The sequence below is a fragment of the Tetrao urogallus genome (assembly GCF_951394365.1).
Source record: "Tetrao urogallus genome assembly, chromosome: 4".
Taxonomy (NCBI): domain Eukaryota; kingdom Metazoa; phylum Chordata; class Aves; order Galliformes; family Phasianidae; genus Tetrao; species Tetrao urogallus.
This window is the reverse complement of record NC_136817.1, coordinates 69,526,526-69,597,905: the sequence shown is the minus strand read 5'-3', so window position 1 is coordinate 69,597,905 and position 71,380 is coordinate 69,526,526. Positions and strand designations below refer to the sequence as shown.

The window sequence follows — 71,380 nt, the reverse complement described above, 5'->3', positions numbered from 1 at the left end:
GTTTCCTCTTTTTACTTGTAATTATTGCTCTCTTTTTTCCTGCAGGATCAAATGATGCTCTTCCCTCGGGGCTTCCAGCAGATGTGCTTGGTGTACAGGATGATAAGCCTCCAGGCACTACAGCTATCAAGCGTAAAGAGGGAGTCTGCTGTAAGAGAGCCAAGCCCAAGCTTGCCTGGGCTGAAGAGCAAATGACAGCACAGGAAGGTGCTCCAGGTAGCTTTTCTAACATGCCTTCTCACACATATAAGATAAATAAGAACATAAAAGCTATGTGATTTTTTTGGTCTTATGCTGGCACTCTTTAAAGTGCTAAGTATGGAAAGGATGCACAACAGAAATTCCTTGGTAAATAAAAGCCCATGGAGTGTATCTGTATATTGGTAGGAGTTTTGTTCCTTCTCACAGATACTTTGTGACATCACAAGATCGCAGTGTTTCTCTGTAACAATTGTATTCTACTCAGTTTTAACTGGATTTGACTGTCTCTTTCTTCTTTTCCTCCATTAACCTTGTTGAATGGTGCTCCTGAGGGATGAAGGTCAGTTTTGATACTCTAGCAGCCTACTTTAAGGCAATCTTGCACTGTTGGAACGCTGACAAAATGAAATTACGCTGAGCTAAATGACAGTTTTGTGTGATGTCTCGTGATAATAACTAAAATTAATCCTGATGAACGCTTCTCTACTGAATCTCATCCAGTGGTTTTTGGATTTTGCCATGTGTGAGTTGGGATGAGGGGTTTTTTTTGGTTGAGTTTGTGAATTGTATCCTTCCTGGACAGAAAGAACTGTAAAAAGAAAATGGCATATTCATTGCCATCTCTTCTGGATAAAGATAAAGCTGTGAGTTATAAGGGAAGGTGCTTATTGTGCACAGTCCAGTGCTTGCAGCAGTACTTGCTGAATTAAACAGAGTGAGCAGGTTGCTAGAAGGCAGTGTAATTATGGCTGTTAATGATGGATGGCATAATGGATTCTGAATGACAGAGTTCTTAATCTTATAGGCAAAGTCCCACACATTATTTCTGGGGAGCCCAAAAAGAGAAAATGATTCATTTGGGTCATGATGGTAGAAATGGAGGGACAGTGTGTGGATAGAAGGGAGCTTTCCAAATGAGTTTCTGCAGCAGGAAACAAAATACTGTGTTGGAATAGCAATAAAAGGGTGCTGTTTGTCTGAACAGGCTGGATAGAAATGAGAGGGGAACACAGCTACTAATATAAAATTAACTTTATTTTTCTGTAGCAGTGATATTCTCAAAACACAAGTAAATAAAAGAGCTGTAAGTAGAAATGGTCTTTTGTTAAAACAGTACAGCTGGAAGCTTCAGAAGGCTTTCTGAAGGAAAACCTGCATTTTTAACATCTTCAGACTCTTTCAACTATATTTTTAGCAGGTCTAATAAAAGATTACCTCTACCCACAGTGCTTGTCTAGAGCTTAAATTTATGCAAGTTATGTATTTGTTTTTTAAAAAAGTTTATCTGTATGAACTTAGTTTTATTTTTCGGATGTTTGCATTCCTTCTGTTTTGTTGTTAAAACTACAGAAATAGCCAAAAATCTGCATAGTATTCCCAAGTCTAACCTCGTTAGTCAAGAGGATCATAGAATCACAGCATGGCCTGGGTTGAAAAGGAGCACAGTGCTCATCCAGTTCCAACCCCCTGCTGTGTGCAGGGTCACCAACCAGCAGCCCAGGCTGCCCAGAGCCACATCCAGCCTGGCCTTGAATGCCTGCAGGGATGGGGCATCCACAGCCTCCTTGGGCAACCTGTTCCAGTGCCTCACCACCCTCTGTGTGAAAAATTTCCTCCTAATATCCAACCTAAACCTCCCCTGTCTCAGTTTACAACCATTCCCCCTTGCCCTATCACCACCCACCTCCTCCTGTTTATATGCTCCTTTCAAATATTGCAGGACCACAATGAAGTCTCCCCAGAGCCTTCTCCTCTCCAAGCAATACATTAAAACAATGCAAATGTAAGCAAAGCAAGCAAGGAAACCAGTTCAGCATTGGTACCTAAAACAAGCATTCCTAACAGCCCTCACTAGCTCTGTCTTCCACAGATAGCACAGGAGGAAAAACCAACTACTGAAGCCACATGGGCATTGAAAACTACACTGGAAGGAAATGATCTCTTGTGATCAGTTGGCTACATAGAATCACAGAATGGCCTGGGTTGCAAAGGAGCACAATGCTCATCCAGTTCCAACCCCTGCTGTGTGCAGGGTCAGCAACCAGCAGACCAAGCTGCCCAGAGCCACAACCAGCCTTGAATGCCTGCAGGGATGGGGCATCCACATGCTGTGCTGTGTTTAAATGCAGTTTAACCCCAAAACGTGAGATTGGATCTGGCCATGCTGTTGTTCACATAGAACTGAGGTTTTGTAAAACAAAAGGCTGTAATTCTTGGTAAGACAGGCAGGTGTGTTTCTCAGTGGAACAGGGAGAAGCTCAGCTTTGGGAATCTTGCTGACTCAGTGGCAAAGCTTGCTTAAAATAGAAGAAGACTTGGGTTCCTGTTCAGTGTTTTTGCTACAATTGCAGGAGGAGTAAAACAAGAGAAGATTGCTGGAACCAGCAACCAAACATTTGAGAGCAGGAGGAGGGAGAGTTAGAAATGGTAGTGAAGGAAAAGGTAAATTGGGGGTAACTTATGCCAATGATGGAGCTTGATACGCATTTGCTGACAGCTCACCATTACCTAATCACTGGCATTACCATTAGTAAATGGACTATTCTGTTTTCTATTAACTTTTTGAATTAAAGCTGTTAGTACTTTATAATGCATTTTTAAGCTGTGCGTGGCTCATATGGCATGAAATAACATTGCAGGAAGCAGAGGGGCTTGAGAAGCTATTCTGGCACTAGCAGCTATTGTTCCTACTTTCTTTTTGGATCATTATACAACTTAGTCTGTTGTGCTAAGGACATAACATGAAACATTTTTTTTAGTTATTAAAATGTCATGGCTTTTACAGTTTATAGCAAATGGCTTTAAAATTGGCTTGGAGTACTTTTCTGCTAGTATGTACTGCATGCATGCTTAATGTATATCTTTTAAAATGGGTTTATAATTGGATTTCTGCATGTAGTCCTCTGTAATTTCAGGTAGCAGCATCTTCTGGGGAGGGAATTCACTACTACTAGCTATAATGTGTTAACTGAGCTTGAGAGCAAAGCAGAGCTAAATGCTGGTATCCTATCAGAGAAGCTTCCAGAGCTGTAGAGGAGGTAGTGTTGGTTGTTTTATATGTTGTGTTGCTCTGAATTACTTAAGAAATAATACTTAAGCATAGCCTTTGGCAACACTTGTACATCCTGGGCATTTATCTGAAAGGCACGCTGAGTTGTGGTTGATTGTCTTGAGTTTCCATGAATATAAATGATGGCTTTGACCAAATTTTGATCTGGGTAAGTACATTCAGCGTTCTCTCAGACTGAGCTGGATACAGCATTCTCTTGGATTCCTTACTGCAAATGATAGAAAAGTTAGTTACGTTTTGAGAATGGGAGTGTTAGGATGAGAATGACCCTGTTTAAGAATTGCCCTTTGCTGCCCTACAAAGGACCAAAATTAAGGGGTTTTCTTCTCTTCTAGAAGGACCAAAATTAAGGGTTTTTCTTCTCTTCTAGAAGGAAGTCATCATTTAAAGTCAGTGAACACCACTCAGTCAGTCTTCAAGTCTGCACAGTTCTACCTCCACCATCCAGTGCCCCTCTTATCCCACAGCGAGCTCTCGGAGGACTCTTCTGGTGTGGGACACACTGGAATTTCCTCCAGCACTGTCCTTCAGAACTGGAGGAAGGCACATCGACAGAGACGTGTTTTGTCTGCCCACCGGAAGAAAGGTGGCGACCGTGAATTCTTCCCACTCGTTGCAGAAGCAGATCACAGCAAGAACGAGGATCTAAACATCGATACATCTTTGAGTAATGAAACCCCAAGAGAGGAGTTGCTTCAGCGGGGTGGGAGAGAAGCAGAACAAATGGCAGCTCGTAGCCAAACGAGTCGCCTTTGTGAGAATGTAGTTAAAGACCTGCCCGTGAGACAGAGAACCCACTCTGCTGGTAGCTTAGATGAGCTCTGGGTTCAGTTTTTGGAGCGCCAGAAGAGGTACCAGCAGCAGGATTTTCGGCGTAAAGGTGAGCTGAGCCTTGTTGAACGCCTCGATCGATTAGCCAGGGTCCTTCAGAACCCCATCAGGTATACACTGACACCAGCAAAATCAGAAAGGAATGCTTCTGAAAAACCAAGAGAGGTAAAAGAGCAGGAGAAAACAAGAGTGCTGGAGAAGAGCGTGCCTGAAAGTACCTTGGAGCCCCATGCAGCACGTGTTAAAGGGAGGCCACGTATCAGCTGTCGTGAAAGAAGCTATGTTGAGCTCAGGAAAAATAGGTCAGGAGAGAAAGTTACCTGCCACACTAATGAAATTTCAGAACACCAGCAGTATTTGGACACTTCTAGTGACACTTGCTCAGAGAGAAGGCTTAGTAAAGAACTGTGCACCACAATCAGTTCCACCATCTCAGAATCAGATGCACTAACACAAACAGACGTAGAAACGACGACTCAGACTGAGGTGAGCAGTTCTGTTTCCACCATTGACACTGCCAGACTGGTCAGGGCTTTTGGGCACAGAAGAGTGCAGCTGTCACCAAGACTCTCCCAGCTTTATGATACCATCCACCAGCAGAAAAGCCGCTCTGAAAAGTGGGAGGAGGAAGGCAGCCGAGCGAGGGGTGTAGAACATCCAAAGGTTACTTCTGAGAGACACAGGAAACAGAAAGAGACCCAGGTATGTACACTGAAAGACAGTTTTGACTCATCTTCACAACTGCTCTTAAACTGCACAGGAATAAGGTTTGTTGTTTGGAGAATCACTTAAAATTTCCTGTAAAATGTTGCTTGTATGGTAGAATTATGGAATCACCAGGGAGAGAAAAGACCTCTAAGGTCATCTAGTCCATCTGTCCACCTATCACCAATATTTCTCACTAAAACATTTGGCAGTTTAAGCATATCAAAAGAAAGCCTTTGCCCTGAGCATTTTAGACAAAAACTCTGCCAAAAAACTGTTTCAGAGCTGAGGAAAGAAGAATTTGGTTGGGTTTTTCTGTGGCCCCTTAGAGGAAATGAATTCTCCTGAAAGGGGACCTTCATAGAATGGCCTGGGTTGAAAATGAGCACAATGCTCATCCAGTTCCAACCCCCTGCTGTGTGCAGGGTCACCAACCAGCAGACCAGGCTGCCCAGAGCCACCTCCAGCCTGGCCTTGAATGCCTGCAGGGATGGGGCATCCACAGCCTCCTTGGGCAACCTGTTCCAGTGCCTCACCACCCTCTGGGTGAAAAACTTCCTTCTCATATCCAACCTAAACCTCCCCTGTCTCAGTTTGAAGCCATTCCCCCTTGTCCTGTCACCAGCCAGCTCATAAACAGCCCTTTCCCCTCCTCTTTATACGCTCCCTTGTTATGGATTTGATGATTGCATTAATAAGTGTTGGTGTTCTGTAATGAATGTTGATACTGAGACTAGGAAATAGCTTGCTTCACATTTTGACAGAAGAATCACAGAATCACAGAATTGTAGGGGTTGGAAGGGACCTCCAGAGATCATCGAGACCAACCCCCAAAGAAGAAAGTGATAATGCCTCTGTTAGTAATGTATTTCCTGGAAATATATAGTTTTCCTGTATACCAACAGCTAAAACTCTTGTGTCAGGGTATTGAATAAACATCTGAGGGAAAATGGGATTTTTCAAGGCTAAGAATTGTTTCAAATATGATTTTATTCCATTGCGTGTGCTAAGACTAATCATTCACTGCCTGGTTGGACCTTAAAAGCAGCCTCTAATCTTTGGCTGCTAAAATCACCCGTGAGATAACAGGTTCCAGTCATTCCTAAATTGAGAATTAAAGGACTGGGAACAGTGAGCTTAAGGTTGCATTGATTCTGAAAGCAGTATCTTTTATCATGCCTGCAGGCATTCAAGGCCAGGCTGGATGTGGCTCTGGGCAGCCTGGGCTGCTGGTTGGTGACCCTGCACACAGCAGGGAGTTGAAACCAGATGTTCATTGTGCTCCTTTTCAACCCAGGCCATTCTGTGTCTCTATGATCTGATGATGTGGTGTGTGAAAATGTGACCCACCTCAAGTAAGGATGAGACAAAATCAATGGCCAAACGCAAACTTTGTTTTAAAATCCAAGTGTAGGGTAGATTCAGTGATAAGCTGCAGAAATCAAGATGATTTTTGGTTTCACCTATCTGTGGTTCAGATAACTTATCTATAGCAGGAGCCCTATTCCCAGAGACACTACTGCACAAATCTTTCAGACAAGTGCTCTGTTTTTTTGGGCGCCTATTGTCAGCTCTGCTTCTGGCAAACTCGACTGCAGCTTTTTTTTTTTTTTTATATTTATTTATAGATGCTGAACCCATCCCAGAAGGTTTTTCTCTCTTCCAGTTTCTGTTTATTTCTAAAACAGTCTTCGAGCTGCCATCTGGTAGCAGGTACAAAGCTAAAGGTTGTGCTATATAACTGCTGAAGGGCTTTGAAAGCACTGCACTGAGTTTTCTAGTCCAAATAGCAACATGCACGTCAGTATTCAGTACCAAATTGCTGCTTACATTTATTTCTGCAGGCTGATATGCATGTGCATGTAAATGGGTTATCTCATTTTTAACTTCACAGTGTCTTCCCCTTTTGAGAGCACATTGAAATCCGTTCTCTGAAAGGAGATGCGTATCTCCTATGTCTGTCTGGTGTGCTCTATCAGAGCTCTAATAGTTTTATGAAACTAAAAAACAGCCCTTGTCAGCATGTGGGAGAGTAAAAATTGCCTCCTTTAAACGTTGAAACTGTGTTGCATTGAAGGGATGATAGCAGAGGATCAATAAAAAGGTAATTAAAAAGCCTCTGTTCATTTCCATTGTGGCTGGCGCTATGAGTTGCTAATAGGATACTAATTGCTAGGAGCAAGCAAAAAAAAGAAAAAGGAAGATCTGTTTCATAATTAAAAATGAAATTCAGCCAAGTTGCAGAGATTGGTCTGTGCCGCGCCGCTGGGCTTGAAGCCTGGGGAAACTCTATCAGTTAATTGCTGTTAATAAAGCATTAGCGTTCTGTGTGCTTTATATAAACGAAGAAGCTCGTAGAGCAGATGCAATGCAGAGTGCAATCCATTTGACATGTCTGTAACATTACATCGTAAAATGGAAGTTAATTTATGGTAACAAAGTCCTGCTGCTTACTGTCTTTGTGGCTGGAATCATATAGACTCACAGAATGGCCTGGGTTGAAAGGAAGCACAGTGCTCATCCAGTTCCAACCCCCTGCTGTGTGCAGGGTCACCAACCAGCAGACCAGGCTGCCCAGAGCCACATCCAGCCTGGCCTTGAATGCCTGCAGGTTTGGGGCATCCACAGCCTCCTTGGGCAACCTGTTCCAGTGCTTCACCACCCTCTGTGTGTAAAACTTCCTTCTGAAACTCCTGTTTGTATGAATGTTGAAGACTTGAAACTAGCACTGTGCTTAAGCCGTGCTCTTACTGTGAACCCCATGCCTCTTGCTTTCCTTGGGCTCAGTTTTCTCTGCCTGGAGAACTGGTGTGCTGAGGATTATAAGGGTGAGAGAACTTCTCATGCTTTGAAAGGATTTGGCTCTGTCACTCCAGTGTTGCAGAACTGGAGTTCACAGTGAATTTGCAAAGCAGCATGTTACTCTTCCAAGACAGCTTGTCCCTGCAGCAGTCCCACAACCTTTAAAGGCTTTTGGTTTGAGAGGGTGGGAATATAGGATTCAGTTCAGATGGTTCTTCTCCCTCTTCCCACAGCAGAAATACTTTGCACTTTGTGATCTGTCCTGAAAGTACAGCCAACAGATCTTGCTGTAACAAAGGGGTTGTCTTGATTTGCCACACTTATCCTTGAGCTTTGGGTGAGAGAACTGGAGGATGCCCAGCACTGTACAGAGTGCGATCACGAGCAAGCTCTTGCCTACAGGCACTGTGCCACTCTTTGTACTAGAACAGGGTTCTGGAAGTATATTGGTGCACGAGGATGAAACGAAGGCTGGCTGTTATGTGGCACAGCAATAAGTGACACTGATCAGCCTGTGTTAAACCTTGTAAATAATCACAGAATGGCCAGGGTTGGAAGGGACCTCAAGGATCATGAAGCTCCAACCCCAACATTACCAACAATACTAGTCTCAAGGTACAGTAAATAAAGAACGATGACAACTTCCTTGCTGTTTAAACCCCACTTTCTGTTCATTTCAGTTCTGTTTTCAGGAGTTTGCTCTCTTCCATGTTTGTTCTTTCTCCCCCTCTAGAAGGCATTGGATCAAGCTTTGACAAGCAGTGGTTCCTGGGGACCAAGCTCAGCTCTCAGCAACAAGCGACGCACACGGATGTTAAACAAAGGTATCCAAGCAGGTGAGTTGTTGGGTTCCAAACTCATAGTTTGTGTGCTGGCTTCTTTTTGTCTCTTTGGAAACCCTTTGCCAACATCTGGTTTTAAGTTTCCTGTAGAGGGGATGAGCGTGCAGCATTCTTTAAATTCACTTCAAACACTTAGAGAAAGATGTTATGTTCTAATTAAAATGAGCCCTTTGGCCTGCTTCACTAGTAGCCAGCTCTCTCTCTCTCTCACTGTTATGCTTTGTTAACCTAAACTTATCCATTTAAATTGTAAAGGTGGACTGTTTCTATTTTTTTTAATACGTTGTTTTCTCTGCAAGGCATCTGTTGCTCACAGAATGTATTTTGTGGGCATATGCTATTTCAGAAGGCTTGCAACTGCGGAGTTTCATATTCCTCTTAGGATATAACATCCAAAATATTACTATTTCAAATTTAAGCTCATCCTGATCAGGTCTAGAAAAAACTGCAGTTCTCTTGGCCTGAATGTAAAGCTGTATTTATTCCTGCCACTGTGTCTTTCAGCAACAGGTTGGAAGTTGGTTTTTCAGACCTCTGCTCAGGTCCCCAGCAAGGAGTAAGTTGGTTTGGCTCCCACACCCCTGTGTGTGTGTGTGTGTATGTATACACACTCAGTGTTTTGCCTGAGGGACTAAGTTCACACCTCTTCAATTATACCTGGGTTATTGCATATAGTAACATTCTTAAGTAACTGTAGACTTGCACTAAACTTAAAGTGGAAATATAAAAGATTTTGCCTTTTGAAAGGAGGTAAAGGAGGCGACCCTTGAGCTTCGAAGTAGGAATTGAAGGCCGCCCTCTGCACTGTGGTGTTGCTGCTGAAGTACTTGTAGCTGCTTTAGAGTAAGGTATTACTGCTTCATTTTGAACTACAGGAGACTTGGAGATTGTGAATGGTGCAACGAAGAAAAACACTCGAGATGTTGGTGTGACTTTCCCTACCCCAAGATCCATCCAGTCAAATCAACGGCCGCGGGATCCCTGGCATCGTGTCGATGGTATTTTTGGAGAGTCAGATGGTATGGTCACAGATCACCAGGCAGCAGGAAGCAAGGGTAAGCAGAAGGGACAGCCAGGCAGTTTTTTCATGGAGAAAAGGACAAAAAGGAGCAGAATGCATTGACCACAACAAGGTCAGTCCAAAATGTACTTTCTGCAGAGTGGAAAAGCTCTACGTCTTAACAGCAATCCTGAAGATGTGTGAGGAGGATTAGCTGGAGCACAAATTAGTCACTGTCAGTTTTTATTCTGCTTTTAATGAGTGGATCTTAAACAGAGAAGCTTGCTATGCCAAGTGAACTTCCTGAGAGTTTATTATGATGCCATTTTCAACCAAGCTGTTGGAAGTAACCTTACCAATAAAGGTGACAAAAAAGCAATGAAGGAGGCAAGGAAAGATGAATAAGTTAGGAATTACAGAGATGCTTAATTTTGATTTTCAAATTATAAAAGGTTCTGTTAAGATCTGAGTAACTGGATGCTGTAATTTGTATGTAGTGCTTCAACTGGACTTGTGTCCCTCTTCCAACTAGAAATGTGAGTTTTCTGGGGCTGGTGGAGCAGTTTCCTGTTTTTTAATATTTCCTGTCAATCTTCACAGTGCCATGATGAAATATTTCAAAATATGTTCCTTAGTCATCATCGTTGTTGTAGGGACAAATGATTCTCTATCATACCAGTTTAATTTAGAATATCTGCTCAGGGTACTAGCTGATGTATTCTAATCCCATTATATATGTTAACTGTGAGTAATTGAGTTCTTGTATACATACTTAACGTTTGCAAGATGTACACTATTTGCTCTTGAAAAATATCTATTAAGCCATAAGGTTTAGGACAGCACATAGGCTCCTTAAAAACGTGTAGTTGCTGATAAATAAAGCATTCCTTCTAAAAAGAGAGGAGCATGAATGTAGGAAGCCATTTTGTACATTTCCTGAAGGGTTATTTCATAAAGGCTTGCTGATTTACTGACACTTGGCAAAGGAATTCTTTGAAACCACCAAAGTCGTCTGACACCAAGTCACACTGAAATCAATGCAGTAACTGAAGTGAGTGTTTACTGCAGTGTTAGGCATGGATTGTGTTAGCTGAGGTCTTGGGCATGAAAGGCTACAGATGAGGATGGAAAAGGGGCATGTGTACTGTTTGCTTATCTTCATTGTCTTCTGTGGTTTCTTCAACAGGGATTTCATGGTTTGTCCAAGCAGAGGATTTGAGGTTTGAATCTAGGAAAGAAAACTGTTCCAATTCCATCCCAGGTCCTGGTTCATCTTGGTTTGAACCCTTCACCACCACGAAGCCCTGGAGAGAGCCTCTGAGAGAGAAGAACTTTCAAGAGCAGCAGTGCAGCAAAGTGACTCAGCTTGCAGCTCCAGAAAGAGATGCTGAGACCAGGCCCATCCAGCCACTGGTGAAGCTTACGCTGCAGGTAAAGGCATGCTGGGGTCCCTGTGACTTCAGCACTAATGTTGAATCTTGTGGAAGCACTTTTTATTCCTCTTCTTCCTTCTTTTTCCTGACTGCTTTGTATTTACTAGAACCCAAGCAAAAAGAGGTCATCAGCCTCGTTTGCTTGTGGCAGCCTGGCTTTGCACAGTATAATGATCTGTTTGAATTGAGCAGTGTGGAGGGAATGTAGGAGAGGTGATGTCAAGTCATTCTTGCTGCCATGCAGAAATAATAGTATGATGTACATAGTGTGTTGTAAAAATAGGCTTTAACTCATGCGTTGCAAGCAGTGTATGCGTGTATATTCATGCATGTACATACACAGTGTACACTGCAGATCAAATCAAGTGTCACCACTATACATCTGTATTTTTCCACAGGTATTTAGTGTGCATAAAGATTTCTGTAACAGTTATCTGCAACAAGTGAAATTAAATCGGTAGTTTCTGTTCAGGTGCACTTGGGAGGTTCCTTTAAATTCAGTTGCATCTATTCCTGTTGTGCTGTTTTGATTATTCTGATCGTAGGGAGGCTGTGTGGCCACTTCAGATTTTGTTTCCTCCTCCCATCCTAGGAGGCTCTTGCAGTGCATCGCCCTGATTTCATCTCCCGCTCCGGTGAGCGCGTGAAGCACCTGAAGCTTTTAATGGAGGAGAGGAGAATGCAGAGCGTGCTGCAGTCTGAACCAGAAGAGCTTTTTAATCCTCCAGAGAAAAGGAAGGGCTACAGGAATGCAAGCCATGTGCTGGCTGACAGAGGTACCTCTGTGTTTCTTCTCCTGGTGTCCTATAGGAATTAATTTATTTCCCCATTCTAAGGGATGTGTGTGCTTTTAATAACAGCGTTACGTTTATGTTATGTATAAAAAGCCAGAAAGTCCATATAGGAATAAGTTGACACAACAGTTTTCTTTGTGGTAAGCAGACTTGCACACTGTTTTCTTATCCATTTAGGTTATCTGATTAAAGAAAAGAGAAGAGCAATTCCAAAGAGTGAGATGGTTCAAAGATCTAAACGGTAAGGTTGAGTAAATGAGGAGCAAAGAGGGATGAATTGCATCTGAGGAAGAAAAGAGGGTTGGGGGGACGGCTTGGGGGTGACTCAGCTTTTACAGTTCAAGAAAAAGGCACTTTATCAGAGTCAGAAAACACCTATTTATAAAATCCTAGAAGTAAAACTACTTTGAAATATATACATTTTTTAACCTGAGTATTCTGTAGCAGTATCTGGGGTCCAAACGCTACAACTTTCCAAGTGCTGGATCCCAAAAGGAGATGAAATGTAGGGTGCTGGAGTGTGTAATTTTAAACGTGGTGGTGGGATAAGCAACAGTAGTAATGTGTTCCATTAAGGGGAGAGATGAGTGAATATGTTTTTCTCAAAGAGGGTGGTGTAATGCTGGATTCACAGAGATGGGAAAATCTCAATCCTTGGAAATAGAGGTTGTGACAGGATGAGGCCTGAGCAACTCAATCTAGCCTGGAAGTTGGCCCTGCTTTGAGCAGGAGATTGGACTGAATGACCTCCAGAGGTCCTTTCCAACCTAAATGACACAGGGATTCAACAAACCATCCATTGGAATGCATAATATATAAAACAGACCCTGTTTTGTATATGGTGGAAGAAAAAAAGGTGTTTTACTTGAATGGCCTTTGACATTTAACAGTATTTTTAGGGCATTGATAGAGAGGTGACAAAAAATGCCAGCTCCTTCAGGAACACACCTCCATGCTTTAGTTGAAATGGAAGGTTTTGGGTTCAGGTCACTTGGACCTTGTGGTCGATACGTCTGAACTCAGCTATTTTCAGAAACCCTGGTTTTGTAACACCTAAATCAGCAGGATTTCTATGGAGACTGATTCAGGCAAGTCACACTTGGTGGCATTTTTTTGTTCTTACTGCTGTCATACTCCAGCTCTCAGTTGGATCTGAGAAGCAATTTATTCCATTCTTCTGAAATCCCTACCTGTAATGAGTACAGAAGCTTTTGCTTTTTCTCTGCAAGGGAATAAATGGAATTTCTCATGGTAAATTAGCTAGAGCTAAAGAAAACAATTTTCAGTGAATTGACCCATAATGCCAACTTGTCTGCTTCTTGCTTTAAATATCTTTATGGGGGGATGAATCAGTGAGTGGTAAACCTTGATCTTTCACTCAGGGGAGTCTTGGGATGGTGAAAGCTTTAGAGAAGGGTGATGTAGTAGTAAAGTAGAACTCCAAATCCCCCCTCCAGTAGCACTTACATAGACCTATCACCCTCTGCTGCCCTACAGACAGATGTCAGAGGTGGAAAGTAAGCATCCAAATGTGATTTACTTCATGTTTTCTGGTCAGTATTTGAATTTGATTCCTTGCTTTCTCGATTCCGTGTATTTAGTGGTTTTGTCTGACACCTTCCTGTTAGTTTGTTTTCCTGCTGGTTTCTATTCTGTCCTTTGAAACATGGAAGTGGCACTCAAGTCATACTGCCTAAAAAGCAGCTCAGTGCCAGCTGACACGTTTGCCTCCATCACTGCTCGTGCCAGTCTGAAAAACTACATATTTTTCTGCTGTTGGGACCTACAGGGCTGTCAGAGATACCCCTGCTCTCTCCTGGATGGTGGGCTCGTTTCATTTGCAGTCTTCAAAATGAAATGTGTGAAGGCACTTTCAGATAATAAGAGTGGAAGGCACGGATGTGTTTAAAATATTCAAAGTGAGCAGTAATTATGGCAAGTTGTTACCATATTGACGTAAGAATGAAGCAGGCTTTCAGAGGTTACCTCAGCAGTATTGTAACAAGGTCTTTCTTTTTCCTTCTCCTATTTGCTGATTATCAAGTCATTATTTTGTAAGGGGACTGTTCTAGCATCTATCTTTAGGTATAATGAGACTGGAATTTTTTGAATGTGGTTCAGATCCACCTCCAATAGGCCGTAATCTTCTTTTGAAGCTTTCTGGTCCTTGGCAACCACTGTCATGAATTGAGCCCTATGATCTTAAAGGAAGATTCGAGGGAAGCAATGTCAGTACTGCTGTTCCATTATAGCTCTCAGGTCCCTCCTTTAGGTGGCAGCATGTAAAAACAGCCTACTGTAGCACTGCAATGAGCACCAGCCACCCTTATTTTGATTCCAGAGCATCCCTTGCTGTTTGTCTCTGCTGTGGGAGTAGTTCAGCAGGGGAGAAGATAAAGCATTGACTTAGACAAGGCAGATAAGATGCCTGAACAACTTAATTCAAGTTACACTTGTCACAGAGATGTTGCTGTCAATGGTTAAGTGTACTACTCAGTCTCACAGCAATGAGGCTATTCTGCACTGATACTAAAACTACCTGATCAGATCAGCTGTATGGCCATTCCAGTGTTATAAATAGTGTTTTTAGGAGGGTGCTACTTGTAAGAGATGTGGGATGTGGGAATTTCTGGTGTCCCAACTACTGTGTATTCCACACTTTCCATGCGTGTGACGCTGGTAAACCCCCCAAAGAAGTTTTCCTTTGATGTGACTGACCAGTAGCCTTTAACAGAATGTGAAGGAAAAAAAAGGTGGTGTTTTTTATATCAGTAAGCTCCTTCTTCCAAGTCACTGTTTCTGTCTGTATTTACACCAAGGATCTATGAGCAGCTGCCAGAGGTGCAGAAGAAGCGAGAGGAAGAAAAAAGAAAATCTGAGTACAACTCATATCGCCTGAAAGCACAGCTGTACAAAATGGTAGGTGTTCTGGTCAGGTATTCATATTCAAACAGATTAGAACATATATATATATATATATTTTGGCCTTGAGGTCATCAGCATTGTAGTAATATTGTGGTATTTGCACATTCTTACATGTGTGTAGAGAAAAATTATGAGGAAGCATGGGCCCAAGTAGGAAGCACGCAGAAAAGGCCATGTGCAGTGTTGTGGAAACAAGGCAGGCTGTGGAGCATATTTAATGGTTTTCCATAGAGCTCTTTGAGTTGAAGGCTGCTATTTAACTTGTGACCACTCTTGCTGTAGATGGCTTTAGCCTGCAGGATTCATAGTGAACTTTGCAGCCATGCTTAATGCAGCCCTTAGTTGTCATTCTTCATTTGCCTCCAGTGAAGAATTGGCAGTCCTGATGGTGATCTGTTAGCTCTGGGGGCTGTGGATTTCACCATGAAGCATTTGTTTGGCTGATAGCTCAATGCTGCTGTGCTGGCACTGATGGGCCTGGGATCAGCTGTGGCTGGCAAGCTACAAAAGAAGCTGTTATCTCAGCATGGGTGTGACTGCCTTTGAACTACAAATGCTTGACCAGCAGGTTGTTTTCCTGTGCTAGAAACTCACAGTACAACCAACAACAGCCCAAAGGTGAGGTGAGGGCTCCAGGATTTTGGTGAGCAGGAGAGGGAATCGGTGGGGCTGATTTTGCTGTAGGGCTTTGCTGAATCCTGTCTTGTTTTGCCATAGTGGTGACTTCCCTGTAGGGAGCTGCTTCTGTTCCAGCCAACAGCTGCTGTTAACACTTCCTCCTTGGCTGTCCAATTTGATTAACAGGTGCTTTGTGTCTGTTAAGCTCAGGTTTTGTTTGTGGCAGAAAGACTGTCCTGGATTAATCACAATGAGAAAGATGTCTTTTCCTATCACCTCCCATATGTGCACCTTATTATCTGATGTGTTGCACAGAAATATGGAATTATATGCAGTGAATGATGGGATAAATATCCTGATAAAACAGAAGAGACCCATCAGTCCCTTTTGTGAAGTGCATCTCTGGCTGACCAGTGTATTGCTTTTTGAGCAGCTGTGGGCATTCACATGCTTTGCTTTCTCTTAAGACAATAAAAACTGAAAGGTGAGAAACACAGACAGTGTTGAAAGCACTGATGCTCAAACCTGATGCATCTTATCATAGAATCACAGAATGGCCTGGGTTGAAAAGGACCACAGTGCTCACCTGGTTTCAACCCCCTGCTGTGTGCAGGGTCACCAACCAGCAGCCCAGGCTGCCCAGAGCCACATCCAGCCTGGCCTTGAATGCCTCCAGGGATGGGGCATCCACAGCCTCCTTGGGCAACCTGTTCCAGTGCTTCACCACCCTCTGTGTGAAAAACTTCCTCCTAATATCCAACCTAAACTTCAATGTTCTTGCTGTCTGACATATGCCATAAAAAAATAGCCTTCTGCAAAGCTCAGGAAGCAGGCAATAAACTGCATTATAGGCTTCACTCATTTAAGGACACGCATTACATTTGAAAACTGGTTTCTTTTTCTTCCGCATCTTAAGCTTACCCTTCAGTTTTTAGCATTGCAACTATTCCTTGGCCAAGTTGTCCTACCAGAGCTGGAAAAAGTTATTAACTGGATGTTTAAAAGCAAGGGCTTGTAGCGGATGTATTATCTGGGATACCTTCCTAATCTGACTGGGAGTTCTTACAACATGAATTACCTCCATTTCATGCTATGTTGAATGTGCTCAGAACTTATTTTTTTCCCCTACTCTGAGAATCTCAGGTCCCAGTATGGTATGGCCTTATGGTTAATGAGTGCAGGCAGTTGCTGACTCAACTACATAGCTGGCAGAAGACACAAAATCACATCACAAGTTTTGTGTGCAGGTGTGGTGTTGACTGGTACTGGTGACTCCCAGGTCATTGCTCAGTGGCATGGCCTGTCCTAATGATACTTGTTGTCCTTCTGTCTTTGGGTTTTGGTAGGCAAGCACTGGATGTCTTGATTGGGGAACGATGTATTGGTGCCACAGCCACTCCAGGTCTGGGTGCAGCTCAGGAGGTTAACCATAAATGTTAATACAGAGAGCAGGAACAAAACAGCTGGGGATATGGGGCTGTCTTAGACTGCTGCACAAGCTTTTGCTCAGTGACTGAGTGCTTACTCTTTCCTCCCAGCACCAGTGGCTGAACTCTTTGTGATAATGATGACGTGTACTTACATCCTAAATGCACTGCATATTGGCCATGATATAACATGGCTCTGGGGCATTGTCACTGGTGATAAAAGAGCAGACATGTAAGAATTAAAACCAGGTGCACACCCCATGGATTGCAGTCCAGCTGGCTCTAAGGATGGGATTAGCTAGCAGTACCAGGTGCATGCTGTTTCTGCAGGTCATCCAGGTCACAGGTTAAGAATATGTAATGTTTGGGAAAGGAAGAGGTGAATTAAACATCTACACACACCCATCTGTATGGATATGGTGAATTGAACATCTACACACACTCATCTGTATGGATATGGACAGATACTTGCTAAAGAATCACTTGCTAGTGAAACCCTCACACCAGTGTCTACAGGTACAGTTACACCTGTCAGTGTTGTGAAAGGGAAACGTGCACAGCAGTTTCTGTAGGAGAAAACAAAGCTTTGTGTTTTCAGTGTGAGCAACAGCTGCTGTTATGTGGGACACACTGCTCCCTGGAGGCAGCGTGTCTCCTGTTCTCAATTCCATTGAGAATTTCCTTTTAGCAGATAGATTTTTTTTCCTCTTCTTTATGTGAATGGGCCATTTCCTTTAAAGTCAATGTAATATAGGAACCACAAGGTGTCACTGCCTCAAAAGAAAAGCGTGTGTTTCTGGAGGTATAAGACTGAATTGCACTTGGTTGCTGCACTGTGGTATTTTTTGAGTGTTTGTTTTTCATCCCCTTGGCTACGTTTTCCCTCTTGTCAGCACCATGTTAGGGTTCTGCTTTGTCTTGTAGCTGCTTCCTGGAAGTGAAGCAAAGAGGGTAGATAGCATCTAATTGCTAGCTGAGTTTGCTGATTAGATTGCAGAGTGGACTGGGAGCTTCATGCTGTGATCATGGGGACAGATTCCACACTGAGACTCGCATCAGTGGCTTTGCTTTCTGTGTGTATAAATATATATGTACATATACTGTATTAGCATGCATACTGTGTATATAATTCATACATGTGTGCTGTGTGCTGCCAGAGAAGAACAGTCAGCATTAGCAGTGCTTCTCTGGAGTGCTCCAACATCTCGTGTGATTATGACCAAGGAGAACTGAGACATCTTCAATAAACTGATGGTTTTTCTTTCATCAGTGTGTCTGCTTGTTCTGGGAGGTATAAACTCCTGGCGTTTGCAGCACTAAGGGGCACTGTTCCATGGTGTAATGTTCATCAGCTAATGTCAAGGTGCTTTCCAGCACTTCAGGCTTCTTTCTGACCACTTCCACAGCAGTCAGCACAGGGATGACCCTGTGTTGTCCATATTGCTGAGTGGGAAGCAGCAAGGCTGCTTTAGCTGTGCAGAGTTGTTCCTTTGAGTTGTGTTGCTTGCTGATACGTTCTGATCAGAACTCTTATCAGCACTACATTTATGCTTGTGATTTTTTTAGAAGGGTGAAACTGATCTGTGCCACTTTGTTTTTGTCTTTCAGAAAATCACCAACCGTGTCTTAGGGAGGAAGGTACCCTGGAACTGATAAGGATCTCCTCTTCAAATAAAGGCGTGCTGTGCTTAGCAAACCTGCAGAGAGATTGATGTGAAATAGATAAGGCAGCAAATATTGTGCAACACATGCTTTGTGGAATTCAGTTACATCTGTCTGCACTAATACAATCTTGCCATATTTATAAGATACTAAAAGATCAGTGATTTGATGCAAAAGACAGGTTTTTAAATACATGATGGCTGTGTGTAGTGGTGGTGTGCGCTTCCAAAGCAAATATAGTTTTAGGAAGTACTTGGCTCATAATATATTTATAATTATGTGATTGAAATAGCAGTTTTATATGTATTTTAAATAGCTTTTAACAGGGATTTATTTTTTTATTTCCTATCTCGATGTAGCAAACTTATTTGTAATATTTTGTACTGAAAAAAAAAAAAAAAACAACCCTCAAACCATAAATAAATAACGAAGCCATTTGTAGCAACTATTCTAGCAATCATGAAATGTCTTTGCTGTCCTTACAGATAACATCTTCAGAATCCAGGCTGTTTAGTTGCCTCCTGCTCTGCACAACACAGATCTTAAGAACTTACTGTGCATCTCTATGGCAGCTATTTAAACTGGATGCTATTCATACCTGAAAGAGTGGAGGAGTCATGACTTCATTTAGTTTTTGCTTGGTTTGCTATCTTTCTGTATTAAGCAGGAGAATCTAATCTGAGGTTTTTATTTTTATCGTGTTGGGTGTTTTTAAGGCTTGGCTGTGAACATGCACCCACTGGGATACTTGGTTATGCACTTCATGAGCATCACAGTGGCAGAAGATGAAAAATAAAGGTTGTGGTTCTTGGTGGTAGGCCTGAAGTCTCAGTTTCGCTTCATTTTGCATCACAAAAGAGTTAACCTGATGTATAAACAGGAAAAGGCACCTGAGGTGTCCTCTGCTCACCTGGGCCTGCAAACAGTGCTTTCCTATTTTCATACCGTGCAGTTTTATGTACTTAAAATCTTCACAGCAATTTAGTTTGAGGAATAACTGCAGGAGTAAATGCTGCATAAAGCGAGGCACAACTGAGATCTTTTGACCCATTGAGTCCTCTACAAATCTCATAGAACTTCTTGTTTCACCAGAACTTCTTGTTTCACCCCTGGCTGAGGCAGAGGTGGCCTTAACCCCTGCAGTTCACATCAGGATGCAATGAATTAAATCTTAAATGATGGGAAATAACGTGATTCTCTTGAAGGTCTGTACACCCCACTAAGTTACACTAGTCAAAGATTTGGCATAGTATTTTTCAAGCTGTGGTCTGTGCTGATGGTAGCACAGGCTGTTAAAGCAGCTGTTACATTCTAACAGAAGGAAATAAAAGTCTGAGAGTATGTCTGGCTGTGCTTAGTAGAATAACATGCAAAAAACCAACCACCACAAAACCGAATCAGGTGGAAGGGTGTGACTGGTTTGGTCTTAGAAGCCTGCAGTTAAAAATGTGGTACAGAAATGTGTAGCTGCAGTAAATGAGCTCTGAGAATGACTTGTGTCCTTACACCTTTCCAGTTTTCCAAATCTGCTTTTTTTTTGTTTTAAACCTATTTGCTCCTTCCTCAACCTTCTGTTTGGATGCAGTTTGGATGCAAGCTGCTTTGTCTTTGAGTGCTGTTCCAGGGCTGAGTTGCTGAGGCAGAAGATGCTAAAATTGCTGGTACTAAGACTTGTCCTGTGATTCCCTCATAAACATATGAATAGGCTTTTTCCCTGCTACAAGAAAGGCAGTTGTGTTAGTCATGAGAGATGCTGCCTCACTGGATGCTCATTTAAAGCCACTTATCTTCTTAAACACACTTTAAACTTTCAGCTGACAGGAAAGGAAGCACTCTAAGGGCACTACTGCTGCCTCAGGATGGGCTTGGGAGTCGTCTTGCATTTGGATAACACAGCTGGTGGTTATTTATATGTCTGTAGTGTGCCCGTGTGTTGCTCCCTCACAACAGGGCAGAAGTCAACCATCAAATACAGATCAAAGAAGGGTGGAGGTGATCCATTCTGACAGGTTGGAGTACTGCTCCTCGTGTTTTGTGCGTTGTAAAACCTTACAGAACAAAAAGCTGCTGTGAAATGAGAAAAAAAAACAAAAAGAATCCAATGGTCACCGTAATTTTGTGTATTGTTAAAGTTTTGCAGCATGTCAGCTTCAGTGAGAATGAGCTGTTTCCTCATTTGACAGTAATGAGGAACCCCTGTTGTACCATTTTTCCTTTGCTGGGGGAGAAGTGGTTGCTTCTGTTAAAGTCTTCTATTCAGACACACTTCAGTATACAGGCGCAGCCTTCAGGTCACATTTTCTTATGCTTGTCTTGGGCTGCACAATGTTAATTCTCTTTCTGAAGTACTGTAAGGGAAATGTGCTCTTTGCTTTGCAGAAGTGAAAGCACCTGTGAAACCTGGGAGAAGCTGCCATCTCTACAAGCTAAGAAAATGAAGTCTATGGTGAGGTTCAAAGAGCTGAGTCCTCGGACTGCGCCATCCTCCGTCCTTCTCATGGCTTCTTCGTGGTGGAGTCTAGTGAAGATGACTCACGTCCTTTCTACTTTCAACTCCTTGTTGTCATCAGGTCAGATAAAGCTTGTGCTGGATGAAAGGCATCTAGTGTTTACAAATCTGTGGATAGAAGCTGTTGACAGTCAGAGTCATCGGTTCCAAAAAGGAAAAACTTCTTTCCAGAAACTCAGGATATCGTACTTGTCTTGTGCTGATTCCAAAGTGGAGTCATCTCTTCTTAATCCGCTGCTACAGAAAGACATTTAGGGTAAATTCTGAGAAGCTGCAGAAGTTCAAGAGGGCAAAACTGCTTTTTAGAACCTTGGAGGTGCAGGCTTTGGTTCTTAGTTAATCAGAAGCGTTCTTTGGTCAGCATTTGCCATACCCACCCCATGCAACAGTTACTGTGTGGGTGCCAAGTACACGTTTGAGTCTTACCAACAGTCCTGTTATCTCAGCTGCTATCTCATAAACGGAGGTAAAAGCAGCATGGCTGTCTTTTGAGTTGTCTCTAGAAACTGAAAGCAGCTTTGATCTAATCCTGTCATCGTTCGTATTTACCATGTTCATTGCTGATTTAATGTAATGCCTGATGTTTGGTGTTGGACTGTACCCTCACCAAAGTGACCCTGAGGAGAGAGGCTTGGATCCGTGCTCAGGTGGCCGAGGCAAGGAAACAGTGGGGGAAGGGCTGTAGAAAGCACCCTTGTGCTTTGAAAGGAGCCTCTTTCAAAACAAGAGGCCTCTTTGCCCTCTCAGAACAGTTTCAATTTCTCCTCTTGTCATCGTTTCCACAAGTTCTACGTTTTGAACTGTAAATGCCATCCTTACGGCCTGGCGCACTCACTTGAGTCCTGGAGGATGGTTTCCTCCTCAGTCTGTCTACACTACTGGTGCTAAATTTGTTAGTGGTTGTGTGACCTCCTATAGGACAAAATGACTTTGAAGAGGAAGAAACTGAAGAGAGAGATTTGCTCTGTGCACACAGGTGAGCTAGCTGCTTCCATTTGCCCGTTAAAGCATCCGGACTTATGATTCACTCGAAATGAGATTCCTAATTAAAAGAAATAACGCTTCCTGGCTGCTTGTTGGTTAGTCTGGACTGAACTTCAGTACAGTAAAGAAGGCTTGAATGCATTGCTTCCTTGATGCAGCATCTACTTGCTCACCAGCTGGATGGCTGTACGTGCCTAAAGCCTAAACTCATCGGACGTGCTCATCGTGATCTTAAGGAGCAGACTCAGCTGAGCTGTGGTAAGCAGGGAGGAACCTTTCATACAAGCATGGTTTGAAAGTCAAACTTTACTTACTATTTTTCTCCCTACATCAGCATATAAATGGAATTCCCTGGGCCAAATTAGACCCAGTGGGAGGGCGAACGACCTCCACATGACAAATGAACGCTGCGTTGATTAATAAGCTTTTGGAAGGCACTCAAATTCTGTGGTGATGAGGACAGTTGTAAGGGGACTTGATAGGGAAGGAGGTTTTCTTCTTAAACAGTCCTATTGTGTTTCTGTGCCCCTCTGCTATACCCTGGTCTTGTTCTTGCTGTTTTAAAGCTACTTTGAACTCGTCGTCTTGATGCGAAAGAATGGAGAGACTCCAGCTTGTTCTCCAACTCTGCATTGGGTCTTCTGCCCGAGTTTGGTTTGCTGTGTCCCATGGAATCATAGAATGGCTTGGTTTGAAAGGGAACCCAAGGATCATCAACTTCCAACCCCCTGCCACAGGCATGGCCGCCAACATTCAGATCTGGCACTAGCCCAGGTTGCCCAGGCCTGCATCCAACCTGGTCTTGAACACCTCTGGAATGGATGATTCTTGTTGCTGGCCTTGAACCTACCTCTAAGCTTGGCAGCCACGACCTTCCTTTGGAGGAGGGTGTTTGCTGGGCTCTGAGACCTGCTGGATCTGCAGGGGACACGACGTGCCATGTATGCTCTGTGGCTCGTGCACAAGGGGGTTGGTTGATGATAGTGTATAATTGTCTTAGTTGGACATGTGAATTATTTCCTCTCATAGAGTTTTCTGATTGATGTAGAGCTGCTTTATTCCATTACAGTTGTTCTTTGCAGGAGGATCCATAGCAGGCTCATAGCGAAGACCCAGCAGAGATAGAAGACCAAGTGTGAGTGCCTGGGCGGCTCCTGTGCCCAGCTCACTGTGCTGTTACCTCCTTTGGCTATGAAGAATGAATGCCAACGAGGCAGGAAGGAACACCAAGGAGTGTTCTCTGCCTTAATTCCACGGCTGTGAGCCATCCTCCACACGTGCTGCTCTTGGCTTAGGCTGGATACAGAAATCCCTGTTTGCAGCCTCAGCTGCCTGCTGGCGTGACCCAGCTGCAGTCCTGGTCAGTGCCCTGGCTTCTGTAGGCTTTTGTCAGCAGAGATATCGAGTGATTGTGCTGTGTGCAGGGGAAGGACGCCTGTCCCTATGCACAAAAAGGCTTTTTATGAGCAGCTCTGGATAACTCCATGCCATTATGATCCTAAGGCTTGTGCAGGACAAGGTGGGTTCTGGTGCTGGCAAGGGGAAGGGAGACTTCTGCTGAAAGAATGGAGGAATGAGGAAGAATAACACTTAACAGATATGACTTCACCATGACTATATGTTACAGCATTTCTTGGGCAGATGCCTCACGTGTGAATCACTCTGGATGTGCTTTGTGTCTTTGGGAAGTGAGCGGGGCTGCTATGGGAAGCCTGAGAATTCCAGTTTGAGAAGGTTCCCTTAAGTCCCTTCCCTTTCTTTCTGCCACAAGATGCCCTTTTCTTAGAAAGACACATCTCTGGGACGTCAGTTGTGGTGCTTTCTGATGGCCCACAGCCCTGTCGTGTGCTGGAAAAATCTCCTGGTTGTGTGCCAGGATGATTTAACAGCTGCTCTCGCTGAGCTGGATGGGATGGCACTGTCCTCTTCTTGGGATGCTTGCACAGGTTTATTCTTTGGTGTGATTTAGGTTGTTTGGTTGTTTTTGTTTGCAGTGTCTTGCTGTCCTTCCTATCGTCCCATGGAGCTTTGGTAGGAGACCACTTCAGGCTTTGGGGATCCCTTTATGGAACTCAGCCCAGAAAGATGCTTGGGACAGCTTACGACGAGAGCAAGGCTTTGTTAAGTAGCAATTCCCCATCCCAAAAATGCCACGTATGAGGGTCTGGGAAGCTCCCAAGGTGCTGCTGAGCTGAGGCAACCTCACAGCATCCAGATGTTCCCATCTGGCCGTCCCCCTGCAGGACCTCAACACACGTCAGAGCACCGGAAGCTCTGACAGTGCTGCTGGGCTGTTGGATTCCCCATTTGTGCTGGGAAACCCCAGAAAATTTCCCTATCCCCTCCTCTCCCACGGTGTCACCTCAGGAAGGGGCAAATGGAGCTTATACTGGACATGTGTGCCTGCAGCTGTCCCTAGTACGCACAGAGTGAAAGCTTTAAATAGGAGGAAAGCTTTGATTAATTAGGAAAACATCGATTATTGGGCTTGATCAATATAATTATTAGGGTTTCAGTTGCTGTTAATGAATCCTTGCCCGAGCTCTGGTGGGGGCTGAGTGCTTTGGGAGTGGGGGGAGGATGGAGGTGGTTATCACAGAGCAGCGAGCCCTGCAGTTTGGGCTCGTGGGCAGCATCCGTCCCCCACCCCATACAGCCCAGCAAGCCCTACAGCCACTGGGTAAAAGATAGAATGCTATTAATGATAATTAATAACGACCGTAAGCAGGCTGAGGACTGCAGGCGGGTCTCTGTGCTATCTCACCCCGGATGTATGGGGGGGTGAAAGAGGTTATTTTAATCCATTTCCCCCTTCCTCCTTGCTGCTTTTCCATGGGGTCGGCGAGGGGCTGCTGTTGGGGCTCTGCTGGGACGTCCTGGCCGAATGAGGGAGGGATGGGGGGGTGGGGGGGGGGGGGGGGGGGGGGGAAGAGCTTGGGAGCAGCCTTCCCTCCCGTCTGGTTTCCATTAGGTCCGCCACGCTCAGCCAAGAAACACAGCCATAAATAAAGGCGAACAATACCAGCCCCCTCCCCGCGACCGCCCAGCCCAGGACGCAGCCGGGTGCCTGGGGAAAAGTGGGCTCCGGCCATTGGGACGGAGGGGAGCGTGAATGGGGCTGGTGGGGGGAAACGGGACGGAGGGGAGGGCACCCGAGAGCATAAGAGGGAAGGCAGGGCTGGCGGCGGGGAGCGGAGGCTGTGACAGCGCCGGGGATCGGCGGCATGGCGAGGTCGTGCCCCTTAAGCAGAGGGGTTTCGCTGTCATTTTTGGGGACCGTGTCTTGCTGCTGGGGCTGCTGCTGCTCCCCGGGCACGGGGATGCTGCTGGGACACGAGGTAAGAGGGTATGGTTTGTGGGGGGGTGGTGGGGAGGGAGTGTTACCCTTCAGTTTGGGGATACCAGCATGCGGATGGGGGGACCCCAGATGGTGTTGGGGTGATGCTTGCTTTGGTGCTGTTGAGGCTGCGTGGGGGCATGGTTCCTCATGTTGGCTCTGCAGCTGTGCTGTGAGGGGGGTCCCCCAAGCTGCCCCCATTTCTGTGGGATCCCCTGATCCTCCCCGGCATTGCACAGATTGCTGGGTGCTGCTGATGCCTCTATATGGTCCGATCCGGAGCAGAGAGCTATGAGCGGCCGCCCAACCCTGAGAGGAGGAGGAATGGCTCCTGGCCCCCCCATGGGACCCTCATGAGGACCCTCTTTCCCCTCACCCCACACCAGGACCCGTCGGCCCCCACAGCCATCTCAGCTCCCCGAACAGAGCCAGGCTGGTGCTGCTCAGTTGCGTTTTGGGGCAAAACTTGGCCTTTTTTTAATTACTGAAGAAATACGTTATTTTCCCTAAGGTTTCCAGCACTTTCAAAAACAGTTATATGCTGAAAGCCTCGTTTGGCCCATTTAGTCTGTGTTCTCCACCCTGTTTTCTTCTGCAGCCCCTCCAAGGAGCTGAAGGCACAACTTCTGTTATTGTTGTTCTCTGTGTTTTGCCGGACGCTGCGCTTCCAGCAGCTCCGAGTGCGCGGTGGGAGCCCTGAAATTCAGATAAACTCCACATAAATCCCTTATCTGAAATGCTGAGCGCTGCAGGGATGAATCCATCCCCACACCAGCGCTCCAAAAAGGGCAGGGAGTGAGTGTGTTTTCCAGGAAAAAGAAAAAACACCAAGAGAAAGGGGTGGGAATGCCCCTCCGCGCTGCGCTCGGGTTTGTTTGAGTTGGATTTTCAGGCCCTTGCTCATTCTCTGAGGCTCTGCCATTCCCAGCACAACCTATGGGCAAACAGTTCATGCCGTGGGCTCCCTGCTCCCAGCCCAGGGGGAGAACAGCTGTTAGGCTTTTTCCCCATTTCTTTGCATTGGGCTGGTGGCAAATGTCATGGAGCGCGATGCGCTGTGTGGCCGTGCCTCCGTTTCCCCATATTTATAGCTGTGCTTGGAGGCCCCGTTCCCCTTCTTGGGGGACAAGGAGTGTGCCACTGCCTTATCTGCAGTTATTCCTGGAATCTGATTAAACGCTGTGTGTGAATGAGAGCTGATTAAATGCCACCGGGCGATATCGCCAGGCTCCGTGCTGGGACTGCTCCCACCCGCAGCTCCTTTTCTTTCCCTCTTTTTCTGTCTCAGTAACACCGTCCTTCCCACCCCGATCCCCCCACATCACTGCAGGGGAACCAAAACAAACGTATTCAGTGACCACACCGTCAGCCCCCTCGTTCGTCTCCCTTTGCCATTTACTGGGGAGGGTTATGGATCCCAGCTTCCACTAACATTTCCCTTGGCAAGGTGGCCCGGCGCCGGCCCTCATCCCCTCTCAGCGGGTGTCTTCAGCAGCAGATTTCATTTTGTTCCGTTGTTTTCTTGGCTTAAGTCATCGGGAGCCACTCACTCTGCTGCAATCAAATGCAGCCACGTTGTTTATGAGAAGAAAATCTTAGAAAGTCTGCCTGGCTCCAGCTGAGCCCCGGGACTCTGCTGGGATGTGTAGGATACAACCCAAGATGGGGGTATTTTTTGTGTGTGATTTTGGGAGCAGGCATGTTTTTGGGGCTGGGAGAGTGGAGATGCTCCTGGGAGCTGTGGGTTTGTGCTGGTGGCCAACCCTGCAAACCCGAGGAGCCCCCAGCCCCATTTCTTTGGGGCAGCTCCTGCTGCTGGGACGTGCTGTGGGAGCTCCCCAGCTCTCTGTGCTCACCATAACCTCGTGAATCATGGCATCATTCAGGTTGGAAAAAACCTCAAAGTTCCCCAAGCCCAACCCATCCCACCGTGCCCACTGACCGTGTCTCTCAGTGCACAATTCTGGAACATCTCCAGGGATGCAGATTCCACCTGGGCAGCCTGTGCCAGTGCCCGACTGCTCTTTTGGAGGAGAAATGTCTCCTAATATCCAACCTGAACCTCCTTTGGCACAACGTGAGGCCACGGGAGCTCCCCATCTCCCTGTAGCCCAGGTGCTCACCAGCTCTTCTCTCCCACAGGGCCGATGTCCCAGGGAGAGTGGGTGACACCACATTGGCTTCTGGGGGGTCGCAGCCGGCGAGCTGTCAGCCTGGACGACGAGGTAAGGACACAAATGGCTTCTATCCTCCCCACTGTAGGGTTGGGTTGTGTGATGCCAGGGCTCGGATGCAGGGCACGTGTTGGAGTGCCCAATTTATGGCATCCATCAGTTCAGAAATGAAATCGGAGGCTTTAACAGTGGATTAATTAAATACTGGGTGGCTGGATCTCAGGCTGGCACAGACTGAAGGAACACATCCAGGCTGACTTTGGAGGTCCCCAAGGAGAGGGCCCTGCATCTCTCTGTTCCATGTGCCAGCACTTTGGCACCCACCCAGCACAGCAGCGCTACCGATGGGCTCCGGGCTCAGCCTGCTGCCTGGCTCTGTCTCCCTGATATCCAAAAGCCATGTGCTGGATGGGACACCCCAAAGCTCACTGCTGGCTGCCACATTGTCCCCTCCATCCACACCTCCAACCCCCGCTAGATGATGGAAGGAAACTGCTGAGGTTTGAGGTTTGGTAGAAGACGCAGTGCTGGGAAGTGACCTCCTCTGGTGGCATCTATGATGGTGACGGGGTCTGAGGACGCAGCTTTGAAACCACCTGAGATGTCTCCACGTGGCACCTCCTGGTTGGTGCCTTTCACTTTCCGGGTAGCGCCGCTCGCACAGCAGCTGCTGCTGGGAATCGCATTTCTCCTGCAGCCAAAATAGCTGCAGTGTGCCCAGCCTCACACATCTTATCCTGCTGGGGACGGCAGGGTTGGTTTCCAATCTATGAGAAGCCGCCCTGGGGCTATATTTAGGCTGGAGGGTATCTGAGAGGCAAGTGGTTTATTTATACGCTTGCTGCCCCACATTGCATGTGGGATGTGGGGGTTCAATGCATCCCCGCGGCTGTGGGGCTGGGGAAGGGGCAGTGAGGAAGGACCTGGCACTTCCTGGCATCTGTTCTGCTTCCAGACAGCCCGAAACAAGGAGCTGCTGTTCAGCGGGGATGTGGGGAGGGGCTGCAAGCCAGCAGAGGGGCGGTTTGTAGGGGAATTGCTGGAGGAACCAAGGAACAGGGCAGGGGCGAGCAGGATTCTGCTTGCACGTCAAGACCCAAAGCATTTCTATAACCTCTCCCTTCTAGCCCGGCCTTTTTGTCCTTAACCACCGCCAAGTGCTTATTTTTGGGATAAATCCATTCTATTCTGTCTGCTCCTGCCCTTCAAGCAGAGGTGCTGGAAATAGTTAATTACGTTGGCTTGGTGAGGATGTGACACGTGCGGCTGTCCTGTTGCCCTTCCCACTGCACAAAGAGGCTGTTTGTCTCCACACGGCTGCTTTTGGGGTCTGCAGTGTGCTCCTGTATGGCTTCAGGACACGGGAAGGAGGAGATGAGTGAGGAGGGGTTTTATGGTATCGGGATTTGGGGCTCCTCTTGCAGCGTCCATGGCCACAAGCTGGGATGCATTGTGTTGAGATGTGGGCTGGATAGCCTGGAGCTGTGAGTGCAGCTGGGCTGTGTGCATGAACCCCAGTGTGGTTGAACACGTCTGCCTCCTGAAGGTGCAAAACATTGGGTTCTGGCATGAAAGGTTGGGTTCTGTAACAACATGTAGGGTTCTGGCATGGAATGATGGGATTCTGACAATGGAGCAATGAGTTCAAGCCCAAAGCAATAGGGTTCAAGCACAAAATGTTGGGCTCTGGCATAAAATGATGGGTTCAAGTGCAAAACAATGGGTTCTAGCATGAAATAACAGGTTCAAGTGCAAATCAGTGGGTTCCAGCACGAAACAATAGGTTCCAGCCCAAAATGATGGGTTTCCATTGTGAAACAATGGGCTCAGGCCCTTAGCAGTGGGTTTAAGTGTGGTGATAGCAGCAGGCAGGATGCTGCAGGGTGGCCCATACCACTTTCCCATCCTGGGAAGCACCTAGAGGACACCATGGTGTCTCCTCTTCCCAGTGATGGCTCCATGAGGTGGCCTTGGTGGCCCCGCACAGCACTGGGCATGCAGGACCCTGTTGTTAGGGCTGAACTCCCACAGGCTCTGTGGCTCCCGGCACACGTGGAAGTGATTTGGGAGAGGCCAGGAGGAGGTCGTGAGGACCCTGATTGCAAACAGCTCCCTTGTTACTGAATGGGTGTGAGATCCTGTCCTCATCAACCTGGTGGCTGACAGGATGGTTGTGCTGCCTGGGCTACGGATTTCTTTTCCCTTTGCAGTCACTTGTTCCCATGTGCCTGGGAAGCATCACCAGCACTGGGAGGAGCAGGAAGGGAGGAGTGGGATCACCCGATCCCTGCCCAGGTGCTGTCACCCACTCCTGCAATATCTGTTTCCTGCAGGGAAGCCCTTTTCCCTCTGCAACATGTGGCAGGGCAGACCAAGCCAGTATGTAGCTTCTGAGCTGGATTTGCTTTGAAACAACCCCAACCCTGCCCCTTTATCCGAGGGCTGGGTTCTCCTGGTTCTTCAAGAGCTGGCTGCTCCTAGGATGCCCTTCCAGCGAATGGTTGGAGGCAGAGGATTGCCCTGGAGGTCTTGGATTTCCATCCTAGTCTGCATCGAGCTGTGCTCTGCTGCATGTTTGGGTGATGAGGAGCTCTTGAAACCCAAACTCTGCTGCTCAGCTCCAGCTGTGCCTGAGTCTGGGGAGCACTGGCTCTGCTGTGATGCTCCGAGTGGGAGCTCAGCTGCAAAACCCATCACTGTATCCTCTGCGGAGTGTCCACATCCCCGTGATGAGATGGGAATCCGTCTTCCCTTCCTCTTCCCTGCATCCAGACTTGCATGGGCTTACCCAGGACGTCAGGGCTTGTGGGACTTGGAGCCATGGAGAGACAAAGATCGAATAACAACACAACCCTCTTGGCCTCAGCTTCTCTGCTGAGGTTTTTCTGATCAGTGGATTGAAAGAGAAAACTGGAGCCAAGCTCTGCCCCGTGGGCTCCTCGCCAGGGCGGGTTCATCCCAGCTGCTCTCCCAGCACAGCCCATACTGGGACTGGATTTGTGGGATGTGCTGGAGTGGGGCCACCAGTACATGGTCTGGCTGCTCCTGCAGCATGCAGTGGGGATCTGTGGGTCCTGGAGACAGATGGTGGTGTTTGGGTCAGGCAGGATGGTGCTGGAGCTTTGGGATGGTGTTGGAGACTGGGATGGTGCTGGAGTTTGGGATAGTGCTGGAACTGGGGGTGATGCTGGAGGCTGGGGTAGTGCTGGAGTTTGGGTATGTGCTGGAACTGGGGACGGTGCTGGAGATTGGGATAACGTTGGAGCTTGGGGTGATGCTGGAGACTGGGACAGGGACAGACAGAGATGGTGTTGGAGCTTGGGGTGGTGCTGGAGCTGGGGATGATGATGAGAGCTGGGATGGTTGATAATGATCCATTCCCATTCCTGGTGCACACAGCCACATCTAGCAGCTCTCAGGGAGCCAACCGCCCATCACTTAGGCTCAGGGCAAAATTACTGGTGCTTAATTAACACATAATACATCATCACCTTTCCTGGCCTAACAGCTGGGTTATTTGACTTCTGCCCAGCACGAGTGTTGCACTCTTTCTCCTTTCCCACATTTTCCTTATGTACTGCTGTTTATTTCTGCAGGGGTCCATCCGGGATAATTCCCCTCTTCCTGCTGCATCCCTGTGGGGGAAACTGAGGCACAGGGAGGGACAGCCCCTTGCAGGGTCTGAGTGCTGACCCTATTGGCAGCGAGTGAGCTATTTTCCAGCCTTCAGTGGTAGCACGGGGGCTGCAAGTATGAGTGCTGCCCTGAAACACGTATCCCTTTAAGGCAGCAGCTCGGGGACAAGCATTTTGCCACGAAGGCCCCAAAGTCGAGGCAGGGAGTAATTGCTGGGGAATTCAAACCAGGGCCTGGGGAGGAGGAGGAGGAGAGGGCTCAGGGGTGGGAGAAACAGCCTGGAAATACAGGGAGGCGGGGGAAAAGCAGGGAAATTGCAAGAAAAATGAGCAGACCATGTTTGGCCAGAGAGCGATGTTTGTATAAGATCATGTTCTAAAAATACAGCCCGTTCCCACCATCCCTGGAGGAGAGGAGCCTTCGGCCCTGGTTTCCTCCTCCTCCTCCTCCTCCCGCGTGGCGCAGGGCCCCTTGTTGTGGCTGTGCCTTGGCCATGCTGGGGCTGGCGGGGACCTCAGCTTTGCTTTTTCTCTCTGCTTTTGTTGGTTTGTTATTTTTTTAAAGTGCTGCCTCTGGGCTCCTTTTTTGGAGCTGGGAAGATGGCATCGGGGGGGGGGGGGGGGGGGGGGGCTCAGCCGTCAGCACTCCATCACTGCGTCCTCCTGGCGCCGTGGGGCCAGCATCTCCCCATCCTTATCCCATCCTATCCCCAAACCTCCCCCTTTGGGCAATGTGAGCAGCTCAGTTTGGGGAGCTCCTGCCCGAAAGAAAATGAGCCTGCCACCACAAATCCCACGTGCCCCACAACCTGAAATGCTTCATGGTGATGCTGTCCCTAAGAACGTCCCTGGGGCTGCTGGGGTGCATGAAGACCGACGTCCCACCGTAGGGCCAGGAGGGAGGATTTGGGCCGTGGTTCAGCCCTTTATGGGAAAATCACCCCCACCCCTTTGCATTCCTGGTGAGAAACGCGTGATGTTTGGAGCAGTGAGGCCGGAGAGCTGCTGGGACGGCTCCTTCCTCTCCCATTTATCTTCCCAGCTGGGAAAACCTCAGCAGCATGGCAGCCACCGGCCCCATCCCACCACAGCCATGGTCGGGCAGGAGGGGGGGTCAGCAGCCACGTCATGGATGGGGAAGGATTGGGTGAGGGATTGGATCCAGAGGGAGGAGATAAAGGTGGGAAGGGTTCCCTTGGTTCTGCTGGGCTCCTGCAGCTTGGGGCTGTAGCGGCAGCCCCAAGTTGTGCGGTTGCATCCTGGTATGAGGAATCTCACCCCACATGGGCTGGTTTGGATGGTCTTAAGGGATATCTCCAGTTCCCATCCTATGGGGAAATGTTGGTGCTGCCTCCTACCTGTGTCCCAACCCTGCCTTTTTATGCATGTCACCTCCTGCCACCACTGTGCCATCGTGGTGACATCCCAGCCTCAAAGGGACCCAACCCATGGTGGGGCGCAGAGACTACAAGCACTGCCAGGTGACACCAGAGACATTTTTCATGTCCCCAGCACTGGAGCCAGGGAGGGGACACGAGCACGAGGTCTCACTTCTGGGTTGTGTCACATCCCGTTGTGCACAAACCAATTATGTCGGCGTGGATGCGTGCGCACGGTGAGGAAACCAGTTCCCATTAGGCTCCCTCCAAAGTGAGGGATTGAGTAAAGCCACCAGCATCCTGGGGAAGCTGAGTCAATCGCTTCCTCCCGCTGTCCCTGGGTATTTTTATCGGTGCCGTTACCGCTGCCCGGATGGTTGCTATTTATTCCCATGGCGGTGGCGCAGAGATGCCAACCAGCCCTGTCCCAGCACTGGGCGCCTCCTCATGCCCTCCTCTTTTGCTCCCCTCATGTAGGTCCTACAATAACACAGAGAAAGACAGGGGGCATCTTGGGTCTGTCTCTCCTAACCCCATTCCTCCTTTGTTTTCTTCTGCAGGTGCCAGCGCCGGCGCGGGCAGAAGTGGCTGTGATGGCAGAGGGTAGAGAGCTCATTCTGGTGCTGGAGAGGAACCAGTAAGTGTTGGGACTGGTTGGGGAAGGGGTTCTGCTGCAGGATGCTGGGTTAGGGCTGAAATGATATTTTCCATGGCTGGTGCCTGCATCATACAAGAAAAGGGCTGGGCAGTGCCATGGTGCAGGACAGTGTGGGTGAGGGATGGAGAAATCCAATGGGGTGGTTCTGCAGCCCTGCTCTAGGATTGGTGCTGCAGGGTGTTTGGTGGCATCTTGGTGGCGTGGAGGACATTTGGAAACCTGTGTTGCTCTCCTGTGTTGGTCCAGTCTTGGTGGATCAAACAACCTCGAGATGATCCTTGGAGACCTTGTGGTGTTTGTTCTGTTGTGTTTTTGGGTTTCTCCTGGTGCTGGGTGGCCTTGTGGTCGAGCAGAATATGGTGTCATGCAGGAAGCCCATCCTTACAGGTCCAGTTTTGCTTCTGCTTTCTTCCAGCTGTGTGGATTGCATGCTAATATGCAAAGCCTAGCCTGATTCCTATTTCATTTCTTCTGACAAACCTATTTCTCCTTCTAGAAGACATTGAGAGGGCTAAGACCTCATCAGCTGGAGATGGTGTTGGGTTTGCAGGGAAGTGTTGAATTGGGTATATTGAATTGCTCTGAGGGTGACCATGCATGGTGCCCAAGACAGTTCTGAGGTACTCGACAGCATCAATAGCACCCAAGACCATCCAGTGTACCCAAGAGCATCTATGGCACTAAAATCCATTCTTGTGGCTCCCAAGATTGGCCTAGCACTTGCATCTGCTGGGAGGACCAATGCAGCCATGGCTGTTGGAGCTGCTGTCTTGTGCCAGCTAACAGGGCTACCTCAGCTACCAGGCTGTGCCATACCCCAAATCTTCTCTCCTGTGATGCTGGGAGAGGTGGTTGTCCTCTGAACCATTCCTCATGGTCTCTTCCAACAAGATCTTCCCTTGTGAAGGAGGAAGAGCCCCATCTCCTTGCTCTCATGGGAGCGGGATGCCATCATGGTGGAACTTGCAGCATCCCAAACTGGAGATAAGCTCAAATCTCCCACCTCCTTCAGCCCCCAGGCACTGTGTGGAGGTTTTCACATCTCAGCCAACCCCATCCTCGACCCCATTCCTGCTGCACCCCTTCCAAGACCCAATCTGAGCTCTCATCACGATCCTCTGCTGTACTGGAGTTACTGGTGCCAGGCGTCTGCTCACAGGGATGTGGATTTGGATGCCAGGACTGTCCCCACAGCAGTATTTTTGGAATCAAACTAATCACAAAATAGAAACCAAGAGGCGGGGAGGCCCAGCACTGTTCTGGGCTGTCTGCTGGCAGCGTTTCCTTCTGTAGAACAAAACCAGAGGGTCAGCAGGGGTGAGCCCAGCCCTGCAGCTGGCCGAGCCCCTGGTGTACTCAGTGCCCATCATCCCAGAGTCTGGGGAGGACACATCTCTGCTGCTTTCCCTCTTGTGCACAGGCATATGGGATGTGGGCTGAGCTCTGGCTCTTCTTGCCCGGCGGCAGGAAGCAATTTGTCAGCACAAGGCTGTGTCACTGCGGGCTTGGGTGAGAGACGGCCAGCAGCTGTGGGGACAGGCTTTGCTAAAAGCAGTCTGAGAGTTCTCACCATCAGCTATTAGGAAAAATTTATTCTCAGAAGAGCTGTAATGCATTGGAACTGGCTGCCCAAAGAGGTGGTGGGGTTACTGTCCTTGGAGATGTTCAGGAACTGTGGAGGAGTGGCACTGAGGGACGTGGGCATGGCAGGGATGGATTATCAGAGTTGATATTAAAGGTGTTTTCCTACCTTCTATGATTTTCTGACCAGTTCTGCTTTTTTGGGACATGCTGGTATGATGTTGGTATGGTGTTGCATCAAGAGCATCGCGTTCATTGTGCCATGGGTTGAAGTGTATGGATGGAGCTAGTGGGGCTGGAGACCCCAAACCTGCCATGCTCTGAGTCTGGACCCCAAGGATGGGACTGACTCCGTCTTCTTCAAACTGATGATTCCCCTTTGGGGTTTTGGCTTGATGGTGGGTTTGGAGGCTGTTGTTTCACTGGGGTGGGGGCAAAGGGAGACTTATCAGTGCTGAGGACCTGTGGGTGGTCTTGGTCCTTGTGGAGAAGCCATCACTCCATCCCTGATAGTGACCCCAACCCTGATGAGCTACACAAGGGGGCCTGGAGACTTCAGATTCTCCATTCACATCTCCTGGGGCTAAGCAGCAGAGGCACTTCCTGCCCCTTTGGACCCTCTGTGCCACTGTGTCCTCACTGACCACAGGTCCCCAAAGGGTCAGCACATCCCTGGAACACCGTTGGGTTCCTCACTGCTCTGCTCTCTCTGCAGGCTGCTGGCACCAGGCTATACTGAGACGCACTACACCACAGATGGGCAGCCCGTGACAGTGACCCCCAACCACACGGTGGGCACATCACTCATCTCAGAAGAAGGGGGACAGTGGTTTTGGGGTGCCCCCAAAAGGATGAACCCTGAGTATCTCTGTCCCTTCTCCGTGCCAATTCCCTATCCCTGATTTGTCACCCACGTGGCACATGGAATCCTGCCCCAGGCTGAACCTCCAGAGCTGGCAGCATCCCGGCTCCATCCCTCCTTTTCCCTAGTCCAGATGGATGCTGCTTGCTGGGAAGCATGAAGTGGATGGCTTTTTTGGGACAAGAAATTGGGATTTATAGCTGGCTGGCTCTGCGTGGCTGTTTCTAACCAGGGTTTCTGTGTCTTTCTCCCAGGACCACTGCCACTACCATGGGCACGTTCAGGGCTACCGCAGCTCCTGGGTCGTCCTCAGCACCTGCTCAGGAATGCGGTATGGAGAGTGTGGGAAAATCTGGGGGTTCTCAAGGGCAATGATGGATGCACTGCCTGAGGTTTTAATGCTAGGGATGTATGAGCTCATGGACCTGCATTCATCCATCTCTTCTTTCTGCCCACCTGGGTACCCAAGCTGAGGTGTGGAAATCGTGGGATCTCGGCAGGGGTTGCGTGAGCAGTGAAGGAGCTGCAGGAGCTATTTCGGTCTGTTCTCCATCACCAGGGGCTTGATTGTGGTGAACAGCAACGATACCTACTACCTTCACCCTGTGGGGACACCCGAGCCAAACCACCACCTCATCCACCGAGCAGAGCACCTGCACATCCCTGGTGGCACCTGTGCCCACGGCGATGACTTTGGGAACACCATTGGTGACATCACACGGCTCTTCCAGCTGGTGGACCACCGGGTACGGCCAGCTCTGGGTCCTTTGCTCATGGTGGGGCAGGAGGCTGGGAGTGGGGCTCTCTGCATCCTTGTCTGGTGTCACAGAATCACAGAATGGCCAGGGTTAGAAGGGACCTCAAGGATCATGAATCTCTAACCCCCCTGCCACAGGCAGGGCCACCAGCCTCCCCATTTAATAACAGACCAGCTTGCCCAGGGCCCCATCCAACCTGACCTTGAACACCTCTAGGGGTGGGGTGTCTTGGATGGGCAGCTCACATGGTTTGATTTTAGGCAGGAGACCTCAAAGGGAAGCCCTTGTACGTGTGGGCTGGGACTTTGACAGACAGTATGGGACATGATATTGCCATGCAAATTGTCCATGCCTCTTTGTGCCTCAGTTTCCCCTCTTGGACATCCTTTCTGGGCAGATATGGGAACATGCGATGCACTTTGGGCTTCTTCACTCCTCCAAGCCTTGCTGTCTGTCTTGCAGGTGAAGAGAGATGCCTGGAGGACCATGAAGTACATGGAGCTCTTCATCGTTGCTGACCACACGCTGGTGAGTGTTGCAGGGGCAGGAATCTCCTCTGGCAGAAAAGCCAGGATCCCGCTCTGTATCCATCTCTGCTCTTGCTCTGCTGACCTTTCCCATCCCCTTCTCTTTGCAGTTCAGGAACCAGAACCTCAACTTGGGCCTCACTAAGCAGCGAATTGTGGAGATTGCCAACTATGTGGACAAGGTAATGCCGGTCCCTTGTCACCATCTCTGTCACTCCCAGTGCGTCAGAAGTGCCTGAGCTCAAGGGAACTGAGGGGACTGTCCCCATGTCACTGGAACTAGGAGTTTAGGTGGTGGTTGAGAGTACAGGATGGGGAATGCGTTCCCAACCACCAGTCGTGGTGGACTCTCAGAGGCCAGGATCAAAGCTGGCACTGACGTGAGTGCAGTGTTGTGGTTCTCCAAGCTTAAGTACAGACAGTGCTGTCACTTGGTGGATGGGATTGTGCCACCCTGACAGTGTTGGTGGTAGAGCTTGTGTGCTGGTGGATTTAGAACAAGCATATCCCTGAGTCAACCAACCAGAAGGAAAGCATGGAGACCCACCGGCTGGAACATCACGGTTGGGGATGGTAGATCTGCAGCAGATGTTGATGCCTGTCTCCTCCCTGAAGTTCTACAGGTCGCTGAACATCAAGGTGGCCCTGATTGGCCTGGAGGTGTGGACGGAGAGGGACCAGTGCACTGTCACCAGCGATGCCAACACCACGCTCTGGGCCTTCCTGCAGTGGAAGAAGGCTCTGAGGGCTCGCAAGAAGCACGACAACGCGCAGCTGCTGACGTGAGCACCTTGGGGATGGTGGGGCAGGGCACCGGGTCTGCATACTGATAACTGATCTGGTTGGGTTCACTAATTACCCTTCTGTTCTTTCTGGTGAGCAGCGGGAAGACATTCCGGGGGACGACCATTGGCATGGCTCCACTGGAAGGGATGTGCAGTGCAGACAACTCCGGAGGGGTCAGCGTGGTAAGGGAAGCACGGGGGTCCCCATTGCCAACCCCCCCTGGCCTGAGGACCCCGTTGTCACCCAATCCTAATGGGATTGTTCATGGGCCTGGAGAACCAGCCAGCTGGGTTTGGTCCTAGGATCAACCAGTGATGCTGGTGGCCCTCTCGGATGCTGGCCAAGCCCTAGGAAAGGTGAAAAAGGGAAGGTTTAAAGGTTTTGTGCGCTGTGTACGCTCCCAGCAGGAGTGTTGGGGTATCCTGCATGGCTTCTGTCCTTTATCTTATGTACCATCTGCCCATGCCCTCTGGTTTGGCAGGGCCATCTCCACCCCAGATGGTCTTTTTCCCTCTCCTGATGGGGTGATCCTGAGGTCCTTGGGCTGGCTGAGGCAAACAGATTCCTGTTTTTTTGGGACGTGCCTTTCAATGTCCCTTGTTTTCGGTGGTTTGCTCCAATAAAAGATCTTCCCAGAGGTCCCGTGGTGGGCTTTTAGGAAACAAAATCCCAGCTCTCCCATAGACCCCATTCACTTGGGACACAGGGGACACCGATGTGGGGGCCAGCCCTTTTTGCTCCCTAGAGCTGACGCAGCCCCTACTCCTTGGCAGGACCACTCGGAGCATCCCATCGGAGCAGCAGCCACCATGGCCCACGAGATTGGCCACAACTTTGGCATGAGCCACGACAGCCAAGGCTGCTGCGTGGAGGCCACCCCAGAACAAGGCGGCTGTGTCATGGCAGCGGCCACCGGGTGAGTGGCGGGGACGGGGATGGGGATGGGGACAGGATGCCCCACAGCAGGAACATGTCAGACATTTGTTTTCCTGCCCTCTGCAGCTCACATGCAGAGCTCTCCAGGCTGACCGCATCTTCCTGCCACATTTCTTCCTGCAGTTTTCTGCTTAAAATCTTTTTCCCCACGTGGGCAGGAAGGTCGTTTTTTGACTGTCTGCACTCTGTCCCTGTTTGTGTGTTCATGTACCGGCTTATGGATGTATTTACTTGCTTAACTTACATGGACTTAAAGGTTTTTTTCCTGTAGCCCAAGAGATTTACCCCAAAGTTCCCCCAAAATCCTTGCTTCGTGTCAGAAATGAGATATGCTGATACGCAAAGAACTGTTTGTCAGCAATATGAGGAAATGAAAACAGCCCTGAAATAAGCAGAGCGTATCTCCTATGCATATATCCTGTGCTCTGCTTCCTCCTTCTCAGTGCACCATCCACAAAGCACTAGAAACTTATGCAAAATTGCAGAACTGTTCTGTAGATGTCCCCGTTTCATTGCATGGGAGTTGGACTAGATGGCCTTTAAAGGTCTCTTCCAGCTCAAATCATTCCGCGACTCTCAGAGCTGGTGTAGGAAATCACCAGGTTCTGCCAAGCCCCTTGTGGGAAAGGACACTTGGGCTGCTCAAGAAATGACCATACGTGCACTAACTTCTCACTTTTGCCTCTCAGGCCTTGTGAACAATTCATTTTCATTCCTTTTTCTTTCTTTTGCTTTAAATTTTTGAAAGGTTTTTGTCTGTCTCAGCCTCCAAAGTACTGAAATAGACCCAAAGGGGTATTTCCCATCCTCCATTGAGTAATAACAGGCTGATAGAGGCTGTCCACGTGGAGACCTGATCCAGACCATTGAGTCTCCAACCTCCAGGAGGCATCTGCTGGAGATGTGGTGCTCTGGAGGTGGCACTGAGCAGCTCTGCTGAACAACACAACCCATCTCCCAAAATATTTGGGTTCAGCATGGTGTCCCCTGGTTTAGTGTCTGGGTTACCAATGCAGGTTGGGGTGGGAGATGGTGGTGTGGATGCAACAGGACGACGGTGTTTGCTGCTTGTCCTTATTTCCCAGCTCTGACTGTGGTTTTCCACCTTCTCCTGGCCCCACATGCCCTGGTTCCCACCCTTCCCCATCTGTCTCCCATACAGACACCCCTTCCCACGTGTCTTCAGCTCCTGCAGCAAGAGGCAGCTGGAGAGCTACTTCCAGAAGGGAGGTGGCATGTGTCTCTTCAACCTGCCCGACACCAAAGACCTGGTAGTGGGACGGAAATGTGGCAATGGCTTTCTGGAAGATGGAGAGGACTGTGACTGTGGGGAGGTGGAGGTACGGTGCTGGAGGGGTTGGTTTGTATCTCAGCTCTGCTGGAGGTTGCAGCATGGAGAGGGGTCTTTGCAAAGGGAGTGGGTTTGGGATGCCATCCCAAAGGCAGTGCTGTGATGGGTGGAGAAGGGACTGAGAGGGCGGTGAGGCTGTGGAACAGGGTGACCGTTGCACTCGTGGATGCTCATCCCTGGTGGTGTTGAAGACCAAGTTGGATGGGGCTTTGGGCAACCGGATGGTGGGAACTGGAGGGGCTTTAAGGTCTCTTCCGACCCAAGGCACTCTATGATTCTATGAGAGCAGTGATGGGAAGGGGGAAGGGATGGACTCATTGAGCATTGTTGCTGTCTATAACTCTGCATCGTCGTCTTCTCTGCATACAGGAGTGCACCAACCCGTGCTGCAATGCACACAACTGCACGCTGAAGATGGGGGCCCAGTGTGCCCATGGTGACTGCTGCCAGAACTGCAGGGTAATCCTCCCTCCGCCCTCCACCCAATGCCCACCTTGGACCAAGCACTGAGACTTGGTCCCCATGAGACTCACACTCTGCATGTCCCCAGGTTCAGCCCTCCTGGTGCCAAATGATGAGGGTTATGCAGAAATACACATTAGATATGCATAAAAACTGTGTCTTACAGGGAGCCTCTGCTTTTTGGCTGGGGTCCAGTCCCAAAATCTGGCTTTATACATCAAAGCCCATTACAGTCCCAGAGGGGACATTATAGATGCTTTATGCCCCATGCTATGCCAGAAGGTCGCATCCATCTGAGCTGATCCCATTTGCTGCCTTTGGGTGTTGATGCTTCTCTCTTCTCCTGTGACAGCTGAAGGTGGCTGGGACCATCTGCAGGGAAGCAGCAGGATCCTGTGACCTCCCTGAATACTGTACGGGTGCCTCACCCTACTGCCCAGCCAACGTGTACCTGCTGGATGGCTCGTCCTGTGCCTATGGTGAGGCATACTGCAACAATGGCATGTGCATGACCCACCACCAACAGTGTGTCCAGCTCTGGGGACCAGGTGAGCCTCAGTCCTATCCCACAGGCATCCTCGTGGCCCCTTACTGGAGCAGGAACCTTGCTGGGTCTCTGTGTTGTGTCTCCGTGGAGTCCTTAGGCCCCCTGCTCACAGGGGTAGGGTGTAACGAATGGAAAGTGTTTGTGTTTGCATCCAGGGTTGGATTAGTGTCTGTGGGGCTGGGGTGTGAAGGGCAGAGCATGCTGCTGTTGCACATCACAGGTGCCTGGTCCTACACTGTGCATAGCTCATCATAGAATCATTAAGGTGGAGAAGACAATCACCAAGTCCAACCATCACCCCATTGCATATGGTCCCCATAGTGCAGGTAGCCCATACATTACATGCAGCTTGTATGGCCCCTGTGCTGCATTGGGCTGCACCTCACCCCTTTGCACACTGTGCTCCCCATACCAACATCCCTGACATCTTGCTCCTATCCCATAGCTTCCATCCTAATAGGGCACAGCTCCATATCTGCATTCACACAGCACACTGCCAACCCCAGGGCCAGAAGAGCTGCAGCAGGCATAAAGGGGAGGAAACCTTCTCCCACAGCCAGCACCTTCTGCAAGACCCCAGAGCAAAGGGACTTTTATCCTTCTTGTCTTATCCTTGACCCAACACCCACCTTAGAGCCTTCTCCAAGGTGTTTTCCCCATGAGCATCCATCCATTAATTGCAGTGCTGGTGTTTCTCCCTGCTTTCCCCATCCTGCTGATTATGAAGGACTTTTTTTCCCCCGTCAGGAGCCTGGCCTGCCCCAGCCGCCTGTTTCCAGGATGTGAACATGGCTGGCAACACCTATGGAAACTGTGGCAAAGACAGCCAAGGGCGCTACGTGAAGTGTGACAAGAGGTGGGTGAGGCACTGATATGTGCAGGTACTCCATCACCTGTAGGTCCCACTACCCAACAGTGGGGCTGGCAGGCTGTTTCCCACCTTCAACATCACTGTTTTGGGCCAGAGGAAGCCATCAGGTCCTTCCCAGGCTTAGTTCCACCATTACTGTGAGGTCACCCAGCCCAAAGGGAAAATCAGGCATCTACAGGAGAGCCCGTTTAGGGAACGTGTGCTCTCCAGTATTCCCAGTTAGTCAGTGATCTTAGAGGGGACCCCCTGCCTGTTCACTTCAGCATCATTTTGTGCTCTCCATAGTTGATCTAAGCCTTTCTGAACCTCTTCTATCATAGCCTCCAATGGCCATAAATTCAGAGAGGTGAGCTAGCGGGCAGCAGGATGAGGCAGCAAGGATGAGTCAGTCTTCACCTGCCTTCATCTTGGCTCTGCCCTGCTCCTAGAGATGCCATGTGTGGCAAGATCCAGTGCCAGAGCTCAGCCAAGAAGCCCCAGGGGACCAATACAGTCTCCATTGACACGACCATCCGCTTCAATGGACGGGAGGTGAAGTGCCGGGGCACCTACATGTACACTGCCAAGGATGATGAAGAAGACCTCTCTGACCCTGGGCTGGTGATGACGGGGACAAAATGTGGAGATGGAATGGTGAGTGCCTTTTCTTAGGGTTGGGGTTTTCTTGGGAGCCAACCAGGCTTCGTGTCCCAGCTCCACTGTGGACAATGACAATTCTCTATGTGATGACTAGCCCCCCACCCGTGGTTTCCTCCACATTTACGGGCATTGCCCTGATGATATGTCAACTGTGATATCGCAACTCATAGAACAGTTTGAGTTGGAAGGGGCCTTCAGAGTTCATCTGGTCCAACTCCCCTGCAATGAACAGGAACACCCACAGCTCCATCAGGTGCTCAGAACCCTGTCCAGCCTGACCTCTGGCCACACATCACCAGATGTTTATGTGTAGGCCATCAAGTCCTCTTCTCTTTGGTCTCTGTGTTAATTTTCCCATTTAATGAAAAGTCAAGCAATACCAGCAAGAGATCCATCCCCTAGGACTTGATGAATGGGTTCTGCCTCCTATGACTAACTAATTTCCAGTGGGAAAACTGTTAGGAATCAAAATACCTATTTGGATAGATACAAAATGTGCTGCTAACTGAGCACAAGTCTCTTTTACAGCATCTGCATCTCTAAGTACTTTACACGGGGTCAGTGCAGCTTAGAATGGGCAGAAGCCTGGTAGACAGCATGATAGCAGGGATGCATGCCAGACAGAGCTGGCTGGAGAGATACAGCCTTCACCGTTTGGCATTTTCCTTGTGAAATATCCACCCCAGTCTGCGATGGAAGGCCAAAATGTTGACATTTTTATGAGAAAGGATGGCTGTTTTTGAAATCCAGCATTGGCTTTTTTTTGGCTGGTGCCCAGCTTTTAGGGCTGGATGGGATGTGCCTTCTCCAGCAGCTGCCAGGTGGGCCGTCAGGGCGGGAGGGAGGTGGCACTGGTGGAGTGTGTCTTTACTGAGCCGCATGGGATTGGGAATTGTTGGAGATTCCTGGGCTGTGCTGCAAGCTGGAGTGAAATACATTCACTTGGGACAGTGAGACAACCAGCTTGCACTGTGTACGTTCAGTGTCTTCCCAGAAGACTCCTGTCTGTGAAGCCAAAACATCAGTGTGCTCCATCTCTTGAGCCTCTCCTAACCTTTTCTCTTCTCTTCTCTTTCTCTCAGGTTTGCAAAGACCGCCGGTGCCAGAATGCCTCCCTTTTTGAGCTGGAGAAGTGCGTTTCTCAGTGCAACGGCCATGGGGTGAGTTTCCATCTGAAACCTACAGCAGCTCAGATCCTTACGCAACACCAAGTCATCTCCCACCGGGATGAGCTTTGCGACACAGCGGGCATCTGCTTTTCATAACTCTTCACTTGGAGGTCAGCTGTGGGTGAGACCGAGCTGAGGTCTTTGCTTATCTGCGTCCAAGTGAGAGGGAGAAAATCATTCTTGCTGTAATGTCCATCTGCAAAATTTGGATCGGGGTATGGTTTGAACTGGAGGGCGTTCAGAGCTCGGAGCAGGTGTCTGTTCCCTCTGAGAACAAAGCAATGATCAGAAACTCAACTGGGACTGCAAAAAATGCAGGGAAATTGTTTAGCAAATAGAAAAAAGCCACTCTTGTCCAAAGCTTAAAGGCTGCAAAAATGCGGCGCCTGCAGATGAGGACTGCTTAGACCATTGGCTTTGTCAGGTAAAGAAACAACACACAAAATGCTGCTTGGTTATGAAAAAGGGTAATAGGTAAAACAGTCAACACTCAGTCTAGTTAAGGCTCCTGGTTTGGATTCTCTGCTTCAGCAATGCTGTGAACTGGGGGGACATACCCCAAGGGGAAGATGTTTAATGAAGTTCTGGCTTAGCACAAAGCACCGAGGCACAAAGCACTAAGTGTAAAACTGAAGTTATGAGATACCTCTCTGCAGGGTTTATACAACAAAGAGCAGGAAAAGTACTGCCAGCGGGAAAATATGTCTGTACATTGCAATCACAGATTTGAGGGCAAAGTTGGCATGATCCAAGTGATGTCCAAGGGGTGAATGGTAGCAGGGTTAAGCTCCTCCTGCCCAGATTCCTGCCGTTGGCACCTGATTTCTGCCCTGTCCTATGGATCTTCATTTTCATCTATTCCTGTTGGTCTCCAGCCCTCTTTCTCTCCCCACAGGTTTGCAACAGCAACAAGAACTGCCACTGCAATGCAGGTTGGGCTCCTCCATACTGCGAGAAGCCGGGCTTGGGGGGCAGCGTGGACAGCGGACCCGTGCAGCATGACAGTGAGTGCAGGCTGGAGCAGTGGGGTGGAGATGGAATCCTTGAGATTGGAAAAGGCCACTAAGATCATCCAGTCCAACTATCAACCTGTCATCGCCATGCCCGCTATGCTGTGTCCTTAAGACCAAGTGGAGCCATGCTCTGGATTTGGCCCCTACCAAAGCAAACCCAGAGGCTGATGATTAGTCTGGCCCCGCGTTAATCTTTGTGCTTTCCCTGACAGATCATGAAGCCATCTTGGTAACAATTCTGCTCATCTTCCTGCTCTTCCTCCCGGCCCTGGTGGGGAGCATTTACTTCTGGTACCGGCGGGAGAACTCGCTTCTGAATAAATGGATCAAGGAGGCGAGGAGGAGGAGCCGGGAGACATACAGGTGGGTGATATGTCCTACATTTCTTCTCTCTTGGGGGCCCAGTTAGAAACCTTTTATTGGAAGCAGCCAGTCTGGTAGGATGGGTGGGGGATAGAGCACAGCACCAGCTTTAATAAGATCTGAGATTGCTTTGAGATGGAAAGAGCTCTTCCTGGGGACGGTCTGAGGCTTTCAACTCTCTCCTGTGCAGAGGACAGGAATGATCTGTTGGACGGGGTGACCCTAGAGAGTGATGATGAAGGCAGCCTGGTAGCAAGGATCTCCCTTGCCATCTGCTCCTAGCAGGCTGCAAGAGCTGGAAGGGCTCTAAATGAACACAGAATTTGAGTATTCATTATTTCCTTTCCCAGCACGGGCTCACACACATATCTCAGATACAAGCATTTGAGAAGAAAACTCAGAGCCAGACATGTGCCTTTTTATATGCCTAGTGATTTCATAAATGCCTTTACTCACGATTGACTAGTTGTCCCTGCCCTCCTAGCCCTGCCAGGCATTTCCCTGTCTGTTCCCAAAGACAGGACCTTGCTGATATGCAGCCTTTTGGGAGGCAGCTGATGCAAAGATGATTGCTTTATTTTGCCCTCTGTGATTTATGTTTATGATCCTGGGCAGGAACACAGCCTTCGGTCGGAAGGCAACAACCAGTGGCCATTCCAAAGCTGCTTTCACCTTACGGAATATTTCCACCTCCAGCCACAATAACAAAGTAAGTAACATCCCAGCATCCAGGTTTGCTTTCCTCCCTGGTCACGATATTGTGGTGTGGCATTTCCCTCTAGCAATGGGGCTGGTGTTCTTCCTTGTGTCTATGGTGTGAGCCCTTTTAGCCTTCCTGCTAAAAAAGGATCTTTTGAGCTTTGTATGCCCCAAAAGATCTCACTGACTTCTAGGATACTCTGCAGGGAATTGACCCCATCCCCATGTCAGAGTGAAGCTGATGGCTTCTCACTGTTTCTCCAGGCAGGCAGACACTTCTGCTGGTGGTTGCTGCATCTTTGGTGGCCTTGGGATCGCCCAAGCCAAGAACCTAGAACCTGTCTCCCTAGGAAAATGCACTTAGGTTTTTCCTTTTCTCATCTCTGCAGGCAACGCGGGCTTCATTCCCCCCCAAAACCTGCCCTCGCCAACCTGGCTTCCAACCCATCAATGTTGTCCATCCCTTTCGTCCACCTCCTCACTCCATCCCTCCACGCCCAAGGGACCCCAAGCCTGCCAGGCCACCTCCTCCAGCTGGCAAGTCACCCCTGGTGCCCACCAAAACGGTCGTCTCTCAAGCAAAGCTGCCTCCTCCTAAGAAACCTCTTCCATCCAGCCCTGTGAGGACCCCCGTGGTGAGTTGTGTTGGCTGGCTGGTCTTCCCTGCCAGAGTTCCCTATTTTTGGCTGCCTGTGGCTCTGTTGGAGTGGACACTGTTGGGGAGTTGCCATGGCATCCTAAGAGATGAATCTGTTGCAGTGCTGAAGAAAGCTCGGTAGATGGTGAGAATATTTTAGGGTACTTTGGGTACAGTTGTATGCTTTGAAACATGCAACAGGGACTGGGACGTGATGATCCTTGTGGGTCCCTATCAACTTGGGGTATTCTATGATTCTATTACCTCAGCTCTACAAAAGAGGTTGTAAAACATCACTGGAGGCTTCCCTAAGGACGTTGTCTCTCCTTAAACATTCTGTGATTCCAGGTAGGTCCAAAGCACCAGCCACCACGTCGGCCACTGCCTGGATGTCCTTTTCTGGCCAAAGAGCTGCCTCCTGCACATGGACAGACCCTGCTGGTCACGGTCCCTCCTACCAACTTCAAGGCCTTTGGTACAAGTGCCATGAGCCACTCTACGAGGCCATCCAAGTAAGTTGAAGGAGGAGTTGAGTTACTTCCCAGCACACTGGGGCCATGCAGGCAGACACAGCAGGGTCTCATGGGTCATGTTTGTGTGGGACGTCCTAAATTTCAGCACGGTGTGCCCTGGCTTGCTTTTAGTTCCCTCATCTACAGCATGGCCTGCATTTTGTGGTAACTCTGTTCATGGCAGGTGGGGTCAGAACTAAATGATCTTTAAGGGCCCTTCCAATCCAAGCTGTTCTATGATTCCATGATTCGATGATTCTCATAGTCCTCCCCAATATGTCTGGTGTGCTGGGGATCTGTGCCTGCTGCTGGGGCTGAAGAGCAACTTGAAGCCCACCAGGTTTGAGGGAACCTGGAAAATGGCTTTGGTGCCCAGCTTCTAGGGGCAACAGCAACAAATAGGAAGGAAATCATTTGATCCCCCAAATCCTGCCATGTGGGGAACAACTGCAAGCCAAGAATTTACCCAAATGTTGACCCTACCATCAACCCCATGCCCATAGTGCAGGAGAAAAGCCTGCCTGTGTGTTAGAGCACCCACAGGCTCAGAATCTGTGGCCATGCCTCCACCTGCTTGGACATTGAGGGGTTTGGCCAAGGTTGGTCAATGGTGACCAGGGTTTGAGTTTTTGGTCCTGTTGGGTCGTGATGGATTAAGGGGAATACCATATTTTGGTGGGTGCATGTGGTTTCGCCTCCTGGAGCGTGAGGACTTCTGGTTTGCTGCTGGGGGACAGTGGAGAGATGGACAATGATGGTCTCTTTCATCTTTCCTCCCTACAGGCCGATGCCACCTCAAAGGTGAGTTGCAGAATGCAGGAATATGGGGGACCTAGTGCACTAGGTTTTGACCCGTCAAGCTGGAGTTTAAATGTCTCCCTTCCCAGAATCTCATAGATGAATTCCTTTCAACTCGTGCTGTACTGCTGAATTCGATGAAAATGGGTCAGTGGGCACTTTTGTATCCCCTCATGGTAGCCAAGGCCTTATCCAGCCATGTAGGGAAGATGCCATGTTGAACTAACGTTGACCCTCATCCCCAGACGGTCTAATTACTGCTTTGATCTTCTTGAACTATTTTAGGTCCGTGTTCCTTTGTGGTTACCACCACAAGGAGGCTGAATGTGCCCCAGAATTCTCAATGTAATTCAATCTCTACAAATTGTCTCTCCTAGCAGATAAAATAAGCTTGTTCTCTGGTCCAAAAAGAGAAAGGTTTGGCACATCTCTGCAGCTCGACCTGGTTCCCTCCAAGATAAAGCACTTTTGCCCTTGCTGTTTTCAGCCATACAATTCTGAACCAATGCCAGCTTCAGGAAGTGTAGACTGGCAGGGCCAGATGTGCTGGGAAGTGGGATGTACCATATCCCAGTCCTGATTCATTACTAGGCACTACCAGCGTGGTAAGAGATAGGGAAATGTCCTTCCTGGTTGGCTGAGCTGAGAAATTTCATGAGTTCTCAGACTATGGGGTCTTTCTCACAAAGGCTGGCTTGGTGACATCTCTGGTAGTGCACAAACCGCCTTGGTTGTTCTTGAGAAACTGAGAACCCCTTGGGGGACATCTCTCCAGCAGCAGGTAGGCTCCCAGGTGTCACCACTGGTTACTGCCTGGTGCCAACATGTGCTTTTGTCTCCTGTCAACGTATGGAGGATATGCCTAAGGCCAGCACCTCAAAGCAATACAGTCTGGGACTGTAAAAAATGAGAGAGGATGTCTGTGACCAGGACAATCTTGGATCCTCTCTGATCTCGTAGACAGCAGCAGATCTTCCCTTCCTGAGATGTGAAAGGATGGTTGTGATGGAGATGGTGGATGCTTGGTCTCTCTGCTCTCTGTTGAATTGTTTCCTTTCTCTTTTTACTTGCTCTAGGCCAGTCCCAGCCATCAAAGTCCAATCAACCTCCTTCCCCTTGAAGAAGTGACAAACCAAAGGACACCTTAAGCCCATCCTTCCTGAGCTGGCTCTCCCGATTTGCACTGCTGCTGGCGACAGGGGTCTTTTATTCCTCTCATTTTATTTGTTGTTGGGTTTTTTTTTTTAATTTTTAATACCAGAGGACTATTTTTATAAGACAGAGTGAGTACTCAGCACAAAACAGTAGTGGTGGGGGGAAGAGAGGGGAAATTGGTACCATGGTATAACTAAGGGTTGCAATGTGGGGTTACCATGGTGGAAACTCCACCGCAGCTCTTGCCATCACTTCTTTGCCAGTTCACCCACCAGCTTTGATTTCTTATTGACGTTGCACATGGGCTGGTTGGGGTGACCTGGGGTCAACTGAACATCCAACACTGATGAAAGATGCTGACAACGGCAAAAGCTGTCTAATATCCTTCTAGCTACCTCCTCCTTCTCCTCCACTCATGGTGAGATCCCCCCCCACCGCCCATGGCCACCAGAGTTCAATGCTGGGCATTGTCTCCGGAGAGACATTTGCCATGAGACAAAAACAGTTGCCAGTTTGGACTGTGCCATCTGGTGCTGAGACATATCCGTGAAGGATCCAAGTTCTCAGGCTCCTCCTGGCCCCTTACCTGATTGCACAAGAGCAAACAGTGGCAATCCTGGGGCCACACCTGGAAGGAGAAGCCATCTGGGAAACGGTTTAATGTCTGCAGTGCTGGTGACAGCTGGTGCTTTCAAGGGGCTCAGGAGCTCTTCAAATATGTTACATTTTTCCCCACTCGTGGGACAAGCCCAGAAGTGGTTTGTGAGCTGCTATCACTGCTGTCTGAAGTGGGAAGGAGCCACAAGCCAGGAACGAGAGCGGGAAGACATCCTGCCTGTGCTTTTGGCTTGCACAAATGCCTTGGCCAAGCCATTGCGTCTCTCTGTGCCTCAGTTCCCCCCACCTGTGAAATGGGGGGTAATGCCTACCTCACAGGGATGTTGTGAGGTTTGACGGACTGATGTCTTGAAAGGGCTTTACAATCCTCAAATGAAAGGTGCTCTTGACTTGCACAGTACTATTCCGTGCCAATTTCCTATGACTTGACACGCGGCTCTGTCAGGGTCTGTAATGAGAACAAGAGTACAGTCCCCCGGCTCCTCCGGCTGTTTTCTTGCTCACAAGTCCCCCAGCCCTCCAGACATCAAGAACTCTGGTTCTCCCACCATACCACTGCAAACAGCCATCCCTGCAGCCCCTCCATTGGCTTAAACCTGGGGTTGTCGGGTCCAACGCATCGACAAACCTGGGTTAGATCCCACTGTGCCTAGGATTAAACTTTTTGGGATGTGTCCAACCAATGACCATGTGCCTTGCTCATGGTATAGGCTCAGGGACGGCCCTCAAGAAAGCATTCTGCTGTTTCATTATCCCCAGTATTATAAAATGGCTGTGGTTAAGTCAACCTAAAACATCCTTTCTCTCATGGTTATTATTATTATTATTATTATTTTTAATTTTGAAGTACTTACTCGTGCTTATTGGTCTTGTCTGAAGTACCTTCACATGATTCACATCATTCCATACCAGATCCAGCCTCATGGAATCATTTAGTTTGAGGGAGACATCTTGAGACCATTCCCAGCTGACCTCCAGAGGACGGAATAAATGAGCAGGTCTATAAACCTGCCCAAAGTCCTGTTCTTTTCTGTGATCTCCAGCCCACACAGCTGCTGTATCCTTCCCTCTGTGTAGGTGTTAGAAGAGGGTTAAACAATTGGAGAGTGTTTGGAGAAGTCACTGCAATGATGAAGGGACTGGAAAACATTTTCTTAATTACTTGGATCATTTAGCTTAATGACAAAGTGAGAGATGTGGATGCTGCAGTCAGAAAACTGCCTTACTTTGGAGGGGGCACTTGGATGGTTGCATCAAGCTGGTGCAATGCCCCTTGCCTTGGAGTCTTGCCTTTCAGTGCCATCCCACTCCCTTTATCTCCTCCTGTTGCAGGTGGGGAGCAATGGGGATCTCGACCTCTACCGCTGCCCAAAGCTCACCAGCATTGAAGAGGCAAGAAATGCACCTTCAGGGATTAAATTTAAGTTATTCAGGCTGGGAAGCGATTGATAGAAACTTCAGTTTGTGATCTCAGGGGTCTTACAAGGTCATGATAGCACAGGGCTCTGCTCAGCAGCAAATGGTGTTTTCACTCATCTCAAAGACCATCTACCTCCCTGGGAGTTGTCTTAGCAGGCACCAATGGCTTTTCCTCAATGCAGACTGGTGCAGAACCATCAGAAGGGGTTGTAATTTGGGGATGGCGCGTGGCAATCTGTTTGGTAGCTCTGACCGACCTGAGATGGTCACAGGGAGTGCAAATAGATGATGTCCACCCTGATGCACCGACAGCTATAACACGTGGCTCATGGGACAGGCAGGAATTGCGTCCTGCTTAGAGAAATTAATGCATCCACGGAGGGTTTTGGGGTGTTGGGATGACACTAGGTGGCAGCAGATGACCAGGAAAACCCTGTGCTCAGCCTTTCGTCTGAATGCTGCTGGGATATTCCAGGGATGAAAGCTTCAAGAGCAGTTTTTCCCCCTTGTTCTCTCCCCCAGCCCCATGATCTGCAGTCCCTTTAGAAGTATATGCAAGTATCAGCTTGCTCTGCTGACATACTGAGCACGAAGTTCAACATTTTCATTGGAAAATGGCAGCAGAAAGCAAAAGAAAACCACCAAAAAAATCCCTTTTTTTTTTTTACCTTCATCCCTTTGATGCTTGTGGGGCTTATCCCACCTTTCCTGCCGGATCATCCAACTCAAATGTCACACTGCATTATTTGACATTGGTGTGGATGTCTCTCAGGACAAGTATCCACCAAACACTGCATCTCTTGGAAGGTCGAGCCTGGCTGTTTCTCCACCAGGGAGAACCTGAGGCTGTGGTTATGGAAAGGTGCTGGATCTCCCCTCCTTCAGAAAGCACTTGAGTCAGGGCTGAGGCTGAGAGGCTCTGACTAACGCTGGAGCAGTGACTTGAGCAGACCTTCTGCACTTACTGTGCCCTGATAGTTGTGCTTACCATGTGGGAGAGCCTTGCAAGACTGCAAGATCGAAATGGCAAACACAAAACATCCTGACTTGCTCACAAGGAAATGTCTACATCAAATTCAACAGCTTTACGCTGCTGGAGGGAGCAATCGTGTTCTTACTTTCCAGTAGCAAATTGGAAGACAGTATGAGCCACCCCATGGGTTCACCTACCCTGTATTTGATTTCCAAAGGCAGTCAGGGGAGATGTGGAACAAAACCCATCTGCTTTCAGATTGTAGCCTGAGCCCTGATAGATTCTAGTGTCAGCTCTTTGCTCTGATTCATGTAATTGCCACTGTGCTCTTCAACTGTCCAGGGGTGGAGGACCCAGGGTTTTGCGTCTTCCTACTGGGTCCCTAATGTTTTCTCCAGTTTTGGTCTCATTTATGAGTCTTCCTCCTCTTGCACTGAGATCATAGAATTCACAGAATCGTTAATTATGGAGAAGACCTCTCAGATCCCCAAGCCCATCCTCAACCCATCCCACCGTGCCCACTGCCCACGTCCCTCAGTGCCACATCTTCATGGTTCTTGGACACCAAGGGATGGTGATGGTGACCCCACCACCCCATGGTGATGGTAGGGATGGTGACCCCACCACCACCCTGGGCAGCCTGTGCCAATGCATTACACTCTTTCAGAGAATAATTTTTGCATAATACCCAACCTGAGATGCTCCAGATCTTGCGCAGATGAAGTGAGTGAGAAGCAGAGCTGGGTTACCTTGGCTGAGCCATCTTTTTCCTTGCACATCTGCTCTTCCCTTGCTGGTCTCATCCCCATTAACATTCTTGTTAACTCTTCTGGGATCCCTACACACCAGGGAACAGTACAACAGTAGAACTGAGAGTTTGTGATCCGGCCTGCTATGAAAGTAGTGGGCTTCCTAGATGCTTTCACTCTAAGCAGGGTTGAATAGGGATTGTAGGAGTGTGCATGTGGATGTCTTAATATCTTCCTATTGACACCATGCCCTCCTTGGAATGAAACATCCAGGTGATATGACAGGCACAGCATGATCCTCAGAGAAAGGTCATGATGAGCTGATAGGGCTCATTTGGAATCACAGAATCATTAAGGTTAGAAAAGACCACCTAGATCATGAAGTTCATCATTAACAAATTCAGGGGTGTTCTACTCCTGGCGGTGGCCAAGGAAGAGTGACATTGTAGGGGGAAAATCTCAAGTAAAGGTAGAGAGGAGGCTACAGCTGGCTTCATTTCTATTGCGGCAACACTGATGGTCACAGGTAGACATAGCCAGGACAGTGGCACTGGATTAGAATCATGGAATTACAGAACGATTTGAATTAGACCTTTAAAGGCCATCTTGTCCAACTCCCCTGCAATGAACAAGAGCATCTACAGCTTGCTCAGGGTGCTCAGAAGTCCTGCCTCCCTCCACACCAGCGGTGACGATCTCCTTGCCTTTGGGCAAGTTACTGCCTCTCTCCACGCCTCAGTTCCCCTTATTTGTGAAATGCAACCGTCTGCTGCTGTCCCACCCGTGTCTTTTCTTGCTCACTTACCCTCGAGGGCAGAATGCCAGCAGGGCAGGGGAGAGCCTCCCATGTTTCAAAGGCTTCCATATACTGGAGAACTCAGTAGGACCAGAAGTGTCCTTCTTGGCTGAAGCCTGAATTTCAAGGTGCACCATCTGCAGGGTGCATCTTTTCCTTGCTCCTTGGCATGCAGCACGAGGTGGCATTGTCAGTATGAGAGCATCTCACCTCCCTTTTGTTTTGTGCTGGAATGGTTGAGATGAGGGGGGACAGGATCTCAAAGTGGGACTGGGCAGCCATGCTCAGTGCTTCTGGACACACACAGCTGCAGGCACATTCACCAAAGGGAACCGAAGGGTAAAAGAAAAAAATAAAAAGAGGAAGAAGAAAAAAAGCAGTAAAGCAGTTAATGAAGAGGCTCCTGCAGCTGAGCAAGTTGAACAATTCATCATTTTCCAGCACCTTTTCTTTCACTTTGTTTGTCTTTGGCAGAAGGCTGTTGTGCATGCCATCCCTCCCTGCTGTCCAGGGGGCTGATAGCTCCCTCTTTGGAACCAAGAATGGCCCCATTACAAATGAAAGTGTGCAGCACAGCTTGATTTTAATTCACTGCATCAACATTTCTAGATATATACGGAAAGAAATAAATTTGTAATATTATACATGCATGCTAAAGACCGGGGTCCTGTTGAGTGCTGTCACTGAAGTGTTGATGCCTTATCTCACTAATTTCCAAGTATTTCTTCAAGAAGCATCTTTCAAGTCCCAGCACTATGAAGTACAAAGTGAGCTTAGAGATGGAGCAGCTCTGTGTCAGCAGCGTCAGAGCAGGATGCAGCTTCCTCTCACCAGCTTCCCCGTCTGTTTTAAGCCATTTCTCAGAGAAATAAATGAAGAAGCAGAGCAAGCTTGAGCAATGTTTGGAGCAAACTGGTCTAAAACTGCCTCCAGTGAACGAGGCACTTTGTGATCCCTAAGCTTTGCAGATCAAGGAGGTTTGGTCATGTCTGTGCTCAGAGCTCAAATGTCTTTGGGACAGTTTTGGAGGTCCCGAGGCCAATGGCACGAAGCAATCTTCTGTGTAATTAAACTGTCCTGTCTGCAGAACAGAGTGCCCAAAGTCAGCCAATTCGTGGGCCATGTGAGTGACTGACCCATGCATGGATCATACAGGGCTGTGAGAAAGTCAAATGTGTGCCAGGAGGCACTCACAATTCAGCAGCTTGAGTTCAATGCACTGTTCAGTTCACTACTATAGACACAGCTTTTGGGACTGGGCTGGAAATGAATCTATTTCATCTTTTCAAGGACGGTCCCTTCTTGAACCTGTAACTCCATCCCTTCAGCCAAGGATGGTTCTTTCTTGAACCTTTATATTCATTTCTTACACCGTGAGTGGTCCCTTTTTGAACCTTTATCTTCATCTTTTCAACCAGTGATGGTTCCTTCTTGAACCTTCTCCTTCTGGCTTTGATTAGAAGAGAATGGATGAAGACAAAGGAGTCTTTCGGTCATTTTAGACAACACTGATGCGAAAAGGCTGATCTGAGAGGTACCTCTAAATGCCTAGATGAGGAATCCCCTGGTGCCAACATCTTTAACCACAAAAAGCAGTTATCCCTGCAATCAGTGGAGGAACAGGAAAATCTTAGCACCGTTGGATGAACTTTATGAATAACCACGTCTCCGTTCCCAGTAAGAATCAACTCAGTGCAGCCTTTGGACTCTTTTTTTTTAGAAAGGTGTGGATTTACCCCCCTGGTTTTATAGCACAATTCTGCTAGCATCATTTTTCCTGCTGTGGGAGGTGGGTAACAGCACCTGCCATGGAGGTGCTGGCATAGAGCTCCCCATCAAGACCACTCCTGCTGTCCAAAGGTCTTCAGCCATAGGGATGACCGTGCATCAGGTCAGACACATTCAGGACAGCAAATAGTTATCCACAACACACCTGGACACTGGGATGAAGCCATGACTGAGCACCAAGTAGTCCTCGAGATACTCCAAGGCATGGATCCAATCTGCTGAGCCATTCTGCTGACGTTGCTTAGCAAATCCAAAATGAGCCACAATGGATAAACAGCTTCATTTTCCCCCGGGCATAAAAATAACAGCTACCTTTTGCAAGCATTTTTTTTTCTTCTGCTTCATTTTGTTGGATTTTCTTTCCCAGCCTGCCCTTTCCATAAAGAAAAGCTCTGACTACAAGACCAACTTCAGTCATTCTTTGAGTTTCAAATCGTTCTTGGCATGCTTTTTCCAACACACAGTCTCCTCACAGAGGCTTTCCTAGGAGGATTTTGCAGGCGTGAGGCTTTTGTATTGCAGGCATCTCAGGTCTGAATCAAGGTATTAACGTCCATCTCTGTGGGGCTCTGTTGTTGGGCACATTATTAGCATCCCTCATGCAGTTTGGTCTTTGCGTGTTCTTCGTTTTTATACCAGCAGTGAAAATAACTCCATACCCTTTGATGTTCCCTTGGATGGAGCTCTTTTTTTTTTTTTTTTTTTTTTTTCCTTCCACTTTTAGAATAGAAGCAGAAGAAAATCAATTTAAACAAGATGCAGAAAGGTTTCAAAACACAGTCTTAATCAAGTCAGCTTTGCTTCCCATATTCCTCCAGCTCAGCTCTGAACCACCCCCCAAAACCTGGCAGTTAATGACAAAGGAAAATCAGCGATGACACACTTTGAAATCCTTGGCACTGAGTGACATGCACAACAGCTTTAAAAAAAGACCACAAAACAATTGGCTGGAGAATTTTCTCCACTCAACTTCAGGAAAAAAAACCATCATTTTCTGGTATGGGAAATGGCTTTTCTGATCTGTCTTGTTAGGGAAAGGGCCCTTGAGCACAGCTAAATTGAGCTCTGCTGAATTTTCAGCAGGAGGTCAGGATCTTCACCAGAGCTGGGTTATCCCAATCATCTTGCTCATCGAATCATAGAATGGCTTGGGTTGAAAGGGACCCCAAGGATCATGAAAGTCTACCCCCCTGCCACAGACAGGGCTGCCAACCTCCAGATCTGGCATGAGACCAGGCTGCCCAAATGATGCTGGTGATGCTGTCCCTCTTGGATGTCCTGCAGTGCACTGGCAATAGATGAAGATGGGCTTGAAACACAACTGAAAGTGGCACGATTGTCCTTTCGGATGCCCATCAGCTGTGTGCTCATCCTCTTTCAGCTTTTAGATGGAAACTTTGATACCTGCTGACTCTTCTGTCTGTGAAATGACAGCAGCATCACACTTGGTCTGGACTCCGCTACCTGGATCATAGAATCATAGAATCATAGAATCACTAAGGTTGGAAAAGACCTAAAAGATCACCCAGTCCAACCGTTCACCTATTCCCAATAGCTCCTACTAAACCATGTCCCTCAACGCAACATCCAGTCTTTCCTTGAACACCCCCAGGGTCGGTGATTCCACCACCTCCCTGGGCAGTCCATTCCAGTGCCTGACCACCCTTTCTGAAAAGTAATACTTCCTCATGTCCAGCCTGAATTTCCCCTGGCGTAGCTTGAAACCATTCCCCCTGGTCCTATCACTAATGACACGAGAGAAGAGGCCGACCCCCAGCTCACTACAACCTCCCTTCAGGAAGTTATAGAGAGCAATAAGGTCTCCCCTGAGCCTCCTCTTCTCCAGGCTGAACATTCCCAGCTCCTTCAGCCTCTCCTCATATGGCCTGTGCTCCAGACCCCTCACCAGCTTCGTTGCCCTTCTTTGAACACGCTCCAGGGCCTCAATATCTTTCTTGCAGTGAGGGGCCCAAAACTGGACACAGTACTCGAGGTGCGGCCTGACGAGTGCTGAATATAGGGGAAAATAGGATCTTGCCAACCTGCACCTTGGAGGTGTTTCAAGTAGAGATTGCAATGTTGGTCTCTCCCTGAGAGACAGAGAATGACCATGGGGTGACTGGCAGCCACCCCAAGGCAGGATCTCTGGTGCTGCAGAGCTGTGTGACACTCAGGATGGTTTGCGTGGTGATGCACTGGCACAGCTGCCCAGGGAATGGGAGAGTCACCATCCCTGGATGTGTTCAGGAACCATGGAGATGTGGCACTGAGGAATGTGGTCAGTGGGCACGGTGGGATGGGTTGGGCTTGGGCTTGGGATCTCTTTTCCAACCTGAATGATTCTGTGATTCTATGATTCTACAATCTCAGTGAAGGAGGAAGAAGACCCATAAATCAGGTTTCATTTTGGGTTTCAGCCAGGACACCCTGGGGGTCCTTTCATCCCTTGTCCCTTGAGGACAGCTGTAAGTGAATACATGTGGGTTACACTAGCTACTAAAGTGGGGCTGTTCCAGCTCTGATAGTGGTGGTTCACTTTTTCACCATCACAGCCCTGCTTTGACCCTGCCCTGCAGCCTTGAAGATGCAGCACACTGCCACCAGCCTCCAAAACTACATCACACTTGAAGTCTTAAGACTCTGATGAGTGGGCTCCATGTTTTCTCCTTGATCCCTGATGACCAGCAAAACTCATCCTGGACTGAAAGCAGGAGAGAGATGATTTGCAGCAGAATACCAATTTTGATGATTATACGCTGCACCGACACACCATCGGAATAATGGGGGCAGCTGATGGATTTGGTAGCACTGGGCGCTTAACATTCTGCCTTGTTTTGCCTCCTGTCATTTCGTGGTGTTAATGGCTTCGCTGTGATTTGTTAGATTGCATGACCTCAAGGACACCCAGCTCCCTCCTTCGTTTCTCTTCCTTCCTTCTCTCCCTGCGTGTGTGTACGTGCACCTTTAATGGAAGGCTTTGTTTTAATAGAATCTAAATGACATGTCTCTGCTTTGGACAGAGTTCAGGAAAGCCATCACAAGGACGGAGAAACCACAAGCATCCTATGAATGATTTCAGCTCTCCCTTGATAAGCTGGTGACCTGTTCCAGCGATGAAGCTGGGGGCTATTGATTCAACTCAGGGCAATTGTGCAGGTTTTAGCTGAATTGACTTGGCACGTTGGCTGGAGATTGCACCTGTTTTCATGACAAGAATGAATAGCTGCTGAGCTATTCTGTCTGCCTGTCACCCAGTGGGTATGGGGACTGAGGAGCTGCTCCACGAAGGGTCGGGGTATCAAATAAATACTTTAGGGGCTTCCAGTCATAGTCTTTGATTCTCTATCCCAAGTGGATCAGAGATGGTCTGTGGGCTGGAGAAACAGGTCTTCCTGGTCCCAGGAGAAGAAATACATCTTAGCTGAATCCTGTCATCCACATAGGAGTGAGATCAGAGCATGCACTGTGCTATCTCACTGCCCCATCTGGAGAGAAGACTCACGCATGGTTCAGAGGTGAACCCTGCATGAGTGTTAGCAGCAGAAAGGGAAGACAAGAGTCCCATTTAGAAGCAAGGGCAGCCAGACAGCTCAGTTGTAGAGGTATCATAGAATCACAGAACGTTTGGATTGGAAGGGATCTTGAAGCCCACCCAGCCTCATCTACTGCTGTGGGCTGGCTGCCCCACCAGCTCAGTCTGCCCAGGTCCCATCCATGGCCTTGGGCACCTCCAGGGATGGGGCAGCCACAGCTCTGAGCAGCAGCACCAGTCTAAACCTTCTGCCTTTCAGTTTAAAACCGTTCCCCTTTTGTCTTACCACTGTGGTCTAAAAAGTCCTTCCCTATTATTGGAGTTGGGCTCCATGATCCTTACGAGTCCATTCCAACTGAGGATGTTCTACCATTCTATGATTGTTTACGAGCTCTCTTTAAATACTGAAATCAAGGGCTTTTGTGCAAATCAAAGAGCTGTACCCTGGTGCCAAGGTAATTTGGCTCTGGTCTATTCCCTCATGATCTGTCTGGCTTGGCCTCACCATTGCCCAGTCTTCCTGCTCCCAAAGAAAGAGTGCCTTCCATACTCTGGGGCATAAGATGTTTAAGTTCAGGCAAATGAAAGAGAGCCTTTGGTCTCCTTTGACTGTGGCTGTAGGAGTGTAGACGCCTACACTTTGGCACTGAAACTGATGTGTTTCCATCTATCTGCTAATTCTGCCGAGGGATTCAATATATTGTTAATAATGTGTCTAGCAGGGGAGGAGAGAAGTGTCTCAATTTTCAGGCTTATTCAGCCTTGAAAACATCTTTGCTGCGCTGTTGGGAACTGTGGTGACGTGGCTGCTTGCAGGCTGTCTTGGGGTGGTGAATGCTTCAGGTTAGCTGGGGAGGAGCTGGTGGAGGATCTTGAAGCACAGGTGAGACCTTTCAGCTTGGCCAAAGGGACAATGCAACCTGATGGAGCTCTGGGTGTCCCTGTTCTGGAGTTCGACCAGATGGCCTTTAAGGGTCCCTTCCATTCTATGAGTCCGATTTTATGTGCACGAGGGCTGTCAGGGGAACCATGACTGTAGCAAAGAGAAGTGTCCCCCAACACCCCACTGCCCCATTGCCTGAGGGAGGAGAGGGGGGTTTGTGCAGAAAGGTGTTTCACTGGAGGAACAACCCAAGCAGGCTGTGGATGCCCCATCCCTGCAGGCATTCAAGGCTGGATGTGGCTCTGGGCAGCCTGGTCTGCTGGTTGGCGACCCTGCACACAGCAGGGGGTTGGAACCAGATGATCATTGTGGTCCTTTTCAACCCAGGCCATTCTGTGATAACCCAACCAGTCCCCCCTGCAACTCCACAAGGAATAACCCTGTTGCCTTTGCAGCTTTGTCCCCACTCCCATGTTGCTCCCACCCTTGAGAGAGGAATTATTCAGTGGCAAATAATTGCACACTGCGCTCCTCCAGCCTCCACAGCTCGGTCAATTATAACAGCCCACTGTTCAACATCAACTTCCAGATTCCTCTGAAGGTTCAGAATGGAAAGATCCCTCCTCTCTGCCCTTATCTGCAAGGTGAAAGGAGGGAGAAATTGTCTTCTGCCTTTGGGAAGATAAGTCACGTTGGACTCTTCCCCTTTAGAAAACTCTCTAATGCCATTTATCAATTAATTACCGGGTTGCATTTATGCCCATTAATTCCCCTTGCTGTCTTTCATTTTTGGAAAGGTCTGTGCTGCCCAGGATCTAATTGTCCTGGTCTTACTTTGCTTTCTTTCTCATTTTCAAGCTAAGTGGATGCCAGAGCCTTCAAAAGCAGCTGTCTCTTCCCCCTCCTCCTCCACCCTGGCCATGCTCAAAGTGGATTTGGCTGGGCTTGGAGGGAACGGATTAATCTGTGTGGCCCAAGCTTTAAATCCTAATTCTACTCCCAAAACAATCATTGCCAGATGCAGGGAGGCATTTTTACCTGGAATTCTTTGCCTGGAAAGAAATACTTTCAGGTCACCTGAAACATGCTGGGGTTTTATATCAATCTTGGTTCATCCTTTGGGTCCAAATAACCAAACCAGACAATTTTGAAAAGAAATGATTCCGTTTACCTTTGTTTCCACCCCCCTCAAACGGTTTAATATCTCCCTTTGAAACAATATTTCACTTTCTTCGCTTCAAGTTAAAACACAAACGTATTTATTTTAAATGGAAATAAGTTCCCAAGTAAACAAAATGGGCTTATTTTGTTCAAATGATTTTCCAGAGGAAAAAAACGAAAAGTATACCTTTTGGATAGGTCCAAAAATGCTTTTCTTCAGTTCAATCACTTAATCATAGAGCTTTTCCTGCCCCCTACCCCACAATCACCATCCCCGATGCCATCGAGAAGAGCACAAATGCTGCCATTTAAGCCACGTTTCAGCAGGGAAAGATTTTCTCATCTTTCTTGTCTTAACCAAGTCAATTTTTAGAGATCTGAGCAGAGTCTGATCTCTAGGGCAATGTGCTTGGATGCTCAGATCCAGCAAGAGCCCGGAGTTTCACAATCCTTTTCCCAGAGTGCCCAAATGGGCTTTGGATGGCGTTGTGCTGAAAGCCAATTAGAAGAAAATCTTTTGCAAAAGCCCTGGCTTTGGCCAGGAAAAGAAGGCCATGATACACACAGTTCCTATCCACATGATACCCATCAGTTCCTACAGAGAGATGAATGTGTCTGGAAGGCACAGAGGTGGTTGTGAGGTCATAGAGTCTTAGAATGGCCTGGGTTGGAATTGACCTCAAAGCACATCCAGTCCCAACCCCCTGCCATCAGCAGGGTTACCAAGCACTAAGTCAGGCACCGGATCAGGCTGCCCAGGACTGCATCCAACCCAACCTTGAACATCTCCAGGGATGGAGCATCCACAACTTATCTAAGTAAGAACTTCTATGAGTTCTCCTATTACCGTGTCTCACTGGGAACCAGAAATAAGCTTTCATGCATGGGGTGGGCTTCCTTCTAGAGTGTCTTCACCCAACCCATGGATTTGTGGTTGCTTTTCCGTCTCTAGTGTCTCAAGAATCTATGAGACCTCCACTTAAATGAGGAGAAATAAGCATTTCTCAGCAGAGGTATGGATGAACCAGATACCTGAAGCAAGGTGGGTTTGTCCTAGCTGTCAAGTAAGTGCAGCAACGACTGTGTGAAACTGTTATCCAAAAATATGGGACATTTCTGGGCTGTAGCCCCAAAGCAGGTGGGCAGTTATCTATGCTGCTCCCCGTGGGAGCTGTCACACCAAGGTTGTTGCTTTGGGGATGACTGGAGTCTGACCATGCTGGACTGCAAGGACCACAGCACAGATATCATTGGTCTCCTTGCCATTGTTACTGATAAGAAATGCTTCCAAGAGGAAGGTATCCAAACTCGGGGGGTGCAAAGCCAAATGCATCTCTCAAACCAAGCATCTGGAGTTGGAAAAGCATTGCAAGCCCTCGTATTATAGGTAGATAAGCACATATGGCTCAATTCTAGCCATGAGTATGGTGCTAAAATTGCTCCCTGGGGATAACATGTGAAATGTGCAAATGCAGTTTGCACCTGTGCAAGTCCCAGGAGTGCATAGATAAATTAATGATCTGCCAGCACTGTCCCTGGCCTTTCTAACTCCAGGCAAGTCATAGAATCACTGAATCATTAAGGTTGTAAAAGACTGCTAAGATCATCAAGGGTGGCCATCATCCCATCCCCACCATGCCCACTAAACACCTGCCAGTGAATCAGTTTCCCTACTGGGGAAAAGGTGATAGGGATTAAGTTATTTTTTCTTGCTTCTAAGAACACTGGCATCTTTTAGTCCTTAACGATGCTAAGATACAGGAAGAGCTGTTAGCAGCATCACTGTTTACATCTCTCAAGGGAAGATGAGCTGTTAGGCTTGGACTTAAAAACCTCTTGTGCAGCAGCATGTGGCTGTGCCCTGGGTCAAATGGGACAGATGCTTAGAAATTCACTGTTGGAGAAAATATAATGGTGAGGCAGTGGTGGGAGACCCTGCTGCTGCACTTGTCTTCAAAATCAGGTTGAAACTGTGCAGGTCTGATGCAGGCTCTTCCCTTGGCCATGAGTTTCACCTGAGAAGATTGACAAAAGTATCCCAGCTAAGCAGAGGGCCAAAGCCACCACACCAATACTGCCTCAGCTACCATCCCCATTGGCTCCTTGCTTGGATTTCTCATCACCCATCTTTTCTTTAAGTTCTCCCACCCTGCAGGGTGAGTTATTGCAGGGCAGCATATCTCTCTCCCATAATTGCCCCTGCACCATGGGGGGATTTATTTCGCTGGGCTATTTCCAGCCATCACCATTCCAGGCTCCTCGCCAGCTCTGTGCTCAGGTCTGTCCCTTCCCTCTTGGGAACACACTGCTCAATGGTGGAGACCCTCAGAAGACCCGAGGCCAAGGCCATCCCCATAAACATTACCCAACTGTTATTTTTCATTACAAAGAGGATGACATGCTCAGCAACTAAAACTTCTGCGCTTCCTTGCTTCTCTCTGCATTTCCAACCATCTTCCTTCTGCACTGCTGGAAAATCAGATTGCTCACCAAGCTCTGGACGTGACTGTGATCGGGAGGGTTTGTCACACTCTCTCTTGGGAATAAAACAAACCCAATGGTATCTGCTCCAGCTCTTACTGAAATTACGGGAAGTGTGAGAAAAGGACGTGTTAGCTGGTGGCAGTTCAGTTCTTCCAGACTTGAGAGTAAGAAATGGAGTAACGCTGCAGTGCGTGACCACACTGCCCAGAGAGCCATTAATTGTCTTTGGCTCCTCATACCAAGGTGAAGCAAAGAGTGGATGCTGTTGCCTACAAAGCTGGCTCCCACCCCGAGAAAATGAAGTTTCTTCTTGTTCTTCAGGGTGTTTGAAAAGAGGTAGGGTTAGGGTTAGATAGGACCAAGGTCTGGAGGAGGAATCAGAGGGAATATTCTTGAATTTCTTTTTATTTCCTCCCTCCCTTGGGTACCACGATGGCAGAAGGAGGAAGAGAAGCCAAGCTAATGCCTGAGGGGTAAGGAGAAGGTGAACCCATCATAGAATCATAGAATAACCTGAGTTTGAAGGGACCCATAAAGATCACTGAAAGCAACTCCTGGCTCCACACGGGATCACCCATAGAATCATATAATCATAGAATGGACTGGGTTGACAAGGATCACAATGATCATCTAGTTTCAACCCCCTTCAGCCCCCCTGCTGTGTGCAGGATTGCCAACCACTAGACCAGGCTGTCCAGAGTTGGTGCAGTTGGAACCTGCAATGGAATTAGGAAGTTTTGCTGAAGTCCCTGCCTTTTCAAGGTATATGAATAAAGGAGGAATAAACCACACTTGTGGTTTCCAGTGATTTTCCTTTGTGGAGCCAGCCTTAATGTGTTGTAATAAAAGGGCAAACCCGTAAGGCCATCCTACCTGAGCTTACCTTTCTTGGGCACCATTTTCCCCCTGGAAAAGCCCTAGGAAATCTGTAGGTTGGAAACATCTAGAAGAAACAGAAAGATGACTTGCGATCCAAACCATGGATGTGATCCAAACCAGATGTGGAAAAAGTAACAGCTATTGCCATGCTTAACATTTATTTCTTAGAATAATGGAATCATCAAGGTTTGGAAAAGACAACTAAGGTCACCTAGTCCAACTGTCAACCCTTCACCACCATGCCCAATAAGCTACAAAACCCATTTCCCAGTGGGCTGGAAGATTGGAATTTGCCTGGAGGACTGGAATGCAGTGTGGGCAGTGCTCTGCCATCTTCACTTTCCAAGCCTAAATTTAAGGATGGACAATATTCTTAGCAAGCTGTCAAAGTCCAGGTGCCACCTTCCTCTGATCGATGTGGGCTGCCTTTGGTCAGCCTCCCCACCTGGACTTTTATTTCCTCCTCCAGACCTTCAAGAAATGGTTTCTTCTTTCCCATCTCCAGATGGAAAAGCCAGAGAGCAAAACCCATCCTGGCTCCTTGCCACTCCTATTTTGCATCACCAGCTGTGCCCATTTTACTGCACAAGCCTTTGCTCGCCTTCCTCTTCTCCCTCTTGCCCTCCCTATTCCTTCTCTGGACATTTGCTGATGCCAAGCCAGCATCCTGACAGCCAAAGTGACATTGTAATTTTCTCCCTGGCAGTGGTCTGGGTTGTCTGAGGACACACACAGCAGAAAGGGAGGATGGGATCTGCTTTGTAAGGCTCGCTGTAGTTGCAGAGGGGGTTTGGTCTGCCCAGGAGCATCACGGTTGCCTCTAGGATGGGACCCAAAAAGTCAGAAGGATCATGAGGCCCCGATTTCACAGTCTGTATTCGTACCAAAAATCAAGATCAAGCCAGCTTTTGCCTTTCTGCTAGGATGGAAAGCAGGAGATTTGGCAGTGGAACATGGCGAGTTTGGTGATGGAGGCTTATTCTCCAGCTGCCAGCCCCAGTTTTTGCCATACCCTCCCCAGAGAAGCTGTGCACTTCCCAAGCACCTCCACTCTCAACCCATCCATAAGAAATCGCCATAATCCAGCTCAGTGGGTGGCATTCCCCTTCATTTCATGCCCATGATATTCACTCTCCATTAATGCCTGCCTTAAATAACTCGCAGGGCGGTTCTGCAATTTTGGCAAAGGAGGAATCAGTATGTGTGAACGGGAGGAGATGGAGCGAATGTGTAATTGGGCTTAATCTTTCCACACTCAAAGAAGCAACAAAACATCTCTCTTCGTCTATTTAGTCAAAACACGGCAACATCGTTGCTCTATTGCTCAGGAACAATAAAGATGCAAATAATGTCAACGTCTCCCAGGCTTTTGCCAGGACGTTTACTGGGGAGAATATTATTGCGTTCTGATTGCTTTGTATGAAATCCACTATCAGTGCCTGCACGTGGCTCTGCTTCTTGAGGATGCTGAACTAAATTGGAATGAAAATGAGGAGCACCGTGTCTGCTGCTCTATCTTGATGCTCTGCCTTGTGCTTTCGTGCTGGAAGAAGAGCTGGGGGGGGGCTTTGGCGGTGATTCTGAGCTATGTCCAGGTTTTCTTTTTATTAGGAAGTAAGGGAAGTTTTGGGGCTTAATTTTTCCTTGGGCATCACTGGGACATGGTGGAAAACAGTGGGCAGAACCATGATGTAATGCTTGGGTGTCACAGCCAACTTGTCTGCTTGAGTAGCTAAGGAAATGGAGCTCTTTTACTGGATAGGTTTGGGGAAATCCCTGTTCAGTACCAAGCTAGAGTGATGGGGTAAGGAGCATGGGCATGAGGAGGTGTTTGGGTTGGAGAAGAGGAGGCTCAAGGGAGACCTCATCACTCTCTGCAGCTCCCTGAAAGGAGGTTGGTGGAAGGTGGTGGTTGGCCTCTTCTCACAGGTATCAGCAATAGGATGAGAGGCGTTGGCCTCAAGTTGTACCAGGAGGGTCAGGTTGGATAGTAGGAAACGTTTCTTCTCCAAAAGACTGGTCAGGCACTGGCACAGCTGCACAGGGGATGGTGGGGTCACCGTCCCTGAAGGTGTTCAAGAATTATGGAGACGTGGCACTGAGGGCCATGGTGAATGGACATGGTGGGGATGGTTGGGGTATGGAGTAGATCTTTCCCAACCTGAATGATTCTGTGATCCAATCACGGGGATGCATGAGGTGGTCTGAGTGGGAAGTCAGCAAGGTGGAGCTGGCAAAGGAAAAAAAGAGATTTTACAGGCTCAGCACTTGAGTAAAGGAGGTTGGAGCTGGAGAAAGACTGCCCTGAGGGTGAGGTGCAGCCAGGCTGCACTGCCAGCCCCAGCACTCATACATCCTGATGGTGCAAGTGGGATCATGGTGCTGGTGTGTCCCAGTGACCTCTGTGCCCCACGGGGATCCAGGAGTTGGTGGTGATCACTGTCAGCTCAGTGACTGTCAGCTCCTTCCCCAAAAGAACTTGTTACCCATCAACAACAGCCACGATCTGCTCATCACCTGTGATGCTGAAGGCTGCATCATATGACTTTAATTACTACTGATAGGAGGTAGTGACAGATATTTATCCAAAAAAAGAATCCTTTACTCCTGAATTAAATATTTAGCTGAAAAGTGAATGGCATCTCTGATAGAGGAGCTGGAAAATTCAAGAGAAGAGGTAAAACGACGCATGCTAACCAGATATCTGACACATGCATGAGGTTCATTTTCTAATATCTAATGTATGAAAGTGTCAGTGTACATCTCTAGCTGCGCAGGAGGAATGATTTCCCTATAGCATGTGGCTGGTTAACAGAATTCTGGTTCCCAAACACTCTGTCTTCCCAGAATAACACTGATACAAAAGCAGAATTAAGCTTTAAGTGGAAGGATTTGATTTTTTTTGCCAAGAAATTTAGAAACAAAATAAGATGTGTACTTCAATTTGGCTTGAGTTGCCTTTTTCTTGATTTTAATTGTTGAAATGGTTCGACTCTTCTCTCTTCTCTTCTCTTCTCTTCTCTTCTCTTCTCTTCTCTTCTCTTCTCTTCTCTTCTCTTCTCTTCTCTTCTCTTCTCTTCTCTTCTCTTCTCTTCTCTTCTCTTCTCTTCTCTTCTCTTCTCTTCTCTTCTCTTCTCTTCTCTTCTCTTCTCTTCTCTCTTTTTTCTTTTGGAAAGATGAAGGCATTAAGACTCGTATTTGAAATGCAAGAGTTTTCCTGGATATTTCATTAATTCCCAGCATGAGAATAAGGAAAGATGAAATAGGAGAGCTTTCCCTAGAATATAAAATAGCAATGAGATGTTTATTTTCAAACACTGATGTATCTGTACCTAAAATCCTGTTCAGCTCTACCACACAGACAGATCTTGTGCCTGCTCTTCTCCCCTTCTTTCCATTCATGTTTCCCTTTACCTCTTTCTGGGGAGGAATCCTATGGTAAATATTTTACTCAGCTTTATCACAAATCAATGAGTTTCAAAGGGACTTCTTGATTTGTTTGGCTTGTTTTGCTTCAGCATGGCAAGAAGTGAAGGTTGCACTTGGCTTGTGCTTGCACTGCTGGAAGCCAGTGAAAAGCTTCTTTAAAATGGGAAGGAAAAACCCAGACAATATGCATATCTGTGCTTATTTTCAAACAAATTTCAGCCTCCTTAGGTCAGTTCATTCAGAAATGCCCTGTTGTGCTAAAAACCCACAGCCTTTTCCTGCCTACCCATTATAAACCACAGCTGCCCCAACCTCACTATTATTTCAGCCTATCCCATGGCACATTTCGGAACTCGGGGGGTTTCTATCTCTGGCATCCTTTCTTGCCCATTCTCCCACCAGTTCCTCCCCCAAACTCTGTTTTTCCTTCCTTCCCTTCACTCCCCAACCCTCATCTTCTACCATTCATCTCACAGATTAAACTTTCTGTGATGGCCTTTGGAAAAAAAGTCCCAGGATGGAAGAGGTGTTTCCCTCCCAATACCTCAGTAGAGATGTCTTCAAAGGTGAGACTTCTAAATGAGGCTGCTTGTCTTTGTCCCCACACTGTTGTCTTTACTCAGGGTTTTATTGAGCTTTCCCAGGTCTATATGGCTTCCAGCAGTGTTCAGCTTGCTGAATGCAACTGAAAGGTGTGAGGGAGGTGAGTTATTGTCAGACTGATGTTCAGTTTGGAGATGATGGTTCTGGGATATAGGACTGCCTACCCCCTCCTCCATCTCTTAGCTCCCTCTCAGACCCAGAGCCCCATTACACTCATAGCACATCATTGCCTCCAGATACCTTTGCCCTCTTCAGGTGTAGCTTGTGTATCATCAACCCAACCTGTTCTATCACTGCATCCCTCCCACCTCCCCATTCCTCTCTTCCCCATTCCCCAAGCCATCCCACCATTCAGGCTCTGTAGGATTTCCAAGCCTTCTGCTCTAGGATATCAAATAGGACATAAGATAAGGAGTGACTCATTTTGGAGTAGAAGATGGAGGGCAGGTGAGACATCCAAGAGCATCTCCAGGAGCACTGGGCCTTCAGCTGCCATAGTTAGGTACATAAACATCCAACAAGTATTTGAGCACCTGTTAAATCACCAAAGGTCCACAGAACCACTTGTTCCCTGAATTTAAACTTCCTTCTCTGACCAGTGGTGTGGCATTCCAGTGGTGACCAGTCAGTGGGCGTTGATGTATGTGGTGCATGTGTGGACACCTACATGGGGACATCTGCATGTGGGCATTGAAATCAATGAGTTAAATCCCACCTGCGGTGGGTGAGCTGTACTTGCCTGTCCATGTTTAGATTCGGAGCTGTAACTTGGCAATCCCTCTGTTAGGCAGGAGATCACAGAATCACAGCTTCATAGAACATCTTGAGTTGGAAGGGACCCACGAGGGTCACTGAGTCCAACTCCTGGCTTCACACAGGAACACGCAAGATTAAATCCATATTTCTGACAGCATTGCCCGAATTGCTCCTTGAACTTTGGCAGCTTTGGTGCCATAACCACTGCCCTGGGGAGCCCTGTTCCGTGCCCAACCACCCTCTGGTGAAGAACGTTTTACTAATGAAGAAGTGAAGGAACACCCATCCCATCATCTCCACCTTCCATTGCAGGCCAGAATGACTAACGGAGCTGGGAGTCTTCCAGAAAACTTGAACAAAAAACAATGCCTTGCAACATAATCAGAAACAATGGAGCTATTTTGCTTTGGAGGGCTACCACCCATCAGGAGCTGATCTTGGCAGTACTGGGGAGCAGTGCTAGTGTGCTCACACTGAGTCACAGGCATAGAGAGAGCTCTACATCCAACAAAAGTATGCTGGGTTGGTTCAAGAGCCATTGGGGTGAAGAACCAGTTCCTTCAGATTCTCTGTAGATTTTCAGCACAAGGGACTTGTTGAAGTTATTTACGGAATTATTTAATTCCAGTGGGAATATAGGTAGTTAATCCTGCCTCACCCTGAATCATTTAATGCAATGAAGGTCACTGCTGTAGATGCCAAAACAGGCTTAGGGGCACCTATCATGAGCTCCAGTGCAGTCTCCATTCATGTGCCTGATGTCATTTAGTCTGAAATACCCAATATTTCAGCTTACTTAGATCACTATCAAACAGAAATGCTTTCCTTATACCCTTTGCCTTTCTCATATCCTCATTTTTCCAATCGCTTTGGGTTCCCCTCATCCTCTCATGACAAATCTTTCCTCCTTTTGCACAGGCAGTGTCAGCACACACGGGTATGACTTCTTGCCCCGAGCCACACTTGAGCAAAACATCCAGAAATGGATGTTCTTATCTGGCGTCTATTGTGTGCAGAAGGGAATGGATTCCTTGCTGCTAATTGCCAGCGCTCCCTGCAATTTGTTGCACATTATTTCTTTTTCCTCCTCTAATTAAGGATTGCTTTGTGTTCTCTCTGCTTGTTTTGTGGCTCTTTCTCCATCTCGACCTTTTTGATGTGTTTTTCCTTGGAGGCTGCTTCCTCCCACCCTCCACCATCTCAAAACATCATCTGTTAGCTCTCTTGGGGGGGCCCTTCCCTGTTAAACCACTGCTGTTTCCAGCACACCAAAGTTTTTTTTTACTACTTCTTTATTTTTCTTCTTCTTCTTTTGCAGTCTTCTTGCTTGCTTTCTCCCCAGCTGTTCCTTAAATGCTCCTTGCATTTCTGCTTTCAGAGTGTGCAGAAATGGTCCAATCTACTCCAATTTGGACTCAGGTTTGCATTTCTAGAAATTGCCCTGGATGTTCTGGATTATTTTATATTTACAGAGGCTTCTAGCTGATGGTGTTTCAGTTGAGGGATGGGGCAGTCAGCCCTGAGGTGCTGTGGATGTGAAATGAGAGGGGGTCCAGGAAGATGTGAAGATGCCATTCTCCTCTGCTATTTGTTGTCATGGCTAGGTGAACATGGAGTCTATGATCCAAGAAGCACAATGGCCAATTGGAAGGCATTCAAAGAAATGCCACTGGACAGGTCTGAGCTGTAGCAGACTTGCTTTCCAGTTTTTCAGTGTACTGGGGGAACTGTGGATTGCTTTGATGCCTCCATCCAGCACCTGGAAGTGTTTCTGGCCCAGCAACACCGAGGAGATATTTGTGCAACATCTTGCTTTTCTTGTGGGAGCTCTACAGAGGGAGACATGGGTTACATGTCAACATATATTTCACTGTGTCCATCACTGGAGCCAATTGCAAGACAGCTCTGAGGCAGAAATGAAGTAGAGTTGGCAAGCACCGCAGCTTTCTCGGGTTATTAATGCTCAGCAGTTCTCAGACTAAGCTGTAATTTGGGTCAGACCTTGCTTGGGCAGCTGTGCTGAATGCAGACACGGGGTGCTCAGCTATGCCTTCAGAAAGAAACCTGTAGGTCTGGTGGCAGAGAGCCTTCCTCTATTGCTTCCCTCAGGGACCATGCCTCTCTGCTACTGCCAGCTAAAGGCTCATTTCATGGTCCTCAAATCAGGGCAAGCCAGTCCTCTTTTCTTTGCCCCCATTAGCTGTAACACAGGACCTTCCTGAACAGAAATGTGGCCTTGATGTTGACCTGATGGAATGTTGTTTTTCCATGAATATATTTCCAAATCTGTCATCAGGCACAAGGAGAGCCCAATTTTCCAGAGACACTGCAGGAAACAGAAGCTTTGGGTACTCTGACTTTACCAGACGACGAACCAGCTTGGACTGATCTGCATCTGCACTCCCTATATCCATGATAATTGGAGGGGGTGAGATGAAGAAGTGAATTGCTCCTTCCCACATGTGAAGGTTTGATTTTTTGGCTGCTGACCAGCAGGGTTGGACAATGTGAGGATGTAAACACCGTGTGTGTAAGGCTTGGTTTGCTTCCTGGCTGTATGGCCTTTTCTGGGACATATCCATGACACCACCAGTGGAATCCAGGACGTGGTCACACACTTTGGCTAAGCCAAGACTGGCATCTCCATATTCCCTATAT

At 48.1% G+C, this 71,380-nt stretch overlaps 1 protein-coding gene across 1 annotated transcript; it reads left to right on the top strand.

Annotated features, from left to right (window-relative positions):
* Positions 1 to 24,915: 24,915 nt before the first annotated feature.
* On the top strand, positions 24,916 to 48,625 carry ADAM33 (ADAM metallopeptidase domain 33; the record flags this gene model as incomplete). The annotated part of the gene is made up of 24 exons (XM_079534187.1): positions 24,916 to 25,141; positions 27,283 to 27,365; positions 32,889 to 32,965; positions 35,283 to 35,358; positions 35,684 to 35,760; positions 35,989 to 36,175; positions 36,650 to 36,715; positions 36,825 to 36,896; positions 37,330 to 37,496; positions 37,598 to 37,682; positions 38,274 to 38,416; positions 39,599 to 39,776; positions 40,157 to 40,246; positions 40,602 to 40,797; positions 41,544 to 41,652; positions 42,096 to 42,300; positions 43,389 to 43,466; positions 44,371 to 44,479; positions 44,701 to 44,851; positions 45,467 to 45,560; positions 45,940 to 46,185; positions 46,536 to 46,699; positions 47,483 to 47,500; positions 48,574 to 48,625. The coding sequence occupies 24 exons, from the start codon at positions 24,916 to 24,918 to the stop codon at positions 48,623 to 48,625; spliced, it is 2,949 nt and encodes a 982-aa protein (XP_079390313.1).
* Positions 48,626 to 71,380: the final 22,755 nt, after the last annotated feature.